Source organism: Chelon labrosus (assembly GCF_963514085.1).
Source record: "Chelon labrosus genome assembly, chromosome: 1".
Lineage (NCBI taxonomy): Eukaryota > Metazoa > Chordata > Actinopteri > Mugiliformes > Mugilidae > Chelon > Chelon labrosus.
The window spans coordinates 39,119,434-39,189,396 of record NC_140337.1 but is presented as its reverse complement, the minus strand read 5'-3'; the positions used below and the strand labels follow the sequence as shown (position 1 = coordinate 39,189,396).

The following is a 69,963-nucleotide window of genomic DNA, read 5'->3' as shown; positions in this document are numbered from 1 at the left end:
GTCCTCACAGAGATAGAAACAGCAGTGTGTGTGTGTGTGTGTGTGTGTGTGTGTGTGTGTGTGTGTGTGTGTGTATGTGTGTGTGTGTGTGTTGCGTTCAGGTGCAGTCAGTGAAGGCAGCACTCAGTCATCTTTTACTCTTTATTCAGTCTCTGTGTTTTAGATACAAAACATCAACAATGGAATCACAGCCAGGGGGGCGGAGTCAGAGCCGCCGTGACCTCTGACCTCCCACCCCCAGCCGCATGCGGGGGAGGGGGGTTCAGAGGTCACCAGGTGTCAGTCGGTTGCCGCGGCGACAGAGATGATGGCAGGCAGGTGAGAGCTTCAGTTGATCTTCGGGTGGCGGAAGTCTTTGCCGGCGAACTTGGCTTTGTCCCCGAGCTCCTCCTCGATCCTGAGGTCAGAGGTCAGAGGTCAGAGGTCAGCTCTTACTTTGTAAAATCAACCACACTGCTTTTATTTTGTTAAAGACAGGAAGCTCTCACCTCATCAGCTGGTTGTATTTAGCCAGACGCTCTGACCTGCAGGGGGCGCCAGTCTTAATCTGAGAGAGAGACAGGTAGAGACAGGTAGAGACAGACAGAGAGACAGATAGAGACAGGTAGAGACAGGTAGAGACAGACAGAGAGACAGATAGAGACAGACAGAGAGACAGGTAGAGAGACAGAGAGAGAGACAGGTAGAGACAGACAGAGAGACAGATAGAGAGACAGGTAGAGACAGATAGAGAGACAGGTAGAGACAGGTAGGGACAGGTAGAGACAGACAGAGAGACAGATAGAGACAGACAGAGAGACAGGTAGAGAGACAGAGAGAGAGACAGGTAGAGACAGGTAGAGACAAACAGGTAGAGACAGACAGAGAGACAGATAGAGACAGACAGAGAGAGAGGTAGAGACAGGTGTAGATACAGGTAGAGACAGGTAGAGACAGACAGAGAGACAGATAGAGAGACAGGTAGAGACAGATAGAGAGACAGGTAGAGACAGACAGAGAGACAGAGAGACAGACAGAGACAGAGAGTTTGTCAGTGAATTAGTTAAAATGAAACAACTTTATTTTTGTTTCGCTTCCCTTTGACTATTAACCTGTCCGTCTGACCACCTGTCTGTCTACCTGTCTGCCCACCTGTCTGACCACCTGGCTGTCTGTCTGACCACCTGTCTGTCTACCTGTCTGCCCACCTGTCTGACCACCTGTCTACCTGTCTGTCTACCTGTCTGACCACCTGTCTGTCTACCTGTCTACCTGTCTGACCACCTGTCTGTGTACCTGTCTACCTGTCTGACCACCTGTCTGTCTACCTGTCTACCTGTCTGACCACCTGTCTGTCTACCTGTCTACCTGTCTGACCACCTGTCTGTCTACCTGTCTATCTATCTGACCACCTGTCTGTCTACCTGTCTATCTATCTGACCACCTGTCTGTCTACCTGTCTACCTGTCTGACCACCTGTCTGTCTACCTGTCTATCTATCTGACCACCTGTCTGTCTACCTGTCTACCTGTCTGACCACCTGTCTGTGTACCTGTCCGGTGCAGAGTCCAACCACCAGGTCAGAGATGAAGGTGTCTTCAGTCTCTCCAGAGCGATGGCTGACCATCACACCCCAACCACTGCTCTGAGCCAGCTTACACCTGAGAGACAGACAGGTAGAGAGGAGAGAGAGGGAGAGAGAGACAGGTAGGGAGGAAAGACAGACAGGTAGAGAGGACAGAGAGGGAGAGAGAGACAGGTAGGGAGGAGAGAGAGGGAGAGAGAGACAGGTAGGGAGGAAAGACAGACAGGTAGAGAGGACAGAGAGGGAGAGAGAGACAGGTAGGGAGGAGAGAGAGGGAGAGAGAGACGGGTAGGGAGGAAAGACAGACAGGTAGAGAGGAGAGAGAGAGAGACAGGTAGAGAGGAAAGACAGACGGGTAGAGAGGACAGAGAGGGAGAGAGAAACAGGTAGGGAGGAGAAGGAGAAAGCAGGGAAAATGTTTAATAAGACAAATGTGGTGCAAATACAATAAAAACTAACAGACAGGTAGACAGGTAGATAGACAGGTGGACAGACAGGTAGATAGACAGGTGGACAGACAGGTAGATAGACAGGTAGACAGGTAGACAGGTAGATAGACAGGTGGACAGACAGGTAGATAGACAGGTGGACAGACAGGTAGATAGACAGGTAGACAGGTAGACAGGTAGATAGACAGGTGGACAGACAGGTAGATAGACAGGTGGACAGACAGGTAGACAGACAGGTAGACAGGTAGACAGACAGACAGACAGACAGACAGACAGGTAGACAGGTAGACAGACAGACAGGTAGACAAGTAGACAGACAGGTAGACAGACAGGTAGACAGGCAGACAGGTGGACAGACAGGCAGACAGACAGACAGGTAGACAGACAGGCAGACAGGTAGACAAGACAGGTAGACAGGCAGACAGACAGGTAGACAGACAGGTAGACAGACAGGTGTCTTACGCCTGGATGGACTCGGTCACTGAGCCGATCTGGTTGACTTTGAGCAGCAGACAGTTGCAGGCCTTCTTCTCCACCGCCTGCTGGATCCTCTTAGGATTGGTCACCGTCAGGTCGTCTCCTACGATCTGATTGGTTAGAAACACAGGTGAGTTATTACCAGAGCTCCGCCCTCCTCTGACTACCTGTCTGTCTACCTGTTTGTCTCACCTGGATGTCCACAGACGCGGTGAACTTGGCCCACTGCTCCCAGTCGTCCTGGTCGAATGGGTCCTCGATGGACTGAACTGAAGACAGACAGAGAAGATGAGACAGTGACCCCTGGAGGCCGGAGGCTGCTACAGCACCTCCACCGTCATTTATAAGAACCTTCAGTGTGGATTCTTCCTATTGGTTGAATGTTTTAAAGTGTGGACGTCATGGATCCAGGACGTCCTGATGGACCACGCTGCAGGTTTTTACCGGGGTAGCCCTTGATGAAGCTGCGGTACAGGTCTCCCAGCTTCTCGCCGCTGATGTGTCTGGACGGGTCGTCGGGAGACTTGAAGTCCAGGTCGTACTTTCCGCTGCGGAAGAACTCGGAGGCGGCCACGTCCATGCCGATGATGATCTTGTCGGGGTAGCCGGCCTTCTCGATGGCCGTCTTCAGCAGCTCCAGAGCTGTGGGACAGCAACAGATGAGGACATGCCAAAGCCACAGTGTAGTTTCAGACAGACAGGTGGAGGTCTTACCCTCGTTGTTCTCCAGGATATTGGGGGCGAATCCTCCCTCATCTCCCACGTTGGTGGCGTCCTTGCCGTACTTGGCCTTGATGACGTTCTTCAGGTTGTGGTAGACCTGGAGACACAGCGGAGACACGGTGAGACGACAGACGCAGGACAGAGTTTACCAGACGTCCAAACGCTCAGCACCTCAGCTCCGATCCTCATGGCCTCGTGGAAGTTGGCGGCTCCGATGGGAAGAATCATGAACTCCTGCATAGCCAGTTTGTTTCCAGCGTGGCTTCCTCCGTTGATCACGTTGAACGCCTGAACAGAAAGACGAGGCATCAGGAACCCTAAGACGCTCACACTCGTGTTAGCTAGCTGCACATGCTAACGATGCAAACATGCCAACATTATGGACACATCTGCTAAAGATAGCCCCTCCCACTAAACATAAGCCCCTCCTACTCACAGGAACAGGAAGTATGACGTCTTTGTGTCCAGCAAGGTCAGCAATGTGGCGGTAGAGAGGAACTCCCTTCTCTGCTGCTCCGGCTTTGCAGACGGCCAGCGACACGCCGAGGATAGCGTTAGCACCGAACTTAGCTAGGGGGAGACAGACAGGTCAGAGACAGAGAGAGAGACAGAGACAGACAGGACAGACACAGACAGGTCACAGAGAGAGACAGGTCAGACAGACAGGTTCTTACATTTGTTCTCAGTGCCGTCCAACTCCAGCATGAACTTGTCAATCTTCTCCTGATCAACAACACTGAAGTTCTGGAAACAGAGAGACAGAAATAATAATCAATAACTGATTAATAACGATTAGTAACTGGTCAATAACTGATTGATAACAGTTAATAACTAATTTATAACTGTTAATAACTGATCAATAACTATTAATAACTACTAATAACTGATTAATAACTGTTAATAACAGTTAATAACTATTAATAGCTGTTAATGACTGGTTAATAACTGATTAATAGCTGTCAATAACAGTTTATAACTATTAATAACTGGTTAATAACTGATCAATAACTGGTTAATAACTTGTACCTTCGCGATCAGTTTGGGGGCGATGTCCTTGTTCACGTGGTCCACAGCCTTGATGGTTCCTGCACACAGACACACATGTCAGCAGCGTGGGCGTAGAGCCCTCCACCCTCCACCAGGGGGCTGCCTTGCTCCTACCTTTGCCCAGGTAGCGGCTCTTGTCTCCATCACGAAGCTCCAGTGCCTCGTGGACTCCAGTGGACGCTCCGCTGGGGACGGCGGCCCTGAACAGACCTGGAGACAGTTGGACGTTACTGGACACCCAGACCGATGCTAAATGCTAACCATGCTAACCATGCTAACAGCTGGTTCCTCACCCTTGGCTGTCCACAGGTCCACCTCCACTGTGGGGTTTCCTCTGGAGTCCAGGATCTCCCGGGCGTGGATTTTAGTGATAGACATCCTGACTGAGACAGAGACAGGTGGGGGACAGACAACACACCAGGTGAGCTGTTGGGTCCCAGTATAAGAGGACAGATTAGACCCTGTCCTGATATACTAGGACAGACTGGACCCTGTCCTGGTCTATGAGGACAGATTAGACCCTGTCCTGATATACGAGGACAGATTAGACCCTGTCCTGATATACCAGGACAGACTGGACCTTGTTCTGGTCTATGAGGACAGATTAGACCCTGTCCTGGTCTATGAGGACAGATTAGACCCTGTCCTGATATACGAGGACAGATTAGACCCTGTCCTGGTCTATGAGGACAGACTGGACCTTGTCCTGGAGAGTCAAACACTCATCCTGCTCTGTTGTCACTGAGATCAATAAAGTTTAAGTGAGTTTGAATGCTGAGAGGTAAAGAGTGACCTTCAGACATAACTACAGATAAACTGGAGGGCTAACTGTGTGTTAGCATGTTTGTGTTAGCATGTATTAGCATGTGTGTGTGCACATGTGTGTGTGTTAGCATGTGTGTGTGTGTTAGCATGTGTGTGTGTTAGCATGTGTGTGTGTGTTAGCATGTGTGTGTGTTAGCATGTGTGTGTGTGTTAGCATGTCAGACCTGCTGCAGAGATCCTGTGTAAAGCCATCATGAATCCATGTCCCCTGTCAGACCCCACCCACCCCCTCCATCAGCCAATCAGAGACCTGCACTCGTGACTGGCAGCCAATGGGACCAAGAGGAGAGAGGGAGAGACCATTCTGCTCATGGGGGGTGTTTGTCCTCTGAGTCTGTCCTCTGTCCCAGTTATTTATACTCTCGTCTGCAGAGTAAAAGCCTTTGACCTTTTCCCAGACCTTTCTACCGAGGTCATGACTTCCAGCGTCTCTGGTCGAGTTACACTCACTAATGTTTGTGACATTTCAACAAGTATTTGGATGTGAACTGATCTCAGATGAACTTCATCACCTCAGATCTGCAGTCAAAGTACAGGAGATCGATATGTGGCCGCACCGTTAGCCACGTTAGCATGACTGTTTGATTAGCAGTCATTAGCAGTGAGAATAGCATCCGTAACGCTAACAGCGCTACGTGAGGGAGTGTCTCTCAACAGGACAACAGCTGAGCACAGACAGACTGGGGTTTCTATCCCTGTGAGGACCTGACCCCTGACCCCTGACCTTTACCCCGACACCAGGTCTGAACACGTTTATAAGGCGTGAAATATTAAACAGGTTCTAATATTAAACAGGTTCTAATATTAAACAGGTTCTAATATTAAACAGGTTCTAACTCCATCAATCTAATCAGGATGTTCTCAGTGTGTAGTTCACTGTCATCTCGTTAATCACAGTTTTCTGTTCAAACATAAATAATTAGTTTTCTCTGCAGCTCAGTTCAGAGGCTCACATTCATCTCTCTCTCTGTCTCTCTCTCTCTGTCTCTCTGTCTCTAGCTCTGTCTCTATCTCTCTGTGTCTCTCTCTGTGTCTCTGTCTGTCTCTCTGGCTCTGTCTCTGTCTCTCTGTCTCTAGCTCTGTCTCTATCTCTCTGTGTCTCTCTCTGTGCCTCTGTCTGTCTGTCTCTCTCTGTCTCTCTCTCTCTGTCTCTCTGTCTCTAGCTCTGTCTCTATCTCTCTGTGTCTCTCTCTCTGTGTCTCTGTCTGTCTCTCTGTCTCTATCTCTCTGTGTCTCTCTCTCTCTCTGTGTCTCTCTCTGTCTCTCTGTCTGTCTCTCTAGCCCTGTCTCTCTGTCTCTCTCTCTCAGCCTCTCTATCTCTGTGTCTCTATCTGTGGGTGGACTTTGTGCCCCTGCACGTCGTCTGTCAGGTTTCAGCCTGTCTGACCTTCAGTGAGCTGAAAGTCAAAGCTCTGACAGTTTTAGTTTCTTGGTTGCTGCAGGTTTTGAGGAGGCTTCAGAACAAAGGAAGTGATTTGACGCCACACCTGTGAAAACTGGACTCTCCAAGTGAAGTGAAGCAGGTCGTCAGCCAAACAGGAAGCAGTCGAGACACTTTCTCTGTTCAAAGTTTTCAACCACCCAGGAAGCTGTCTGCTGTTTCATCCTACCTGAGAAGTGTGTTCAGAGGAGGAGAGGGGAGTTGTCTCTGGCCGTCTGTCTGTCTGTCCGTCTGACTGTCCGACTGACGTGGAAAGTGTCCCTCTGTCTGGCTGCAGGGTTTTTATAGACGCTCCCTACAAGGGGAGGAGGAGGCAGGGTGGAGCGTCAGGGAGCGTCTGCATGGGCTCAGACGGCAGGAAACAGAAAAACCAGAACAACTTTGATGTTTCTGGTTTTTATTTACCAGGCATGGAGATATTTAGTTCTAATTTGTTAATAGAAGTTCCACCTACACAGACTGCAGCAGCAGCATTAGCACGTTAGCAGCAGCTAAAGCAGTACTAACATCATCATGTAGTGTTAGCAAGAATAATAACTACAGAGGCTATAGTTGTTTCAGAAAGGTTAGCCATGTTAGCATGTTGTATGTGCATTGTTAGCACTGCAAGAGAAGCAGCATTAACAATATTAGCATTGACTTCAGGAGTTTTAGCTGCTATTATGGCGATATTAGCCGTGTTAGCATGTTTGTTCAATCAACAGTGTTAGAAGTTAGCTAATAGGTAGCATTAACATTTGAGGTTGTTAGCCATAAGAGAACCAGTATTAGTAGAAGACGTGGTATTGGAGCGTGTTTTAGCATTGTTAGCAACATTAGATAAGTATTAAAAGTTACACCGCCAATGGTGTTGTAATAGTTGCACCTTATAGGTTGTAGCAAAATTAGCATATTAGCAGCAGTTGAGTTGTAGTTGCTGCATTAGCAGATTAGTAGTATTAGCAACAGTATCAGTAAATCTAGCAGTTATTATAGAATGGCTAGTTGTGTTAGCATGTTTGTTACATCAAGAGTACTAGACGCTGTAGCAGCAATGGATTAGTAATATCTGCTTTAGCATTTTTAGCCGTGGTGAACAGCAACAGAAAGAGTATTAGTAGAAGTAGTAGTGGTATTAGCTATTTAGAGTTTTAGCAGTAGTAGCATTGTTAGCAACGTTAACTGTTGTTACAAGTTATAGCATTAGTGGTGTTATAATAATTGTACCTTAGCACAATTAGCATGATTAGCAGTAGTTGAGTGGTAGTGTGTCCATTAGCATGATTAGTGGTAGTTGGGTGGTAGTGTGTCCATTAGCATGGTTAGCGGTAGTTGGGTGGTAGTGTGTCCATTAGCATGGTTAGCGGTAGTTGGGTGGTAGTGTGTCCATTAGCATGGTTAGCGGTAGTTGGGTGGTAGTGTGTCCATTAGCATGGTTAGCGGTAGTTGGGTGGTAGTGTGTCCATTAGCATGGTTAGCGGTAGTTGAGTGGTAGTGTGTCCATTAGCATGATTAGCGGTAGTTGGGTGGTAGTGTGTCCATTAGCATGATTAGCAGTAGTTGAGTGGTAGTGTGTCCATTAGCATGATTAGCGGTAGTTGGGTAGTAGTGTGTCCATTAGCATCGTTAGCGGTAGTTGGGTGGTAGTGTCTCCATTAGCATGGTTAGCGGTAGTTAGTAGGAACATTCATTCATTCCTTCATGTTCTGTTGTAGAACAACTGTGAACACCACGTTCACAGTTGTTAGCAGTAGAAGTAGCATTAGCTGGAGAGTTAGCAATTGTAGCATTGTTTGCAATACTAGCTAATTATTAGACGTTGTATAGTCAGCAATATTAGCAAACCTGGAGCATTTGTAGCAGTAGTTAGCAATAGTAAACCTGTATGAGCGGGAGTAGTATTGATATTATGTTTCAGGGGTTGAGTTGTTGAAGCATCGTTAGCAACATTTGCTAGTCGTACTATCAGTGGTGTTATCATTGTTGTACTCAACAGGTGAGTGGTGGCAGCCGCGTTAGCATCTTCAGCAGTAGTCTCCCAGAAACAGTATTAGCAATATATTAGAAACAGCAACTATAGCAACTTTTATTGCTGTGTGACAGTCGATGATTAACAGTCGATGAGGAACCCTGTCACCCTGGTTTTTATGAATCTCTTATTTTATTTTTACTCTTTTTAATAAAACATACTCATGTCCCTCCATGTGTCTCCGTCCCCAGGCTGAATGGAGTGAACCATCGTGACGGTCCCTAATCCAAACAGAGAAGGTCAAAGTTCATCTCAGATGGAAACGTGAGACCGTCTCAGCATTTACTGCAAAGGGCAGTAACCCCACAAACACAAACCTTACCCTTTACACTCACCTTTAGCTGTACCTCACACACACTCTGTCCAGCGTCCCGTAGCCTTTACAGACGACTAAATATAGCTGCACATGACTGGACGGCTCATTTACACATACTGTATACATGCAATATGCATCACCTACAGTCCATCAGACTCCTGGTTGATATGTGTATTAATTGTAGTTAATAGTATTAGTATTAGTGTTGTTAAAGTATAGTTGTGATGAGTCGTTTATAGTAGTAGTAACAGTATCAGAAGCACTATTAACCATCGTAACGTTAGCAACAGAAATACTACCTATATTAGCATCATCATGTTAATAGCACTGATGAACAGAGTACTGGTAGTATTAGCACTGTTAGCATTAGTACAAGTACTAGTAACAGCAAGCAATAACAGAATTAGTTTAGTTATAGTTAACAGTTGTTAGCGTGATAGCAAATGTTTAATTAATGTTCAGGCTCATTTAGAATCAGTGGTGTTGTATTAGCACCTTTAGCAGTAGCTAGCAGTAAGACTAGCCATTTACACAATAGTAATATGCTAGCATTTATTTTTGTAAATATCTGTATACCCACTGAGAGACTTTAGCAACTGAGTATTAGCATTAGCGGTGACGTAACTCTGCTGTGTTATGGACTCGCGGCTGTTCTTCCTTGTTCCTGTGACTTTCATTAAGTCACATGCAATAATACTCTTGTAGGCAAAAAATGTGTTCGGATATGTTAATCTATTTAATAATTTGCAAAACAAAAGCATAAAAAGGTCGAACAAAGAACTCAAAAACAAAAGACTTCCTGTGCGCCGCACCTGAATCAATTAGCGTGCACCTTAAATGTTCACTCAGGTGAGCAGTGACAATGGCTCCTCCAGTTAGCATCAGTGGATGATAGCGGTAGGACAAGTGGTAGCCGTTGTTTTGGATGGTTAGCCATGTTGGCATATTTGGGTATAAATGTTAAATCAGCAGCACTAGAGATCGTAGCAGCAGTAGAGCACTAATACTGGCGTTATTAGCTTTAACCGTAGTTAGCAGAAGTAGCAGCAGTAATGCTTCAGGTGTTTTAACCGCTGTGTTAGCATGTCGGCATATTTGTATATTTGTTTAATCGGCAGAGCTAGGAGTTGTAGCAGCACGGGAGTTTTAGCATTAGCATTAGTTGTTGTTAGCAATTGTGTCTTGTGAGGTTTAACAGTTTTGTCACTATTAGCACCGTTAGCTAAGAAGTGGAAGCATACTGGTCGCAGCTTATAATAATAATAATAATAATGCATTTTATTTATAGGCGCCTTTCTTGGCACTCAAGGACACCGTACATACATTCATAAAAGAAACAGCAATTCATAAAAAGAAACAGCAATTCATAAAAGAAACAGCAATTCATAAAAAGAAACAGCAATTCATAAAAGAAACAGCAGAGAATAAAATATGGGGGGGGGGGGGGAGGCAGAGTAATTGTCATCAAGTGGAATAGGCAGTTTTAAACAGATATGTTTTGAGTTGAGATTTGAAATGGGGAAATGAATCAATATTTCTGAGTTGGGGTGGTAGTGAATTCCAGAGACGGGGAGCAGAGCGGCTGAATGCTCTGCTCCCCGTGGTGGTAAGACGGGCAGTAGGGACAGACAGATGTACGGAGGAAGATGTACATTAGCATGACAGCAGCAGGTTGATGTGACGCCTTCATCTTCCTGGACAGAAGACGGTAGGGACGGTGGACAGCAGGGATCAGATGGTGGACCTCTACAGTCTCAGTGTGATCATTGTTTTAGTCAGAACTGATGAATTTAGGAGTAAAACAGGGAGAGACGTGATCTGATCCAGTCTGTCAGTAACTGGGTCAGACTGGGCTACGTCAAGACAATGGTTGGACAGACGTTAATCATGTGTCCTAATGTCCCATAGTCTAGTTCATGTATGAGTGGGACACGTTTAGTCGTGTTGACATTAAAGTGAAACAGCAGAGATGAGGCAGTCAGTACTTCTGCCTCGTGGAGGGGGGCGCTAGTGAGCCACCGGGGGTCACGCTGCCGTGTGAAAGATAAAAATAGAAGAGTGTAAATCTGAGCTTAAAACATTCTCAGAACTAAACCTTCAGTCCAAACAGGAAGAAGAGATTTAGTCTGAAGGTTTAACAACCCAGTGTGACGATAAGGAGACCGTTTAGTTTTACATCCAGTGAACTCTCTTGTTCCTCTGGCCAAATGTTTACCTCATCAGTTAGAGTGGAACGGTGGATTTAACTTATTCTACTGGGTCCATTAATGTGAATGTGTCCGTCTACAGTAGAGTTCAGGTCAGAGGTGAAGGTGTGCTGCTGCATTCATGTCTATCATTAAACAGTAGAACCATGTTAGCTTGTTGCTATGCTGCCAGCTACGCTGTACTCTTACATAGACACAGCTAGCAGCTAACAGCTAGCAGCTAACAGCTAGCAGCTAACAGCTAGCAGCTAACAGCTAGCAGCTAGCAGCCAGCAGCCAACAGCTAGCAGCTAGGACTGGATGTAATTCTAATAATAATGATCAAACTGACTTGTTTTTAACGTGTGATGTGAATGTTTTCCCGCCGTCACCATCGCCGTGCTGAGCTCTGAACATGTACACATTCTATATTGATCACTGTGTAGCTGTATTATGTCGTATTATAAACACTAACTGTTCTATATTCATATATTGCTCCTATATATAAACAGGCTGTAGACTCAGACACACACACAGAAACCACGACAGCGTCGACAGAATAAACCTTTTATTGTGACTCGTTTCCACGGAGGCCGTGATTGGACGCTGGTCCGTGTCCACTGTCAAACATGTAACACTGGCTCCGTGCTTTAACACTCAGTGTGCAGCTCAGCTCCCACAGTCATTGCACCACATGGTCTTTACATGGAATAACATTTAAAACACTTTGATTTGTCCCTGGAGAGAATAACAACAAACTACTGAAGCTGTGGAGACGACGCGCTGGGGGAGGAGGTGGTGCCGGGGAGGTGGATGGAGGTGGCGTCCATCTCGTCTTACATGCCAGAATCCCGTAGGTGTTTGACAACAGTGAACAACTTGCTGGACAGTTGCCCACCGGTGGCATCTTTAATGCCCTTAACTATGATGATAGCTGTGGAGGCAGAGAGGGACACGGACCCACACTTTAGATTCATGCACACACACACACTTGAATGGTCACTGTTGTCCTGCCTGTCTTCCTGTCCTCCTGTCTCACCTGTCTTGGTCTTGCCCACACAGATCCCATACGTGTTGCCATCAGCGTCTGCTGAAGTCTTCAGGTCCAGAGTGTGCATCCCTTCAGTGTCCATCTGGTCCCGGAGCAGCCGGCATCTCTGTCCAGCGATGTGAACACCGGACTGACCGAAGCCTGACCGGTCACCGGACAGCTTCTTGATCTCGTCCACCTGAGAGACAGAGACAGGGACAGAGACAGAGACAGAGACAGGGACAGAGACAGGGACAGAGACAGACTTGTCATTAGCACATCTTTCCAGATTCAAAGCTTTTACTGGACTCTAAGGTAAACGGTACGTTACAAGTCACGTGCTCCCATAATGCTTTGGGAGACAGAAACAGGAAGTAATGTGTTTCCGTGGAGTCAGAGGCTTCAGCGTAGACCTGATCACTGATTAATGATGAAACTCAGCTCTGAGCTTTAAGAGCTTCAGCTGCCGTCCAACAGGAAACGAGTGAAACAAGTGAAGCCACAGTTTGGAAACATTCAGCTTCAGGCAGCTGAAAACAACAGGAAGTCGCTTCACCGTTGGTTCTGACTCAGATCGTAAACGTGTGGGTTTAGATCCCGCGTGGCTTCCTGAGCAGATCCTTATCGCTGGTGCTCATCATGAAGGTGGAGGAGAAGACACACACGGTTTGGACCACGTGTGCCGTCTCATCTGTGACTGACCGTTACCTTGATGAATTAATGGACCTGTGTGTTATTTATTAAGGCTGGGGGACGTGGTCTGGACGGAGGACACGGCAGTGTTTGAGCTGGTCTGACTTAAAGTGTGAAGAGTGGGAAGTAAGTTGCAGGAGGAACATGAAGACAAGAATGTGAGGACGGCAAGTCAAGACACGACACACACACACACACACACACACACACACACACACACACACACACACACACACACACACACACACACACATGAACACACCGCTGCCTGCACCACTTCCCCAAAACCAGCAGCCAATCACAGTGAAGACCTGTAGGAGGCTCATTTACCATGCAGTGTGACATAACATATACACACACCCACACACCCACACACACACACACACACACACACACACACACACACACACCATCACACACTAACACACAGTGTCACACATGGTAGAGTTTAAACCTTTAAATACAAAAATACAAACATAGATCTACTTCCTGCCATCAAACACAGTGTGTGTGTGTGTGTGTGTGTGTGTGTGTGTGTGTGTGTGTGTGTGTGTGTGTGTGTGTGTCAGAAACCAGAAGTGATCGTCTCCACTTCCTGTATTCAGTGTTTTTTGACAGCGTGTCCTTATAAGGCAGTCAGAGCTCTGTTCAGCCTGCAGCTCTAAAAACCCGCAGAAACAGCCGGAAACTGAGAAACACTGAAACGTCACAAACATCATGACAGACCTGCAACAAGCTCATGAGAGGAAGCTGCTGTACCGCTGCCACGCTGCCACAGCGCCAGGCTGCTCTAGGAACACTCAGGAGACGTTTCATTTATTTAGAAAAGCTCCAGAACAGACGCATCTGTAAACATGTATGTGTGTTTAACGGAAGCGCTGAGTGTGCTGAAGCTCTGAGCTCCTTCCTGTAAAGGGAAATTAAAAACCGCTACCTCTCTATAAAAAAGTGTTTCAGCTCAAAATAAGGGCGTAAACGGTTTTGTGTCTCTGCTCTGTGTTTGTCGCCGCTCGGATAAAAAAGGCTTTGTTCTGGGATGTTTGTCTCAGACTGAAGGACAACTAGACGCTTCACATTTCTGCCACTTATCTATTTATTTAGGTATTTATGTTTTCTGCAGCAAACCTGCACGGCCTGCTTCATTTCCTGCGGCGCCTGAATGCAGCAGCAGCTCCGCCCGCCTGCGCTGACAGAGCGGGAACCAGGCAGCAAACTGAACACGCCCAAAACTCAAGAAGAAGAAGAAGAAGCAGCACTAAAGGATTTTAAAGTCTTCTTTAAAGGACGACAGGTTCCTTTTCTAATGAGCTGAAACCGTCCAATGAGGCGGCTCGCCTGCAGGTGAGGTCACCTGACGTTGCGCTGAGGAATTTCAGTAAAAGTGTTTGAGTTTTAACGTCAGAGGAGACGCTGCAGCCCTGAGCGTGTTTTTACAGCTCACATCAGGGAGACGAGTCTTTAGAGCTGGTCGTGTGTGTCGGTGTGTGTAGGTGTGTGTTGGTGTGTGTTGGTGTGTGTCGGTGTGTGTAGGTGTGTGTCGTGTGTGCGTACCGTGATGCCTTTCAGGCCGTCCGTGGAGACCCAAATGCTCTCCTGGCCGGGTGTTGTCCCACAGATGGCTGCCTCTCCGACTGGGACCATGCCGGCTTGGTCTGCCGTCTTCAGGTTATCGATATACGACTGCCACGACATCCTGGCCAATAAGACACGGGTCAGGTCAGGTCAGATCAGATCAGTCTCTAAATCAACAGCAGTGCGTCTGTCAGCTGGGAGGGAGACACCACGTCAGCTTACCTGTGCAGGTAGAGTCTCAGTCAGGTGTGAGAAGGAGAGCAGAGAGAAGTGAAATGCAGAAAGAAGGAAGACGGCCGCTCTTTTATACGCCCGACCACTCCCAGCCTGCAGGCAGCTTCCTGCCTCGCTCACTGTCACACTCTCTGTCTCTCGCCCACTCTCTCTCACCTGGGAAGTAGAAAACCAGGAAGTAGTTCAACAAACACACTCTACATTTATTTACATGTATGTCTCTGCACACTGGAGACGACCAAGAACAATGTCCATGACGTCCTCGCTGTAGACTCAACCTCCACCAGCTCCTGTGTCTCACGTTAGGTGTTCAGCTTGGATCAGAAATCTGATCTGTTTGCCTGATCTTATTTAACTTATAAAATGTCCTCACTTTATTTTTAAATGAGACAGAGACAGAGACAGAGGACAGAGAGACAGAGAGACAGAGGACAGATTGAATGTGGAGAAGTTCAGTTGAAACCATCCTTCAACAGGAAGCTGCTGAGAAACGTCGTCTCCACAGAAACCACTTCCTCCTGACCTGCTCCACTTCACACTGGTCGACTCAGGCTCCGCCCACAGCTCTGCACACGGCCGCAGTGCACCGTGGGAGTTGAAGTCTGCTGCTGCGCAGTGCGAACACGAGGGACGAGGCAGCTTCGTCCTCAGACAGCGAAGTTAAAGCTGCAGCGTTCAGACGTCTGCTGCATTCCTCAGACACACACCCACACACACACACCCACACACACACACACACACACACACAGACACACACATACCTGAGCCAGCGCGGACCTGTGTGTGTGTGACGGCAGGTGAAGACACGTCTGCAGACCCAACACATCTCATGTTCCTGTAGTTGTGTTCCTGTGAGGACTGAGACAGAGGCCTCGGTCTTAACTCGTGTGTTGAGGTGAGGACTGCAGGTCCTGGGGGGTGGGGTGAGGGGGTAGGGGGGTCCATCAGGTCCTGTTAGACCAGCCTAGCACCGTGACCTTTGCCCCCAGGCAGGGTTGCTTGAGAATGACAGGCATGCAGGTGGAGAGCCAGGGACGAGGAGTGGAGGCTGACGGGTTGGTACAAGCAGAGCTTCAGCATCTGTGCCCTGAGGAAACACATCCAGCTGAACATCCAGCTCAGACCAGAGCTCACTCACGTTCTGCCTGATTCTGACACAGAGAGCTCCGTGTTACACCGTCAGCCCACTGATTCTGACACAGAGAGCTCCGTGTTACACCGTCAGCCACTGATTCTGACACAGAGAGCTCCGTGTTACACCGTCAGCCACTGATTCTGACACAGAGAGCTCCGTGTTACACCGTCAGCCACTGATTCTGACACAGAGAGCTCCGTGTTACACCGTCAGCCACTGATTCTGACACAGAGAGCTCCGTGTTACACCGTCAGCCACTGATTCTGACACAGAGAGCTCCGTGTTACACCGTCAGCCCACTGATTCTGACACAGAGAGCTCCGTGTTACACCGTCAGCCACTGATTCTGACACAGAGAGCTCCGTGTTACACCGTCAGCCACTGATTCTGACACAGAGAGCTCCGTGTTACACCGTCAGCCCACTGATTCTGACACAGAGAGCTCCGTGTTACACCGTCAGCCACTGATTCTGACACAGAGAGCTCCGTGTTACACCGTCAGCCACTGATTCTGACACAGAGAGCTCCGTGTTACACCGTCAGCCCAACTCCAGCCGCTTCCTGAGCTGCTGCTGCTGCGCTAGGCTAGCTAGCTTCTCGTACACACTGACTGGAGACAGGTGATTGTGTCCTCCACCCTGATGAAGCTGAGGCTAAAGACCTGAGCTACGAGGATGCCCACCTGCCTGTCGATCAAAGAGGCCACGCCCCTTAACTCTGCAGAACCTTAACCCTTGATGGAATTTAAACAGAACCTCCTAGAAACACTGAGAAGGGTTTCAGTAGCAGCTAGCAGTTAGCTCGTGGTTGAGGTGAGCTAACACATCGGCCTCTAGTGGCCGTGAGAGGACCTGCAGTGGACCAGCTCCATGTTTCGGTTCTGGAGGCTGAAGCAGAGGAACACTGTGGTTCTGGTCCAAGTTAAAGAGCGAGCAGTGAAGGTTACAGTAACATCAGTAGACATCAGCATCTTTTATTTCTCCCTGACTGTCCCAGGTTCTGCCTTTGACCGCCTGCTCCCAGTCAATAAATCACATCGCCGCTCTGTGGGCCCCAACATGGCCGCCGGCACCTCGGCACGGCGCTGCCATTTATGGAGGTCAGAGCAGAAAAGGAGAAGATGCTGAGTGTTAGTATGGAAACACACAAACACTTCCTCCTGAGTCAAGTCGAAAGAAGTCGAGGCGAGAGAGTGAAGAGGAAGTGGTGTGTCTCTGCAGCTTCAAACAATGTGAACAGAGTGTGTGTGTGTGTGTGTGTTCAGGGTTTTATGACGCTGTGGGGGCCAGGCTCCAGCAGAACACTGTGTTGTGGGGTCACTCGGTCCCGTTCAGACCTGGAGAGAGGACTGAAGATGAAACACGAGCCTCCTTATATGGTGAGGGCGTCTGAAGCTGTTAACGCGCTGTTTAATAATGAGGCCTCCTTCATGTGCTTTATGGGAAACTGACTCTAGGCCACACCCACTTCCTGTTCAGAGGACGTTCACCTCAAACGTTAGGTGTTAAACATGAACTCATTTGAATCTGCTTCATCATGAACCAGGACCCAGTCCGGTGTCCTGCCCCCTGCTGGACTACAGCACCCGGGTCAAGAACTGGTGTCATGAGACCAAGAATCACATTCATGTACGTATCTTCTGAATGAATGGCATCAGTGGGGCAGGGGTTAGCGCCGACACCCCACCCCAACAAGGTTCTGGGTTTGAACCGGACTCTAGGAAAATGACACGCCCACACTTCCTCCAAGCTGACAGGTGATTGGTTAACACTCTGCTCCACCTCCACCTGTTATCTATTTGTTTGATGTCACTTCCTGTTTCTATAGCATCAAATAACTTCAACGTACATCAGCACCTCATGTCACATGTACTTTAGCCCCGCCCACTAACATGGAGGGGGAGGGGTTTATGAGCTACACCTCGGCCAGCCACCAGGGGGAGCTCTAGAGGAGGTGTCATGGCGTCCCTCTCACCCAGCCGGGACATCTCTGCAGCAGACATGTCAAACTTACAGAGCTTCATCACGGTTGAACATTTCATCCGTCCCACTGGTGAACATCACTCCTCCCACTCATACTACAAGGCCCACAATGCACTGCGAAAGCTGCCGGGCAGATCAAGACCTTCAGTTGACCTTTAAAAAAACAGAAACAAAAATGATTTGAATTTTATTCTTAAAAACAAAAATAATCAACTAAATAAACCGTTCTGTTATTGAGTCGTCTAAAGGTAATCTCAGTCTTCACGTTGTTTCTCCTGAGGTGACATCTGACTGAAGCAGGAAGTAGTCTCCATGGTGACCTCTGGTCCAGGTCTCTCTGGTCCAGGAAGTAGTCTCCATGGTGACCTCTGGTCACCATGGAGTCCCCTGGTCCAGGTCTCTCTGGTCCAGGAAGTAGTCTCCATGGTGACTTCTGGTCCAGGTCTCTCTGGTCCAGGTCTCTCTCTGGTCCAGGTCTCTCTGGTCCAGGAAGTAGTCTCCATGGTGACTTCTGGCCCAGGTCTCTCTGGTCCAGCTCTCTCTGGTCCATGTCTCTCTGGTCTAGGTCTCTCAGGTCCAGGTCTCAGGTCCAGGTCTCTGATCCAGGTCTCTCTGGTCTAGGTCTCTCTGATCCAGGTCTCTCTGGTCCAGGTCTCTCTCTGGTCCAGGTCTCTCTCTGGTCCAGGTCTCTCTGGTCCAGGTCTCTCTCTGGTCCAGGTCTCTCTCTGGTCCAGGTCTCTCTGGTCCATGGATCATTGTGTTCAGCTCTAAGTAAACCTGGTTCTTCTCCAGACCAGATCCCTTGAGTCAGAAAGTCTAAACTAACATCTGAATGTTGTTCCAGAGTCGTGTCCATGCTCCTTTAGACAGAAAAGATTTTAACTGACTGATGGAGACTTCTTCTTCTTCTTCTTCTTCTTCTTCTTCTACTCCACGTGTGGTGTGTGGTTGAGAGGAGAGGAGAGAGAGATTATATATATACATTACTTTATTTTCCTATTTTCTAACTGTTTGTTTATTGTATGGTCATTGTTAACATTGTGCAACTTTTGTTTGTTATAGTTTAGTGTTAGTTTATTTATCTTTTTAGTTTTTTTGTTGGTGTCTCCGTGTTTCCTTGGCGGGGATGGCGTCCACCGAGACGCCGTCCCTGACTCTGAAGCATGGAGTGCGCATTGTTCCTCCGTCAGATACGACGGTGGAGCAGGTGCTGTTGGTGGTGGGAGACCAGGTCGGACACCGGAACATTACCTTCGCTTCCCGCATGAACAAAGCGGTGGTTGTTTTTATGAACGATCAGGAGCTAGTAGCTCAGCTCGTAGAGAGCGGCCTCGTGTTAAACGAGGAGTATGTGCCGGTGTCTCCGCTGGCGGTCCCGTCCACCAGGATCACGGTGTCCGGGGTTCCCCCGTTTGTGACCAACGAGGCGCTGGAGAAAGAACTGAAGAGGTTCGGTAAGTTCGCCAGCGGCTTTCGATCGGTGGGTCTGGGGTGTAGAGACGCCAAACTGAAACACGTCCAGTCTTTTAGGAGGCAGGTGTTAATGTTTTTAGACTCACCCACTCAGACACTGGATGTTTCTTTTCGTGTTAAACATGAAGACAGTTTCTATATGGTGTACGCCAGCTCTGGGAGCATTAAGTGTTTTGAGTGTGGAGACGTGGGACATAAGCGGATCGGCTGTCCGCACAGGCGGCAGGCGGAGGCCGCCCCGCCGGTGGCGGGGGTCGCTGCTGTGGAGGTCTCTGAGACTGAAGCGGGGGGGTCGAGTGCGGGCCCCGCGGCGGATGCGGATTCAGCGCCTGCGGCATGGTCCGCGGCGGCTGATCGGTCCGCGGCTGCGGTGGATGCGTCTTCCGTGGCTTTTCCGGAGCCTGAGGTCGCCGCTGGCCCCGCGGCAGTGGGTTCCGACGTTACTGGCCCGGTGGTTGGAGCCGGTAACGGGGATACTGAGGGGACAGGACAGGAGGTAGGAGGAACCACTGAAAGCCAGAAAGAGGCTGATGCGGTAAAAGACAACATGACCAATAACAGTGTTTTAGACATGGAGTGTGATTATGACTCTGACTGTGCTTCTGTGGCTGACAGTGTGTCTCAGAGCGCTGATTTATACTCTTTAGATGAGATGAATCACTTTTTAGACGACACCTTTGGTAAAACAGCCAGTGTCTTTGAATATTTTCCAGATGGTAGAAAGTTTATTGAAACCGCAAACACTTTGCAACGAGTTGTTGGTTTTGACTTGTTAGATGAAAAAAAACGTTTTCGTCTCAAAAAGTACATCACCACAGTCAGAAAGAACTTAAAGATAACTGAAAGGAAAAGAGCAAAGAAAATGAAGGTCTAAGAAAAAGTAAAAATCATGACCATACAACACTGGGTGTTTTCTTTCTGCTTGGCTTTTAGATGTGTCCTTTTTCTGTCTATGCTCTCTCTCTCTTCTATGCGGGTTTTAAAGGTTGCCTCTCTTAATATCAACGGGGGTAGAAACGCACAGAAGAGAGCATTAATTAGTGAGACAATAAGCCAGAAAAAACTTGATGTAGTTTTCATTCAGGAAACACACAGTGATTGTGTGAATGAGTCGGATTGGAAGTTATGGTGGGGGGGGCAGCTTGTTCTTAGTCATGGCTCCAATGTCAGTGCAGGAGTTGCTGTTTTATTTTCTCCCTCTGTCAACGTAAACATTTTAAATAGCACAGAGGTTGTGGAGGGAAGGATCCTCTCAATAAGGGCAGAAATAACCGGCTCTGTTTTTACCTTTATCAACGTTTATGCCCCCAGTCGAGGCCCAGAGCGCTCAGTTGTTTTTAACACATTAAAAAAACCACCTAACAACGTGTGGTCAGGGGCAGTGTGTAGTCATGGGGGGGGACTGGAACTGCTGCACAGACCCTATAGATAGGACTGGTCAGGAGCTGCATCCCCAGTCAGCTGCAACCTTACACCAGCTATTGCAAGAGGCAGACCTAGTTGACGTGTGGAGGACGAAGCAGCCTGCAGTCCGGCAGTTCACCTGGGTAAAGGTAGTGGGAGGGGTGGTCAGTGCCGCCAGGTTAGACAGGGTTTACCTGTCAGCTGATTTTATGAACAGAGCTGCTAAGTGTTACACCCTCCCAGTGGGGTTCTCTGACCACCATGTGGTCTGCTTAGAGTTGGTTTTATCAGCCAACAGCAGCACAAAATCTTACTGGCTTTTTAATGTTAAACTTTTATTGGACCGTGTTTTTTGTAAAAATTTTAAACTATTCTGGGTTTACTGGAAGTCAAGAAAACACCTTTTCCCCTCCCTGAGTCAATGGTGGGAGGTAGGAAAAGGCCAAATTAAGGTGTTCTGCCAAAAATATACGGCCTATTCTACCTCAAAAATTAAAGCGGCTGTGCAGAAACTAGAAGCAGAAATATTAAACCTAGAGAGGGCCTCAGGTCAACAGAGCAACCTGCTACAATGCAAAACACAACAGCTGAACACCTTCCTGCAGGAGAGAGCTAAAGGGGCATTAGTTAGAGCCAGGTACACACAATTAAACAACATGGACGCACCAACTAAATACTTCTTCAGCCTGGAGAGGTCGGTGGCACAGAGGAAGCAGATGGTGTGTCTCCAGTTGCCTGATGGGAGTCTGACATCAGACCAGATCCAGATCAGGAGACAAGTGGTGGCTTTCTACACCGACCTGTTTGGAGACGAAAGCTGCGACATGGACGCTGGTGCTGAACTGCTAAAAGACCTTCCTCAGCTGAGTCCAGATGAGCGAGGTGCCCTGGGAGCAGACATCACGCTGGAGGAGTTATCCATCGCTATGTCCCAGATGGCTGCAGGAAAAGCTCCAGGAATCGATGGATTACCTGTTGACTTTTTTAAACATTTCTGGACAGAGCTGGGGCCGGACCTCTTGGATGTTTTTAAAGAATCTTTTATGAAAGGTTCTCTACCAGCTTCCTGCAGGCGAGCAGTGATATCACTGCTGCCTAAGAAAGGAGATCTAACATCCTTGAAGAACTGGCGACCGGTCGCTCTACTATGTACTGACTATAAGATTCTCTCTAAGTTTTTATCAAACAGACTGAAGGTTTTTATTGAATTGCTTATTGGCGTAGATCAGTCATACTGTGTCCCAGATAGGTCCATGCTAGACAACTTGTTTTTAATGAGAGACAGCATTGACGTATGTAACCAATACGGACTAGATGTAGGTGTCGTCTCCATTGATCAGGAAAAGGCCTTTGATCGCGTGGACCACTCCTTTTTATTTGCCACACTGACAGCTTTTGGTGTTGGGGAGCATTTTCTGTCATGGGTGAAACTGTTATATAGTGAGGCCCATTGTGTGATTAAGGCAGGGGGAGGTCTCACTGTTCCGGTCCCAGTGAGGAGGGGGATTAGACAGGGTTGCCCCATCTCAGGCCAGCTCTACAGTTTGGCCATAGAGCCACTCCTCCACAGATTGAGGTCCCGGCTGAGGGGTCTCTCTCTACCGGGGATGGCTGACTGCCCTACTGTGGTCATATCAGCCTATGCTGATGATTGTAATGTTTTTATTCGTGACCAGGGGGATGTTAAAGAGCTGGAGAGGGCCCTAGTACTATATCAGAGAGCCTCCTCAGCTAAGGTTAATTGGGTGAAAAGTGGAGCTTATCTGGTGGGGAGGTGGGTCTCAGAACGTCCCCCTACCCTTCCAGGGAACCTAAGTTGGGAGAGAGGAGGGTTAAAAACACTAGGGATACACCTAGGAAATGAGGTCATAGAAAGAAGGAACTGGGAGGGAGTGCTGGTAAAGGTTGAAGCCAAGTTGTCTAAATGGAAATGGCTGCTCCCCCAGCTGTCCTACAGGGGAAGAGTTCTGGTCATTAACAACCTCATTGCCTCTGCATTGTGGCACAGACTCCAAGTCCTCGTTCCACCACTGGGCCTTGTGGAAGCACTTCAGAGGCTGCTACTGGACTTCTTCTGGTCAGGTCGTCACTGGCTGCGGGCGTCGGTCCTGTATCTCCCTGTGGCAGAGGGCGGGCAGGGCCTGGTAGACATCAAGTCCAGAATAGCAGCTTTCAGGCTCCAGGCTGCTCAGAAGCTGCTGTACGGCTGCTCTCCCTGCTGGCTGGCTCCGGCTCAGCTCATCCTCAGGAAGGCCGGAGGGCTAGGACTGGACAAACACCTGTTCCTGCTGGATTCCCAGTGGAGACACTGCGAACTCACACCTTTTTATAGGTCAGTGATGGACTCCTGGAGGAGTCTGGACGTCATCCGACCTCCTGACCCCAGACCTGGAATGTGGCTGTTTGAAGAACCACTTTTTAATAACAGCTTCCTGCCCAGTAGGGTGCTGACATCGGCTACAGTGAGATCTGTTTTTATCAAGGCTGGTATCGTCAAACTGGGCCAGGTAATGAAGGTAACACCAATTTCACTGGCTGAGTTTTTAAACGTCCGGTCTTCCAGGCTGATGGAGAAGGCTGTCACCGAGCTGCTGTCGTCCCTGTCTGCTCCACTGAGGGCTTTTGTCCAGGACAGGGTCTTGGTCGACCAGTGGAGCCAGGGATCGGACTATGTCTTCCCATCTGTGTCCGTCAGACCTACAGTGGGAGAGTGGACAGGGAAAAAAGGATTCCTTCTCTCCATGAAGACTCCAGTTCTGGAGAAGTTCATCTCCTGTGGGAAGAAAAATCTATACCTTAGCTGTGTCAAGGTGCTGAACTTTGATTCGCTCTCTGAGATCAGAGAATCAAAATGGACTGAGGTCTTTGGTCCAGACTCTTCCCCTAAAGACTGCTGGCGGCTCCTGTATAAGGCCCCTGTTGAAAAACGGATGGCTGACCTCCAGTGGAGGATTATACATGGAGTGATAGCTACAAACAGATACAGAGCTCACCTGGATCCCAGCACTGGGGAGGGATGTCCCTTCTGTGGGCAGACAGAGACGCTAGAGCATTTGGTGGTCACCTGTCCTCGCTTAGGAGGCTTAGTTAGTTTTTTGCAGCGGTGGGTAGTGGCTCTGGGAGAGGTTTTTTCAGTGTCAGTGTTTGTCTTTGGCCTGAAATATACAGTCAAAAAGAAACGAACATTGGTTTTAATTAACTTCCTGTTGGCTAATGCCAAGCTGGCAATATGGAAGAGCCGCAAAAACCGGGTGTCAGGTGTGGGCTGGACAGAGCCGGTCCTCTGTCTGAAGGCTTTGGTCTCTGCTAGGCTAAAGATAGAGCAAGCGTTTTATAGACTGACCGATAACCTGGGTGTTTTTAAAGATGTGTGGGGCGTCAGGCAGGTCCTGTGTTCAGTAAGGGAGGATGGGTCATTACAGCTCAGTTTTTAGGGTGTATGTGTGTGTGTGAGTGTGAAATTTGTATGCATAAATATTTTGTTGTAATGTATTATTGACAATGAAAAAATGACTTTAGAATTAAAGTATTCTTAAAGTCAAAAAGTCTTCCTCTTCTTCTTCTTCTTCTTCTTCTTCTTCTTCTTCTTCTTCTTCTTCTTCTTCTTCTTCTTCTTCGTGTGAGAGGAGTGTGAGAGGAACGAGGAGAAGTGTGATTGGGAACTTTTGGTTCTGTTTTCTTTATTTACTATCTTTTTCACTTTGGTGTTTTGTTAAATATTTGTGTTTGTTAGTTTAGTATTAGTTTAGTGAGTTTGGGTTTATTTTAGGTGGTTTTGCGGCTAAACGCCGTCTAATCGGCGGATGAGGCCAGGTGGGCCCATCATGGCAGCCTCCAGTCTCTCTTCCTTATCTAGGAAGCATGGAGTTAGACTGGCTGCTGGTTCGCCCTGCACGGTGGAGGACGTAGCCCTGGCTGTGGGGGAGAGGATCGGCCACGGCTCGGTGAAGTCGGCTGCCCAAGTGAACCGAGCTGTGGTCTTGTTCCTGGAGAAAGTTGAGCAGGTGAGGTTGCTGGTGGAGGAGGGGCTGACGGTGAACGGGCTATTTGAAGCGGTGCAGCCGCTCACACAACCTGCAGCCCGGATCATCCTGTCCAACGTGCCCCCCTTCATCAGCGACGACTTCCTCATCAGAGAGTTGTCCCGACACGGCAAAGTAGTGTCCCCCATTAGAAAGCTGCCCTCTGGATGTAAGTCTCCGCTGCTTCGCCATGTGGTGTCGCATCGGAGACAAGTCTACATGATATTAAACAACAAGGCGGAAGAGTTTAATTATCGTTTCATCGTGAAAGTGGATGAATACGATTATACTCTGTTTGCTACATCGGGGGAACTGAAATGCTTTGTCTGTGGCCAAGAGGGACACCTAGCCAGGGCTTGTCCAAGCCGGGCCGAGTCGGCCCCGCCGGGACCGTCCAGAGCTGCGGCGCCGGCGGAGCCGGCGGCGGCGGCGGCCGCGGAGCCGACGTTGGGAGAGAGACCCGTACCCGCTCCGAGACGGAGGAGCTCCGGGGATGTGGGGCGAACCAGCGGATCGGATGGGGAAGAGAGAACAGAAAAACAAGGAGATGGAGCTGTAGAGATGGAGTCAGGTCAGGTAAGGGAGACAGGTGAGGTAGAGGAGACAGGTGAGGTGCGGGAAATGGGTGAGGTGAGGGAAATGGGTGAGGTGCAGGAGACAGGTGAGGGGAGAGAGACAGGTGAGGGGAGAGAGACAGGTGAGGTACAGGAGACAGGTGAAGTTGGAGGAAAAGAAAAAGAAAATGCAGAGATAGAGGAGATGATGGAGGATGAGCGTGTGTGTGAAACACTGGGTGGTGCGACTGTAAAGGCTGGTGAAGGGTGTGCTGGTGTGGGTGAGGCATCAGGCTGGACACCTGCTGCCTCACAGAGGCGTATCAAACGTAAAAAGGTAGTGCAGGTGGAGGGAGGGAGGAAGGCTGGCAGACTGGAGGTGGAAGCGGCTGCTGGAGAAAGCAGCGACTGTGAAGCCTCCATGTCGGACAGCAGTGAGCTCTCTCTCTCACAGACAAAACTTTGCCAAATCAAAAAAAAACAAGAAAGTGATTTCTACCCAGCGGAAATGTTCAAAAACTTCCTCCAAAAAACAAAAGGTGTAAAAAAAGTTAATATTGATCTGCATTTTCCTGATAAGCTCAACTTCTTTTTATCTGCAAGACACGTGATAAAGCACAGAGCTTCATCAGATCTGACTGACCAAGAGATTTTTAGACTAAAGAAACATCTGAGTAATGTCAGAAAACAAATTAATCTGTAATTATGATGAAGTGGTCTGTGCTTTTATTTATTAACTTTTGTGTTTTTATTTCTTTTATTTTTGATATGGATGTTTTTAAGATAGGAACGTAAATGGAGCAAGAGACATGAGGAAAAGGGCACTGGTGTTGGACACAGCTAGGACAAAAAGGATTGATGTTTTATTTTTGCAAGAGGTTCACAGTGACCAGAGCAACGAGGGGGACTGGGACAAAGAGTGGGAGGGACAGGTGGTTTTAAGCCACAACACCACGCTGAGTGGTGGGGTAGGCATCCTCCTCTCCAGGAGGTTTACTCCATCCTCTCTGGAGGTGGAGCAGGTGGTGGAGGGGAGGTGCCTCCTAGTGAAAGCTAAGTTTGACCTTTTTACTCTGGTTTTTATCAATATTTATGCGCCAAATAAGGGAACAGAGAGGAAGAGCTTTTTAGAACTTATAAATACAAGACTGAACTGCTGCAGTATGGAGGACTATGTCATGTTAGGGGGGGATTTTAATTGCACGGAAAAAGAGTTTTTAGACCGAAATCATGCAGAGCCACATCCAGCTTCCCAGCACGCTCTGAAACGACTGGTCCACTCCCACGGCCTGGTGGATGTGTGGAGGAGGATGCATGCAGACTGTCGTCAGTACACCTGGTCCCACCTAACAGAAGATAGGATCTCATTCGCAAGGCTAGACAGGTTTTATTGTTTTAAGCATCATTTTAACGTTTTTAAAGATTGTCGTATTGTACCCTCTGGTTTTAGCGATCACGCTTTAGTTTTATGTGATGTGTACGTTAAAAATGTTGTACCGAGGAGTGCATACTGGCATTTTAACTCTGTTTTGGTTTTAAATAAAGGTTTTAAAGAGATTTTTAGCCATTTTTGGATTATTTTTAGAGAAAGAAAAAGTGAATTTACTAGCCTTAGACAGTGGTGGGACCATGGAAAAGTGCAAATAAAACTTCTTTGTCAACAGTACACTCTCAATGTCACTCAGTACACGCATAGATCAATCAAAGACCTGGAGAGTGAAATAGTGGAGTTAGAAGCACTTGGCTACTCCACAGGAAATCGAGGACATATTGAAGTCCTCAACTCCAAAAAGATGGCCCTTGCCACCCTGCTAGATACCAGGGTACAGGGGGCATTGGTCCGGTCCCGGGTTCAGAATATCAACGAGATGGATGCTCCCTCTGGTTTCTTCTTCGGCCTGGAGAAGAAACGCGGCCAGAGTAGACAAATCCACGCACTAATGTCAGAGACTGGCCAGGAGCTTACGGACCCAGCCCAAATCAGGAGGAGAGCGGTGGCCTTCTTCTCTGCCCTCTACTCTGCAGAGTATGAGGAAAACCGAGAACTGGAGGAGGAGTTCTGCACAGAACTACCTCAGGTGTCGGCTGACACCAACACCCAGCTGAGCCGACCGCTCCAGCTGGAGGAGCTCACGGCCGCCCTGCAAGGCATGCAAGGGAGAAAGTCTCCAGGCATTGATGGCCTCACTGTAGAGTTTTACAAGGAGTATTGGGATATTCTGGGTCCGGACCTGCTCCTGGTCCTAAATGAGAGCTTGGCCGTTGGTTCCCTCCCTCTCTCCTGCCGCAGAGCCGTCCTGGCTCTGCTACCAAAGAAGGGAAACCTGCAGGAGGTGAAGAACTGGCGGCCTGTGTCTCTGCTGTGCGTGGACTACAAGATCTTGTCCAAGACTTTGGCCTCCAGGCTGAGAGGGGCCATGGAGCAGGTCATCCACCGGGACCAGACCTACTGTGTGCCTGGCAGGTCCATGGTAGACAACGTCTACCTGATTCGTGATGTTTTGGAGCTCTCCAGCTCATTGGACAGTGGCACTGGTCTGATTTCACTGGACCAGGAAAAGGCTTTCGACCGGGTTGAACACAACTTCCTCTGGAACGTGATGAAGAGGTTTGGGTTCAGCTCCGGTTTCATCGCCATGATCCGTGTGTTGTACAGTGACATCGAGAGTCTACTGAAGTTTAACGGCAGTCTGTGTGCTCCTTTCAGGGTGCAGAGGGGCGTCCGGCAGGGCTGTGCCTTGTCCGGGATGCTCTATGCACTCTCCCTAGAACCTCTCCTCGCTAAGATACGTTTTAAAATTAAAGGACTGATTCTACCCACTTTTAACAGCAACATTGTTTTATCTGCATATGCAGATGATGTCATCATTTTAATTAAAAATCAAGATGATGTTGACATTTTAAACATTTTAACCGAAAAATATAAAACCTTGTCCTCAGCAAAAGTAAACTGGAACAAAAGTGAAGCCTTTGCTTTTGGGAATTGGCCCAGTGGCCTCCCAACCCTTCCCCAGAACCTGGCCTGGAAGACTCAGGGATTAAAATACCTTGGGGTCTTCCTGGGAAGCAAGGCCATGGAAAGTAAAAACTGGGATGGGATTGAGGACAAGGTTGTGGGTAGAATCAAGAAGTGGAAATGGCTACTGCCTCAAATGTCATATAGAGGCAGAGTCCTGGTTTTAAATAATTTGATAGCATCGCTCCTGTGGCACAAACTATCCTGTCTGGATCCTCCCACAGACTTGTTGATGAAAATTCAAGAAAAATTAGTCAATTTTTTTTGGGATGGACGACATTGGGTGCCACAGGGGGTGCTGTTTTTACCAAGAGAGGAGGGGGGACAGGGCCTCATCCACCTGGCCAGCAGGACTGCAGCTTTTAGGCTGCAGTTCCTGCAGAAGTTCTTAGCTGGTCCAGCAGACTTGGTGTGGAGAGGTGTGGCCAGTCGTATCTTCAGAGAGGTGAGTCATCTGGGACTGGATACTGCTCTGTTTTTAACTGATTTTAATTCTTTAAATTTAAGTGGGGTGCCTCCTTTTTATAAAAGTGTTTTTAAAGTGTTGTCTCTTTTTAAAAGCAGCAGACAAACAAGAAGCTCCAACTCTCTGTTCTGGCTTTTAAAAGAACCTCTGGTCCATGGAGGGAGGCTGGACGTGTCCAGTGGAGCCACGCCTGGGCTCACGGCAGCTCTGCTTCGGACCGGAGTCCTGGACCTGGAGTGTCTGGTCCACTTAGCAGGACCAGACCTATCAAACATCCAAGCCGTGGGGTGTGTCCTGGGTCTCCGGTCCAGCAGAATAGTTCAGAGGCTGACAGAACTCTAGAAGAATAAGCTGACGGTGAGAGAGAGGATGCTCCTCACCCGGTTTGGATCGGGAGCAGTGCCAGACCCCACAGACCCTTTCCCAGGGGTGTGGATAAGCCCCCGGTCTGACCAAGGAGCATCGATGAAGAGAGAGAACACAGTGAACCTGAACAGTGTGGACAAAAAACTCCTTTACAAAATATGTGTGAAAGCCCTGAACGAAAGGACCTTGAGTTCCAGGCCAATCTGTGCGTGGGGAGACAGATTTGGAGGTGCTGTGCCAAATTGGAGGACACTTTACAGCAAACCTTTAAAGAAGAGAACTGGAGACCTGCAGTGGCGAATCCTCCATGGAGCCATTGCATCAAACTCTTTTATTTCAATCATTAATCCTTCTGTGTCCAACCAGTGCCCTTTCTGTGGTTTAAAGGAAACAACGTTCCACATTTTTAATGAATGTCAAAGGCTCACAGCGTTTTTTATTCTTTTAATGGAGGTTTTTGTTTTATTTAATGTAGTTTTTACCGCCACCCTATTTATTTATGGAACAAGCCACAAGAAGAAAGATAAGAAAGTGTGGCAGCTTTTAAACTTTATTATTGGAGAAGCAAAAATGGCCATATATATATCGAGGAAAAACAAAATAGAAGGCCTGTCAAGTAGTGATGCAGCCTCAGTGTGGCGCTGTAACCTGCGCTGCAGACTGAGGCTAGAATTCAATTTCTATAAATCAATGAAAGACCTCAAAAGCTTCCAAGAAGTATGGTGTCACAAAAATATACTGTGTACTTGTTCTGATGACAAATTAATTTATGGAAATATGCTGAGAGATTGAGTGTTTTTTTTTTCTCCTTTTCTTGATTTGATTTTGTTTGTTCGTTATTTATTTATTTATTTATTTATGTATTTTTTTCATACATATTATTTATGTACACATTAATATAAACCAGAATCATCTCAGTTTGTGAAAATTTTGTCAAACTTTGAAATAAACGGTGGTTGTAAAAATCTTCTTCCTCTTCTTCTTCTTCTATGAATCTAATAACCACTGGTTTCATAGATTAAAGGGACATTTACTGATTTATCCTTTAAAATAAAAATGAAATCAACTGAAACCAAACTTGGACCAGCAGAAACTCCTTCTTCCTCCTTCCTCCTTCCTCCTTCCTCCTCCTCCTCCTCTTCTCACTCCTCCTCCTCCTCCTCCTCCTCCTCCTTCCTCCTCCTCCTCTTCTCGCTCCTTTAATCCAACACTGTCTAGTGTTGAGCAGATGACTCTTAAATAAATGGACAAACCAAGAGTGGACTGTCAGGAGAACCTTAACGTTGAACAGAACCCTGAACTAGACAGAACCAGACTCAGATCCACAGAGTAAAGCCTTCCCCTCGTCCTCATCAATATTAACAATACACCAACCACTATAATAAAAAGTAGAAGATTAAAAACTAATTTCTACGAGTGTGAGGAGGATACTAGCTAGACGAGCTGAACATGACCTCAGCCGTTAAACAAGGGGATGAATCGTAACCGTAGCAACAGACATAAAGAAGACATTTAAACAGACGTCAACAGTATCTGGTAGCGAGAGCTGTTCTTCTCTAACATCAACGTAGGTAGAGTGGCCTGTACCTGAAGCTGTGTCACTAACCAGGTTCCTGCAGAGTTCTGAGAAGAATATTTAGACACTGTGGTCCCAGGACGGGTGAAGGTCTGTAGGTGTACACACAGCACCAACATTAAACCCAGTCAGCCTGCGTCATGTGGGCTGTACAGTACACGGCAAAATCAAAAGTGTTATATTTCCAGTGTTGGTGTTGTATGTTGAAAATACAGTGTTAATTTAACACTTGTTTAGTCTAATTCATGTGAGAGTTAGTTCCTCAAAAGAGTTGGTGTTAATCCGGGGAGTTAAATCTAAACTACTCTGTTAAGTGTTGATTTTAAAATCAACACTTAACAGAGTAGTTCCCAGAATTCCAACGCACGTGTGACGTGTTTGCCTTAAGAGAGGGACAGCAGACGACTGCTTTCTTTTCGCTGACATCGTGACAAGGTAAGTCCCATGTTAAGGTTAGCATGATTGTTAACAGTCATGCTATTGTGTGCTATTGTTTGATGGGTGCATTTCTTTTGCACAGGAGTGTCAATGAATATACACAATTTACTTAATGTAAGTATACGCGTTAGGGTAACACGGTATATATGTACAACTGCACATTTTTTGTGAGAGCTAAGCTAGCAAAGAGATGTAGCACCGCACGAGGCGTCGCTAACCGAATATTTAAAACAGTGTCGGAAAAATCTGAAGGCCATCGGAGTGCGCATATTAATTAGCTATGGTGTAGTCTTAATGAAAGAAGTTGTTGGCTTTACATGGCGTTATGTCAAGCGATGGAGTAGCCGTCATGACAGCAGGCAGGCTGAGTTTAAGTAACGGTGTCACCGTGCTGGTTCCCATCGTCCAGGTAGTCTAGTTGGGATCGCGAGTAACGCTAAAAATCAAAACAAATACTTCCGCGGTCGAACTCAGGCGAGTAAAGCGAGGCAAAATTTTCCTGTCTACACATCCATGGTGAACATATTGTAAATGATGGCACAGTGTGTTTGTCTTCTTTTTTTCTTCATAGTACATCATGTTGGTGAAGGTGAGATTTGGAGAAACACAGAAATATGTCAAAGTGGCCGAGACTGAAGATGGCTATGATGACTTTAACACATTTCTTCAGAAAGGTTGGCATCACTTTTCATACAGTCCAGAATGTTTGTGTAAATTGACTACTTACTATAATACCTGTTGAATTTATGTGTTATTTAATTGTCTTATATTATGGAGTTGTGTTTATGATAGCTAATGGTAATGCCTTGTGAAGAAATCAAAAAGTACTTTTACAAGTTGACATAAAATGTTTGTAAATTTCTGGTAATGTTCTTATTGTATTTTTTCTATTACTTGAAATATTATATTTCTATCAGTCATTCAAAAGCTAGATCTTCCACTTGAGACTGAGCTACACTTGACAGATGAATCAGGGACAGAAGTCGATGCAGATGTGTTTGAGGAGCTTTTGCAAGCAGGGAACCTTACTGTTAGGGTGACAGCTGAGAAGTCAACAGGTGAGACTCAGCCATGTTAGGGAAGGAGTAGATCATCAATAATGTGTATTGTGGAGAACTAATTATTTTTTTCACTTTGTGTGTACATTTTTTAAAACTGTTTGCAGTCGTGCTTCAACATGATCTATCAAATACTTTGTTGGAGTCAACCATGTCAGACAACTCATCTGTGTCAGGAGACTCCTTGCCAGTATCCTCTGATTCATCAGATGCCAAAGTGATTGTTCAGACAAACGGAGGGAAGAGAACCCATGCTGAACGGGAATCGGCAAAAGAGGTGTGCAGCTTTTATAACAAATGATTAGTTATATAATATCACACACAAAGATATTGTGCAGTTAAACTGGTGTTGTTGTTGGACGTGATGATGATGATGATGATGATGATGGATATAATTGCTGACTTTCTGATTCTTAATCTTTTAGATGGTGAGAGATGCTCTCCAGGCTAAACCGGGTGGACAGATTATTTTGGATGAATATGATAAAATTAAAACATTGACGGATAGCACAAGGAGACAGCTGGTAAACCTTCTTGTGGCCGACATGGTTGAAATTCATGGGTAAGACTTCAGTGTTCATATTTGTACTTGTGTACTTAAAATATAGATTTATTTATTTATTTTAAAAAAGAGCACAGTTATTTTAGGATATTGCATATTAGTAAAGCAATTCATTATTTAATTTCCTATGGCATACAAAATACAGATACAAAATCTAACAATTTGAGAGAGACTAAAACTCACTGAAACAGTAAAATTTGTATCTTTTAAACACTGAAGGAATTGTAGTAGCAATGTCATGTGTATCTTTCAGGAGGAGCCCACCAGTCTCTGTGCGAAGTAAATATGCTTTGGGCATCATTTCTCTATTTCCCAGCCTCAGAGACCCATACTCTGACAATGGATATGTACGTTTGTAAATGAAAAACGCTTGTATGTCAATTTATGGAGTAGTAATATTGTTAGGAATTCCAAGGTGCTCTTCAACATATCATGGTAGCACCTCCCACTTTACCACCCACTTTAGAAATAGAGGCCTGGTACAGGCCTTCCCCCCTTTTCCTTTGTCTCCAAACACCTCCAGAGTGAGCAAATATTGCTGGTGTTTGCCATGTGTCTTTGAATTATCATCAATGTAAGTAACAATCTCTTTATTTTAGGATGTTAATGCGTTTAAGGTCTGATGAATAGTAATCTTTAATCCAATTTGTTTGACAGTATTTTGATTTATGATTTGTTAGAGCAAGATGTTATAATTTATATCTTTCTTTGTTTAGAACCGTGGCAACCATCAATCCCCATTCACATCATTCTGGATTAATAAATTAAACTATTAATTTGAACATTTGATTCCATGTGGTTTGTGGCTCCAGTCAGAACCTTATATCCATAACAAATGGTCCTTCGAGCCGGATACTGAGCCACACTCCATACAGTAACTTGAAATGGCCGACACAGATGAGACTGATGGCATTAAACCTATTGATGAGTCCACTAATGAAGGTCAGACTTCTCCTACTGAGCATATGGATGGATCCCATGGTGTTACAGATGCAACCCAGCCTAACATGGATGAGGCCACCTTAGATTTTTCACCCAGGCCATCTACACCTGCTCACCACACAGAGCCTGTCCTTTCACCCGAACCATCATTGGCTACCTCTCAGAAAGAGGACCAAACCCCTATGCCATCAGGATCCTGTGAAATATCAGCTAAACCCCTCTCAAAGTCAACTAGTCATGTCCCAGGCCCAGGGACTGGGCTAGGAGCTAGACCTAAAAGGCATAAGCAGCCCCCTGATTACTATGGGATTCATATGCCACAGCAGAAGGCTTCTACACGATCCCATGGCTCACGTAGTTCTCGCAGCAAGAAGACTCATTACACCAAATCGGCCTATAGTCTCCCAACAAGCTCTCAAATAAGTAGGCATTCAAGAAGCAGCCATGTCTCTAATTTGAGCGATCTCCAATCCAGTATCCTTGAGGAAAAGAAAATGAGAGATGAGCTGGAGGAGCTAAGAAGACAGAGACAGGAGGATAAGGAGCTTGATGAGCAATGTCACCTAATTGATAAGGACGCCAGAGCCGCTCAGCAAAGGCAAGAAGATGCACACAGGGAGAGAGAGAGACTCGTCAGACAGGTTGATATGAACCGACGTATTCGTATTAAAGAGCAAGGGCTTGAGTCAGCCCAGCTTGTTTCTAGCTTTATTAGGCAGAACCTTTTAGAAGATGAGCACCCTGGTGGAGCCACTGCTCCTACTCCCCCATCCCTTCATGGGGCAGCCACATCTTCCTTCTATGATTTGCCTCCCTCCAGGATATTTACTCCTGCCCCCTCAAACATGATGTATGCTGACTCTCACACTCATTCTGCTCCAACTCCCCCGCTCTCTCAACTAAGCTATCCCAGAGGACTACATGGAGTCTCCCAAACTCTTCCCATGCTTCAACCAAGCCAGGAAAGTTTAGCTCCTGTTCAGGCTCCCTCTGTTGTAACTCAGTCTGCCATATTGTCCATTCCCGATATGTCTGCTCAGGCTATACCTGCTCCCCATCACCATGCTAAGGTAACACCCTCCTCTGTTAGTATTCACAATGTACCTTCACCTCCTGTTACTGTCCAAGCCGCTAAGTATACTGCATCCATGTCCGACCCTAGACACCCCACTTTCACTGGTAATTTACCATCAATGCAAGCCATGTCATCCCAGCAGCCACAATCTGTGTATTCACAAGTTCAGCCTGCCAATATTATGGATCTGATCATGGCCTCTGCTTATGGAATACCAAGGCCCTCACTTCCTGTGTTTAAGAGCGGTAGAGAGAGTGATTTTGCCCTCCTGAAAATGGCTCTGAATAACCTAATTGATAATCACCCCCATCTCACTGAGCACTATAAATATCAGATTCTCCTAGAACATCTTCAGCACCCAGGAGCTAATAAACTAGCTAGATCCAGCATGCATGATGCCAGGCCATATGCCACTGCTCTTCTAGCACTTCAAGAGAAATATGGTCAGCCAAGGCTGCTAGTCCAGAGTGAAATTGGAACAATATTTAATTCCCCTATCATTCGTATTGGTGATGTAGAGGCCTTCGATGATTTTGCCCTTTCTGTCCATGCTCTGGTGGGAATGTTGCTGTCACTAGAGGGCCCTGATGGGTCTGAATTACGATGTGGTTCTCATGTTGATAGACTCCTTAGTAAACTTCCTGTGCAGTACAGAGATGGATTTGTTGAACACTGTATCAATCGTGGCATTCTGACTGGGCAGGCAAATCAAACTTACTCTCTCCTTGACCTTTCAACCTGGCTACAGTTAAAATCAAGAGCCAAACGCATATCAGAGAGAGCTGTTGAGCTTTACAAACAGGAAAAACCACGAACTCTAAAGGAACGCCAGTCCTCCAGACAAGTCTCCTCTGTCTACTTGTCAACATCTGAGATGGATGATACACCAAGAACCTACACCAAAGAGAAGGTAAATGTTAAGCCCAAGCCTTACTGTCCCCACTGTAACATTCGAGACCATTTCCTTGGCTCATGCACAGAATTCAAAAAACTCTCCAAAACTGACATTATGAAATGGATCAAAGAGAAGGAGAGATGCAGTAAATGTGGGAGAACACACAAAATGGATAAATGCACGTTAAAAAGGCCATGTAACATTTGTAAGGAACTTCACCTGACCATTCTCCATGATGTTAATGCAAACAAATCAGCCACAGTGATGTTGACATCATCCCCCTCAGAGCTCCTTTACATTGATAAACCTAACCGCTCTCATAAAGTCATGCTGAAAGTTGTCGGTGTATGCATCCACAATGGGGAGAAGACCCTCATGACTCATGCAGTCCTTGATGATGGAGCAGATAGATCCATTCTGCTTCCCCAAGCTGTGCAGTATTTGGGCCTCACAACTCGGCCCGAAACCATCTCACTACGTACAGTGAGACAGGATGTAATGCAACTGAATGGAGCATCTGTATCCTTTGAAATTTCTCCTATCAACCATCCAACTGAAAGGCATGTTATCGATGGAGCATTCACGGCAGATAATCTTGGACTGTCAGAGCACACATACCCTGTGAAGCAGCTACAAGAACAATATCATCATCTCAGAGGTATTCCTTTACAATCTATTAGTCAGGTACACCCTCTTGTCCTTATTGGTTCAGACTATGCCCATCTAATTACAGCAACAGAGCCAATACGCATGGGGCCCCCTGGTGGACCATTGGCAGTCCGTACTAGGTTAGGATGGGCTCTACAAGGGCCAGCTAGATTAATCCAAACCCAACACACCCTCAACTTCACCCTTACCTGCTTCAAAAGTGAATTGCTCAGAAATGTGGAAAGACTCTGGCAGATTGACACTTTGCCCTATGTGAATGAAAAGACAGCCACAAGGTCAAAACAAGATACACTAGCTCTCGCTTTACTCCATTCTAAGACCATTAGAGTTAAGATAGATGGTGTAATGCGCTATGCCACCCCACTACTTAGAGCTCCTAATATCCCTGTCTTTAAAGCTCCAAAGGAAGCTGCCCTGCCCCGTCTCTGTGCTACAGAAAAACGCCTATCCAAAGATCCCAAACTGTCTGATATATATCAAGAGGAACTGGATAAACTTGTGCAATCTGGCTATGTTCAAAGGATCCACAGTGACCAGGTAGATCAACCAAAGGAAACCTGGTATTTCCCACATCACATTGTTCAACATAACAATAAACACAGAATTGTATTCGACTGCTCCTTTGAATTCATGGGGCAAAACCTGAATAAATGTCTTCTACCTGGCCCAACATTAGGTCCCTCTCTCCTCGGAGTTCTGCTCAGATTCCGCCAACACCCCATTGCCATCTGTGGAGACATCAAAGGTATGTTCCATCAAGTACGCCTTTTGAATGAGGACAAACCTCTGCTGCGTTTCATATGGAGAGAAATGCAGATAGACCAGGACCCCAGTGTTTATGAATGGCAAGTCTTGCCATTTGGAACAACATGTAGCCCATGCTGTGCCACCTATGCAGTCCATAAACATGTCCAAGATCACTGTGATGGGAATGAGGAGGTCCTTCAATCTGTCAAACATTGTTTTTATGTCGATAACTGCCTCCAAAGCTTCCCTTCCTCTCATGAAGCAAAATCTCTTATTGACAAAATGAGACCTCTGCTTGCTGACGGTGGGTTTGACATCAGACAATGGGCAAGTAATGATCCAGCTGTAATACAACATCTCCCACCAGATGCAAGGTCAAAAACCAGTGAATTGTGGCTGTCAGAAAATAGTGACCCCAAAGAACTGACACTAGGTCTCCAATGGAACTGCATCACAGATATGCTGGGCTACAAGAACAGATCCATTGTCTACCATCAACCTACAATGAGAAACATATACAAGGTGCTGGCAAGTCAATACGATCCTCTAGGTTATCTGACCCCTTTTACAACACGTGCAAAGATCTTAGTACAGGATTTATGGAAGGAGGAAAGAGGATGGGATAACATCATCAAAACACAGAGCTTGTTGGAGAAATGGCAAACATGGGAGATGGAACTGCGAGATCTTCCTGACATTCAGTTTCCTCGCTGTTATCTGCCCGCCTATGCTAATCCAACCACCTCAGAATCCCATATGCATGTATTCTGTGATGCCTCTGAGCGTGTGTATGGTGCTGTTGCTTACCTTCAAACTGAAGACAAACATGACAATAGCCATGTTAGCTTCATCATGGCCAGATCCCGTATAGCTCCAAAACGCCAGCTATCTATCCCACGCCTTGAACTTTGTGCTGCTCTTTCTGGTGCCCAACTGGCTAACCTTCTCAGCTCTGAGCTCACTATTCCACTACAGTCAGTGACCCTGTGGACAGATTCAACGACAGTCCTCTCATGGATAACATCTGATTCCTGTCGCTACAAGGTGTTTGTTGGCACAAGAATAGCTGAGATTCAGACCTTGACTGACACGAGGAGCTGGAGGTATGTTAATTCAAAGAGTAATCCAGCTGACGACATAACACGTGGCAAATCTCTCCTAGAGCTTTCTCAACCACAAAGATGGAGTAAAGGCCCTGCTTTTCTCTTGCTGAAACCCAGTTTCTGGCCAACCGATCCACGTGTACCAGCTGAATCAGAGCCTATTGAAGAGATCAGAAAATCCATGTTCTGCGGCACGGTAATGTCTGCTGACACAAAACTCCCTGAACTGAACAAGTACAGCAGCTGGAATGATCTGATGGAGGAAACAAAGAATGTGCTTTACGGAGCAGCAGATCACAACTCAGACATAGCCAAGTGCTATATAAGCGCAGAAAGGCATCTTCTGAAAAGGGCCCAATTAGAATGTTTCCCTGAGGAATTCACTGCTCTCAAAACAAATAAACCTATCCCAAAGAGTAGTAAGCTACTTACTTTGTCACCTGAGTATGACCCTGATCTTGACCTCATCAGAGTGGGAGGTCGTCTTCGAAGAGCAGAGACCCTTGACTATGATAATATCCATCCAATAATATTGGATCCAAAACATCATATAACCAAACTTATTATCAAACATTATGATGAGAAACTGCTCCATCCAGGCCCTGAACGTGTCCTGGGGGAAATGAGACGGAGGTACTGGATACTGCGTGGCCGTCAAGCCATCCGCCAGCATCAAATCAAGTGTCGAGATTGTTAGAGATGGAGAGCCAATCCAGTCATTCCCAAAATGGCAGATCTTCCTCCAGCCCGTCTTCGACTGTCTAAGCCCCCCTTCTGGTCCACAGGCATAGACTGTTTTGGGCCTTTCACAGTAAAGATTGGCCGGCGCACGGAAAAAAGGTGGGGTCTACTATTCAAATGCTTAACAACTCGCTGTATACATCTTGAGCTGCTTGACAGTATGGATGCAGACACATTCTTAATGGCTTTCAGAAGATTTGTCTCACGCAGAGGGAAACCCTTTGAACTCCTCTCTGATTGTGGGACTAATTTCAGAGCAGGAGAGGTAGAACTGCAAAATGCCTTCCAGGCCATGGCACCAGACTTAAAGCAGCAACTGGCCCACACACAAGTTAACTTCCAGTTCAATCCTCCATCTGCCCCACATTTTGGTGGGAGCTGGGAAAGGGAAATAAAGTCAATTAAAATGGCCCTCCACGTTGCATTAGGGAAGCAAGCAACAACAGAAACAGTCCTAAACACAGTCCTTATTGAAGTTGAAGGCATTTTGAACTCAAAACCTCTTGGATATGTCTCCTCTGACCTTGCTGATCCAGACCCAGTCACACCAAACATGTTGCTGATGGGGCGGCCTGACTCCTCTCTTCCTCAGGCAATCTACTGTGCTAGTGAGCTCCTCGGCAGGAGAAGATGGCGTCATAGTCAGATCCTAGCTGATCATTTCTGGACAGCCTTCATTCGTTATTACCTTCCAAACCTTCAAACCCGACAAAAATGGGAGACTGATAAGGAAAACTTGGTGTCAGGTCAGGTTGTGCTGGTAGTTGATCCCCAATATCCTCGAGCATCATGGCCTATTGGAAGGATAACGGAAACCTACCCTGCAAAGGATGGAAAGGTGCGCAGTGCTAAAGTCATTATTCAAGGGCGAGAATACGTACGTCCTGTTTCCAGATTGATACCTCTTCCTGAAATCACAGATGAAAAAAAAAAACTAAATAAACGTATTTGCTGCACAAATCCGGGGGCGGCTGTTAGGAATTCCAAGGTGCTCTTCAACATATCATGGTAGCACCTCCCACTTTACCACCCACTTTAGAAATAGAGGCCTGGTACAGGCCTTCCCCCCTTTTCCTTTGTCTCCAAACACCTCCAGAGTGAGCAAATATTGCTGGTGTTTGCCATGTGTCTTTGAATTATCATCAATGTAAGTAACAATCTCTTTATTTTAGGATGTTAATGCGTTTAAGGTCTGATGAATAGTAATCTTTAATCCAATTTGTTTGACAGTATTTTGATTTATGATTTGTTAGAGCAAGATGTTATAATTTATATCTTTCTTTGTTTAGAACCGTGGCAACCATCAATCCCCATTCACATCATTCTGGATTAATAAATTAAACTATTAATTTGAACATTTGATTCCATGTGGTTTGTGGCTCCAGTCAGAACCTTATATCCATAACAAATATGTTCTGAAATTACTCTACAATTTAATGTTGTTATTATTACAGGAACACTTCTATGACCCACAGAGTGGATCTGGCTACTTGGCCTGGAGGATAAAGACTGTTCAGCGCACTGCAGCTCAGTCCCGCAGATCCTCCACCAGCACAACCTATCAAGACAGTCCAAAGAGAGAGAGAGAGGTTCTCTGCACTGATAAGCAGCTGCTTGGTGAGCACTGTCATGAAGCAATATCCTTTTTGAAACATTCAACTGATGAATCAGCAATCAAAGAGAAGATGAGGGCCACATTTCAGTACCGCCAAACGCTGGTTCAAGATCAGCAGTGCTCTTCAACAGTCTTGGATGTTTTCCCACGATTCCTTGACATCACTGGCTTGGTAATAAAGACAACTTCTTTCTTCTTTTTAAGTGAACTGTCACTCAAGCTATACACTTTTAAGTTCCATGAGTATAAAAATGTGTGTTCTTCTGTAGATTGACCAAGACTTCACCATGAGGTTTGGAGAGGAAGTGTCGGGCAGATTTTTGGCAAAATGGCCTACTTTTTTCAAACCGAGGATCCTGACAGACTGCAGAAAACTGACTTCTAATGAGCACATTGAAGACCTCTTGTCTGTGCCGCATGACTCAGGTGGGTCTGGTCAGTTTGACTCACTCTTGTCTTTAAAATATCTCATTTATTTATGATGTTAATGTGTCTGATATTTCTCCTGTTTTCCCCCAAGGCTGGGACAGTGACCTGTCAAGCATTCTACTGTTGGCTCACTTGCTTCCCCCTACCTCAAGAGGCCACAAGAAGAGTGCTAAAATCAGCTCATGTCAAGCTGTGGATCATATTGTGAGATATTTGCAGGTATGCAAATAGTAATGTACTTGCAGTTATTCTGATGATCCTATTCCTTGTGTTGAAGCACATTTTTTTTTTATTGGTTTAGTCATTTGAATGTAGCTGCGCTACATTTCACAATTTTATCATGATTCTTCTTTACGTTTTGTTAAAGATGGGAGCCAGTGTTGAAACCTTCCTTGCTGGTGTGGAACCAGGACAACCCTTCCTCCTGTGTGTTGGTGAAAAGAAGAACAGCATCCAAAGATACTACGTCATCATTGATCACAAGGCCATCCCTTGCAAGGCACAGACATCCTTGGCAGCTTTCGATGAGCTCTTCAAAGCACACTTCGTCTTCAGTATCAACTACCATGAATCCCTCTACAACTTCTATACGTTCATCCAAACCACAGTTTTTAACATTGACGTGGGAAGTGCCAAAGAAAGTCCCAGAGTCAAGGAGCTAAGAGCGAGATTTTTGCACAACGCTTGAGGTGATAAATATCCTTTGATATGTTTTTTTGTTTTGTCTGTAAGGCACACCACAAAAGTTCTGCATTGCTTTGCCAGCATTTAAGACTCCACCACGGTCTATATCCTGGAAAGACATTACGTTTGAAATGTGGACAGCCGGGATGTTGTTTATCATTTTGCACCTATTCAGGTTTCAAGAAGCATCTTGTTAATTTCCATAGAGTTTCTGCTTTGGCTAATACTGCTGACAATGTGGACACTCAGTATGAAGTTGGTGAGCCCTCAACTTCACAGGCAGTCAGTACAGACTCTCCAATAACTACCCAGCTTTCTGTTGACAATAATCATATGTTAAACATGTGTGCTTCTGTTGTAGCACAGTTGCAAGCATCTGGTGTTGCTGAGAGCACAGTCCAAGCAATGGTGGGGTCCATGGAGGAACTTGTAAATGACATTCATAGGCAAGCGAGAGAGGCAGTTCTCAACTGTACTTCACAAATTCAAGGCACAGATTTGGAAAAGAAGGTGGAAAAGTGTTTTGATCAACTAGAAAATCCTTTCTCAACCTTGAACACAAGGGTCAAACGACAGAAGTAAAAGTGGGAAATTGTTGAGCCTGTTGAATATGTTCTTGGGGTGTGGTTGGATGTTCGCAGAGATCAGACAACAGGAGTTTACAGCCAGGTCCCTGTAACCGATAAATTTGTGTATACACCTATCCTTGGAACTCTTAAGTCTATGTTCAGGAACACTGAATTATGTGAAAGTTTTTTGCAAGCAAAACCTCACGAAGAAGGCATTTATAAAGACATATGTGATGGTTCATACTTCAAGAGTAACATTTTGTTTTCCCAGAAAAAACATGCTCTACAAATTCAACTCTATTTTGATGAGTTTGAGACAGCAAATCCCTTAGGTTCAAAAAAAGGAATTCACAAACTTGGTTGTATTTACTTTATATTGAGGAACCTGCCCCCAAAATATAATTCTGTGTTGATGAATATACATGTTGTGGCACTCTTTCACTCACAAGACCTGAAGACTTATGGATTTGATGACATCCTAAAACCTCTTGTTGATGATCTTAAAATACTTGAAACACAAGGAATTGAGGTGCCTTTCTCGGACTCACCATTGCTTGGTTCTGTTATACAAGTAACAGGTGACAACCTAGGTTTACATGGACTGTTTGGTTTTGTTGAGTCCTTCAGTGCTACATATTTCTGTAGATTTTGTTTGACAAGTAGAGATGAGTCACAGTGTGTCTTTATTGAAGATCACTCTGGCATGATTTTTCGTACAAAAGAAATCCATGCAGAACATTGTGCAGCTCTGCAGGAAAATCCTATGTTGGGTTCATCATTTGGTGTCAAAAAGACATGCTTGCTCAATACACTGCATTTTTTCCACACTTCTGACAACTATGCAGTTGACATAATGCATGATTTACTTGAAGGTGTAGTACAGTACGAACTCAAACTTGTCTTTCAATACCTTGTCAACCAGAAGTATCTGTCTTTGGAATCATTGTCACAGAGGATCCAAAGTTTCAACTATGGTTATACTGAGAGAAAAAATAGGCCAAGTGGGTTGAAAATGGATGAAACTAGTAAGGATCTTGGACTAAATGCAATTCAGTCATGGTGTCTTGTCAGAAATGCTCCTCTTATTTTTGGTGATGTATTGGAAAGAAATAACTCGTACTGGAATCTGCTCCTCCTCTTGATTCAGATTGTGAATATTGTGTTTTCACCCATTGTAACTAGCGGTATGACATACTATTTGAAGCACTTGATTAAGGACCACCACATGCTGTTTAGATCTTTGTTTTCACAGAAAAGATTGATTCCAAAGCATCATTTCATGCTACATTATCCACGTTGTATTAGAAAAATAGGTCCACTCCTTCACGTATGGTGTATGAGGTTTGAGGCCAAACATAATTTTTTTAAAAGATCAGTGAAAAATTTCAAAAATATCACAAAAGCATTGGTGAAACAACACCAGAGACAGCTAGCTTACCACTGGGAGAATTTTGATTTTCAGAGATTTGAGTTTGGTCCAGTGAAGAAAGAAAGTATTGATGGCTTGGAGGGAGGTGAGGTTTTAAGTTCTGTTTTTAATGTAAATACATGCTGTGAAGTGTCAACCACTAATTGGGCGAAGAACTATGGAACAGAATATCAGATTGGTATGTTTGTTTGTACTGGAACAAACACGGAAGTTCCCATTTTCAGAAAGGTCACCAACATCATTATACATGATGAGCAAGCTTTCCTTTTGACTTGCAGAGTGGACACTCTTTATTTTGATGATCATTTCAATGCATACTGTATCAATGAGAGTGCAGATTCATTTTCTGTTTTTCCAGTTAAGGAGTTGATTTATTACAGACCCTATGACAAACAGTTTTCTAATGAGATGTGTGAAAAAGCTTACATTGTGCCACATTGCCATATTGTGTGACCTGTGTTGTGGTTATTGCAAAGCAAATGCTGTTTTTATGTGGTGTGCATGTTTGAAATATATGTTAATTCAAACTGCAACTTGTGTGGTTTTCTTTGTAAAGTCAAGTGGCATGTAAGGTTTTGGGGAGTGAAATTGGGGATTATTAATTGACTCCCAGTAGTATTTTCAAAATGAAATCAACTATGAAAGATTTCTATGTTGAGTTATATTTAACACTTTCCATAGTGTTAATATAATTTGACTCTTATTCAGTGTTAAATAAACACACTGATAGTGTGAACTTTTAACATTACACACTAGTGTTAGGTAAATTTAACACTGATGTCTGTTAAATTTCAACTATTGAGAGTGTTGTTCCAACTCTGTCACAGTGTTAACTGTTTAACACTTTCAAAAGTGTTATTTTAACTCGATTTAGAGTGGACCAATATAGACACTTTAAAAGTGTTGAATTTAACTCCCTAGGAGTTGAATTAACACTTCTGAATTTGCTTGCTGTGTACTGACCACAGTGTTTTATCATACATGGAGACCAAGCAGGCGTCATGAAGGAGAGACCTTCCTCAGGTAACGTTTAATGTGGCTCGGTCTAAACGTGTTCCTAGAGCCGCCATAGACGCAGAGAAGGATGAGGCAGAACGAGGCTTTCTCTGCTCTGTCACGTTTTAAGATGTAATATATAAAGAGCCACAAGCAGCAGCAGAAACAGCCAGTGGAGGGACATCACCCTTGTCTTCCTGGAGGACACATGGTGATGGTACGTACTGAAAATGAGTCCACATCATTCAGTGATTCAATAGTTGTGCAACAAAGGAACAAACAACATTAATAATTACATCATAAACACATATTTTCATATCTAACTTAATCCAGTCCACCGTCATGTTTATTCTCATGTTAGACGTCAACATCTTCAGACAGCAGCTATCCTGTCATACAGAGGTTTCCACATCACTGGTGTCCCTGGGCGTCCTCCCTCGTTGTCATTTGTTGTCCAAGGGGACGTCCTGATCTGGAATGGGAGCCGTGGGTCGTCCACTAATCTCTCTAAATGTGTTAAAAGAAGTGAAATTCAATACAAATACAACTATCATTGCATTTACAGCTAGGTTTGTGCAATAATATGTGAATTAATATACGATTACATTTAAAAACGCCGTTAGCACAGCCTCCCTCCAGGAGTAGCCCTCATGGCACCACGCTGTCCTGAGGCAACGGAAAGAAAAACTGATAAAGAATACTTCATAACACCTGACAAACCTCTCTCTATGACTTCATACACACACGTGTTTTTTATTTTAACAGGATCATTAGGGTCTTACCTTCTTCTCACGCCACGTCCTCCTGGGACCATGTGTCAGAAAAGGACGTCCCGTCTTCAGATCATGCTTCAGAGTGAGTCCCACATTTTGTTGGACTGAAATCTGATTGGTTGGCATCACCTCCATTCACATGTGACTTGTGCCTCTGCTGTTCATGATGTTATTAAACGACCCGGCTCTGGTAGGGGTGAGGGAAGCAACATTAAAACCAGGTGGAAGGTTTATTATTGAGACTGTGAAGCGTTTAACGCGACAGAGAGAGCAGCACTAAGGCTGGACGATGGGGTGCTGAATAAACTAAATGAAACACACAGACCAAGTCCTTTCTAAGAAATAAAACCTCAGATGAAACTCTACCTCCTTAAACAAACTCAAAACACTCCAAACAGAAATGTGTCTGAAGTCCAGCTCTCAGACAAAATCAAGTGCTTAATTAACAAGGTTTCCACAGACTGAGTATAATAAGATTCACAGATTCACAGAATGGTCACCCCGGGGCCAGTCAGCTGCAGGGATGCTTCCAGCTGCCCCCCCCCCCCACACACTGACGGCAGCACAGCCTTTAAGTAGAACCCCCGCCCCGACCAATCAGGGGCGGCGTGCTATGAGTCTCCAGGGGTAATCTGCCTCCTGCCTCACCTGTGAATGCGCCGACAGAAACACCCTGGCTGTCAGCATGAGGAAGAATACAGGAGCCAAGGCACAGACAGTTACTGTGGGACAGACCCTGAGACGTCTCTGTCCTACTTGATGGAGACTATTCAGTCCTGCTCTGAACCGTCAGGCTACATGAGGCAACGCCATTGACTTCACTGCCCTCACATAAAGGCATCAATTACTAACAGTAACATTATTAATGTTAATAACGATCATTTATCTCTTTGTCAATGTTAATAACGACCATTTATCTCTTTATTAATGTTAATAACGATCATTTCTCTTTGTTAATGTTAATAACGACCATTTATCTCTTTGTCAATGTTAATAACGACCATTTATCTCTTTATTAATGTTAATAACGATCATTTCTCTTTGTTAATGTTAATAACGACCATTTATCTCTGTACTAATGTTAATAACGATCATTTATCTCTTTGTCAATGTTAATAACGATCATTTATCTCTTTGTTAATGTTAATAACGACCATTTATCTCTTTATTAATGTTAATAACGATCATTTCTCTTTGTTAATGTTAATAACGACCATTTATCTCTGTACTAATGTTAATAACGATCATTTATCTCTTTGTCAATGTTAATAACGATCATTTATCTCTTTGTTAATGTTAATAACGACCATTTATCTCTTTGTTAATAACGATCATTTATCTCTTTATTAATGTTAATAACGATCATTTATCTCTTTATTAATGTTAATAACGATCATTTCTCTTTGTTAATGTTAATAACGATCATTTATCTCTTTATTAATGTTAATAACGATCATTTATCTCTTTATTAATGTTAATAACGATAATTTATCTCTTTATTAATGTTAATAACGATCATTTCTCTTTGTTAATGTCAATAACGATCATTTATCTCTGTACTAATGTTAATAACAATCATTTATCTCTTTATTAATGTTAATAACAATCATTTATCTCTTTATTTCCTCGTCTACAGACCAACACACAGTAAACCTCCTGTCATGGAGACTTCTGGTTTATTTTACTGAGGGTTACCAAATCATTTTCATGATTACAACCTTTTCAGAGCTTCTGCTTGGCCCTGCTCAATGAATGAAAGACACAGAGAACAGATACAACAACACAGCTCAAATCAGTTTATTCATCAACCGGTCCCTCCTCCAGCAGCATTTACCTGGCAGTAACCATGGTTACCCATCCATCCCATGATGCCGTGTGCCTTCACAATACTAAAAATAAGACTTGTTTAATTAGTTATGGATGACTATGTTTACTTTACATTCTTTTCTTTACAAAAAGAATTTAAAAGGGCGAGTTGAAGCGTACCACGCTGGGGCGGCGGGGGGTCAGAGTGACTTGGTACGACCCGGTGTTAACACTGAGCTTCCTGTGAAATGTGTTTCCTTTAAAGGTTTAAAGGAGCTGTCGGTCACAGCCAAAGAGGCCGACGGCTCCTTTAAGCAGCAGTCCCTGTGTTAGCACAGCGCTAGCGTGGTGCTAGCGCAGCATTGGCGTGGCGCTAGCCGTCGAGGACGTAGGTCTTGTAGAGGCGGTTCATCTGCTCCAGGAAGATGAAGGTGAGGACGGTGTGGGGGCCGAGCCGAGCGTAGTACGGCGTGAAGCCTTTCCAGAGAGAGAAGAAGCCCTCGTTGCTCACCACTCGCATCAGCACCTCCTGGTGGACGGACAGAGAAACAGCAGTTAGAGGGACAAGGAGCTGGTTTTAGTCCCTTCATTCTCAGTGTCGGTCAATAAATAAAAAGATATGAACTGATGCTTTGACTTTCTCAAACTGAAAAACATCACTTGATCTGAAAAGGTAGACAAGCTGGAAATAAAAGAAGCAGCAGTGAGAATGAGATGAGAATAATGGCTGTATCTGCTCTAAAGCGAGGGTCAAACGCCGGAGCAATCAATGGGCGGAGCCAGACTCACCAAACCGTTCTTATACTCAGGCTTCCCGTCGATCATCCTCATGTTCTGGATCCTGAGGAGCAAACAGGAAGTTCATGTCAGCACGTAGAGCAGCTTCCTGTGTGAAGCCGGCGACCTTCATGGGACTCACCTGGTCTTCACGATGTCCACGGGCATGGAGGCTGCCGTGGTAACCAGACCACTGATCATACTGGCACAGAAGTGACACAGAATGTCATCCCCGAAGTACCCTGCAAGCACAGGAGGTTATAGGTTATACAGATAATACAGATGCTATACAGATGCTACAGGCTATACAGATGCTACAGGTGTTACAGATGCTACAGAGGCTACAGGTGTTACAGATGCTACAGATGCTATACAGATGTTACAGGCTATACAGATGCTACAGAGGCTACAGGCTATACAGATGCTACAGGTGCTACACAGATGCTACAGGCTATACAGATGCTACAGGTGCTACACAGATGCTACAGGCTATACAGATGCTACGGATGCTACAGATGCTATACAGATGCTACAGGCTATACAGATGCTACAAATGATACAGATGCTACAGGTGCTACAGATGCTACAGGCTATACAGATGCTACAGGCTATACAGATGCTACAGATGCTATAGGTGCTACAGGCTATACAGATGCTACAGGTGCTACACAGATGCTACGGGCTATACAGATGCTACAGGTGCTACAGATGCTATAGGTGCTACAGGCTATGCAGATGCTACAGGCTATACAGGTGCTACAGGTGCTACAGGCTATACAGATGCTTGAGATGCTACAGATGCTACAGGCTACACAGATGCTACAGGCGCTACAGGTGCTACAGGAGCTACAGAGGCTACAGGAGCTACAGGAGCTACAGATGCTACAGGAGCTACAGATGCTACAGGAGCTACAGAGGCTACAGGTGCTACAGAGGCTACAGGAGCTACAGGAGCTACAGATGCTACAGGAGCTACAGGAGCTACAGAGGCTACAGGTGCTATACAGAGGCTACAGATGCTACAGGGGCTACAGGAGCTACAGGAGCTACAGGGGCTACAGGCTTAATAGATGCTACAGGTGCTATACAGAGGCCACAGGCTATACAGATGCTACAGAGGCTACAGAGGCTACAGATGCTACAGGAGCTACAGGAGCTACAGGAGCTACAGGTGCTACAGGTGCTACAGAGGCTACAGAGGCTACAGATGCTACAAGAGCTACAGGGGCTACAGGAGCTACAGGCGCTACAGGTGCTACAGGAGCTACAGAGGCTACAGGAGCTACAGGAGCTACAGATGCTACAGGAGCTACAGATGCTACAGGAGCTACAGAGGCTACAGGTGCTACAGAGGCTACAGGAGCTACAGGAGCTACAGATGCTACAGGAGCTACAGGAGCTACAGAGGCTACAGGTGCTATACAGAGGCTACAGATGCTACAGGGGCTACAGGAGCTACAGGAGCTACAGATGCTACAGGCTATACAGATGCTACGGATGCTACAGATGCTATACAGATGCTACAGGCTATACAGATGCTACAAATGATACAGATGCTACAGGTGCTACAGATGCTACAGGCTATACAGATGCTACAGGCTATACAGATGCTACAGATGCTATAGGTGCTACAGGCTATACAGATGCTACAGGTGCTACACAGATGCTACGGGCTATACAGATGCTACAGGTGCTACAGATGCTATAGGTGCTACAGGCTATGCAGATGCTACAGGCTATACAGGTGCTACAGGTGCTACAGGCTATACAGATGCTTGAGATGCTACAGATGCTACAGGCTACACAGATGCTACAGGCGCTACAGGTGCTACAGGAGCTACAGAGGCTACAGGAGCTACAGGAGCTACAGATGCTACAGGAGCTACAGATGCTACAGGAGCTACAGAGGCTACAGGTGCTACAGAGGCTACAGGAGCTACAGGAGCTACAGATGCTACAGGAGCTACAGGAGCTACAGAGGCTACAGGTGCTATACAGAGGCTACAGATGCTACAGGGGCTACAGGAGCTACAGGAGCTACAGGGGCTACAGGCTTTATAGATGCTACAGGTGCTATACAGAGGCCACAGGCTATACAGATGCTACAGAGGCTACAGAGGCTACAGATGCTACAGAGGCTACAGATGCTACAGATGCTACAGAGGCTACAGAGGCTACAGATGCTACAGGAGCTACAGGAGCTACAGGTGCTACAGGAGCTACAGGTGCTACAGGTGCTACAGAGGCTACAGAGGCTACAGATGCTACAAGAGCTACAGGGGCTACAGGAGCTACAGGAGCTACAGAGGCTACAGGTGCTACAGAGGCTACAGAGGCTACAGATGCTACAGGAGCTACAGGAGCTACAGGCTTTATAGATGCTACAGGTGCTATACAGAGGCCACAGGCTATACAGATGCTACAGAGGCTACAGAGGCTACAGAGGCTACAGATGCTACAGGAGCTACAGGAGCTACAGAGGCTACAGAGGCTACAGGTGCTACAGGTGCTACAGAGGCTACAGAGGCTACAGGAGCTACAGGAGCTACAGAGGCTACAGAGGCTACAGGTGCTACAGATGCTACAGGTGCTACAGGTGCTACAGATGCTACAGGCTTTATAGATGCTACAGATGCTACAGGCTTTATAGATGCTACAGATGCTACAGATGCTACAGGAGCTACAGAGGCTACAGATGCTACAGGCTTTATAGATGCTACAGGTGCTACAGGCTTTATAGATGCTACAGATGCTACAGATGCTACAGGCTTTATAGATGCTACAGATGCTACAGGCTTTATAGATGCTACAGATGCTACAGATGCTACAGATGCTACAGGCTTTATAGATGCTACAGATGCTACAGATGCTACAGGCTTTATAGATGCTACAGATGCTACAGGCTTTATAGATGCTACAGGTGCTACAGGCTTTATAGATGCTACAGATGCTACAGATGCTACAGGCTTTATAGATGCTACAGATGCTACAGATGCTACAGGCTTTATAGATGCTACAGATGCTACAGGCTTTATAGATGCTACAGATGCTACAGATGCTACAGATGCTACAGGCTTTATAGATGCTACAGATGCTACAGATGCTACAGGCTTTATAGATGCTACAGATGCTACAGGCTTTATAGATGCTACAGGTGCTACAGGCTTTATAGATGCTACAGATGCTACAGATGCTACAGATGCTACAGGCTTTATAGATGCTACAGATGCTACAGATGCTACAGGCTTTATAGATGCTACAGATGCTACAGGCTTTATAGATGCTACAGATGCTACAGATGCTACAGATGCTACAGGCTTTATAGATGCTACAGATGCTACAGGCTTTATAGATGCTACAGATGCTACAGATGCTACAGGCTTTATAGATGCTACAGATGCTACAGATGCTACAGATGCTACAGGCTTTATAGATGCTACAGATGCTACAGATGCTACAGGCTTTATAGATGCTACAGATGCTACAGGGGCTACAGATGCTACAGGTGCTAGAGATGCTACAGACATTACAGACTATGGGTGGATGTTTACCTGAGTCCAGCAGAGCCTGTTTAGACTGAGAGTAGGAGGCCAGCTGAGCTGCATTCACCACCACCGCCCGAGCCATGGTGGGAACACACCCCTGAAAGAAACAGACACCGTCAGTCAGCTGTCGCCAGAGACCGACAGTCAGTCAGTCAGCTGTCGCCAGAGACCGTCAGTCAGTCAGTCAGCTGTCGCCAGAGACCGTCAGTCAGTCAGCTGTCGCCAGAGACCGACAGTCAGTCAGCTGTCGCCAGAGACCGACAGTCAGTCAGCTGTCGCCAGAGACCGTCAGACAGTCAGCTGTCGCCAGAGACCGTCAGACAGTCAGCTGTCGCCAGAGACCGACAGTCAGTCAGCTGTCGTCAGAGACCGACAGTCAGTCAGCTGTCGCCAGAGACAGACAGTCAGTCAGTCAGCTGTCGTCAGAGACAGACAGTCAGTCAGCTGTCGCCAGAGACCGACAGTCAGTCAGTCAGCTGTCGCCAGAGACCGTCAGTCAGTCAGCTGTCGCCAGAGACCGACAGTCAGTCAGCTGTCGCCAGAGACCGTCAGACAGTCAGCTGTCGCCAGAGACCGACAGTCAGTCAGCTGTCGCCAGAGACCGACAGTCAGTCAGCTGTCGCCAGAGACCGTCAGTCAGTCAGCTGTCGTCAGAGACCGTCAGTCAGTCAGCTGTCGTCAGAGACAGACAGTCAGCTGTTGTAAGAGAGCGTCAGTCAGTCAGCTGTTGTCAGAGACCGACAGTCAGTCAGCTGTTGTCAGAGACGGACAGTCAGTCAGCTGTTGCCAGAGACCGACAGTCAGTCAGTCAGCTGTTGTCAGAGAGCGTCAGTCAGTCAGTCAGCTGTTGTCAGAGAGCGTCAGTCAGTCAGTCAGCTGTCGTCAGAGACAGACAGTCAGTCAGCTGTCGTCAGGGACAGTCAGCTGTTGTCAGAGACAGTCAGTCAGCTGTCGTCAGAGACAGTCAGTCAGCTGTCGTCAGAGACCGACAGTCAGTCAGCTGTTGTCAGAGAGCTGTTGTCAGAGACCGACAGTCAGTCAGCTGTTGTCAGAGACCGTCAGTCAGTCAGCTGTTGTCAGAGAGCTGTTGTCAGAGACCGACAGTCAGTCAGCTGTTGTCAGAGACCGTCAGTCAGTCAGCTGTTGTCAGAGACAGACAGTCAGTCAGCTGTTGCCAGAGACCGACAGTCAGTCAGCTGTTGCCAGAGACCGACAGTCAGTCAGCTGTTGCCAGAGACCGTCAGTCAGTCAGTCAGCTGTCGTCAGAGAGCGTCAGTCAGTCAGTCAGCTGTCGTCAGAGACAGACAGTCAGCTGTCGTCAGGGACAGTCAGTCAGCTGTTGTCAGAGGCAGTCAGCTGTTGTCAGAGAGCTGTTGTCAGAGACCGACAGTCAGTCAGCTGTCGTCAGGGACAGTCAGCTGTCGTCAGGGACAGTCAGCTGTCGTCAGGGACAGTCAGCTGTCGTCAGGGACAGTCAGTCAGCTGTCGTCAGGGACCGTCAGTCAGCTGTCGTCAGGGACAGTCAGTCAGCTGTCGTCAGGTACAGTCAGCTGTTGTCAGGGACAGTCAGTCAGCTGTTGTCAGGGACAGACAGTCAGCTGTCGTCAGGGACAGTCAGTTGTTGTCAGGGACAGACAGTCAGCTGTCGTCAGGGACAGTCAGCTGTCGTCAGGGACAGACAGTCAGCTGTTGTCAGGGACAGTCAGTTGTTGTCAGAGACAGTCAGTCAGCTGTTGTCAGAGACAGTCAGCTGTCGTCAGGGACAGTCAGTCAGCTGTTGTCAGGGACAGTCAGCTGTTGTCAGAGACAGTCAGTCAGCTGTCGTCAGAGACCGACAGTCAGTCAGCTGTCGTCAGGGACAGTCAGTCAGCTGTTGTCAGGGACAGTCAGCTGTTGTCAGAGACAGACAGTCAGCTGTTGTCAGAGACCGACAGTCAGTCAGCTGTTGTCAGAGACCGACAGACAGTCAGCTGTTGTCAGGGACCGACAGACAGTCAGCTGTCGTCAGGGACCGACAGACAGTCAGCTGTCGTCAGGGACAGACAGACAGTCAGCTGTCGTCAGGGACAGACAGACAGTCAGCTGTCGTCAGGGACAGTCAGTCAGCTGTCGTCAGGGACAGTCAGCTGTTGTCAGGGACAGTCAGTTGTTGTCAGGGACAGACAGTCAGCTGTCGTCAGGGACAGACAGTCAGCTGTCGTCAGGGACAGTCAGTCAGCTGTCGTCAGGGACAGTCAGTCAGCTGTCGTCAGGGACAGTCAGCTGTCGTCAGAGACAGTCAGCTGTCGTCAGGGACAGTCAGTTAGCTGTCGTCAGGGACAGTCAGCTGTCGTCAGAGACAGTCAGCTGTCGTCAGGGACAGTCAGCTGTCGTCAGGGACAGACAGTCAGCTGTCGTCAGGGACAGTCAGCTGTCGTCAGGGACAGACAGTCAGCTGTCGTCAGGGACAGTCAGCTGTCGTCAGGGACAGTCAGTCAGCTGTCGTCAGGGACAGTCAGCTGTCGTCAGAGACAGTCAGCTGTCGTCAGGGACAGACAGTCAGCTGTCGTCAGGGACAGTCAGCTGTCGTCAGGGACAGTCAGTTAGCTGTCGTCAGGGACAGTCAGCTGTCGTCAGGGACAGTCAGCTGTCGTCAGGGACAGTCAGTCAGCTGTCGTCAGGGACAGTCAGCTGTCGTCAGGGACAGTCAGCTGTCGTCAGGGACAGACAGTCAGCTGTCGTCAGGGACAGTCAGCTGTCGTCAGGGACAGACAGTCAGCTGTCGTCAGGGACAGTCAGCTGTCGTCAGGGACAGTCAGTCAGCTGTCGTCAGGGACAGTCAGCTGTCGTCAGGGACAGTCAGTTAGCTGTCGTCAGGGACAGTCAGCTGTCGTCAGAGACAGTCAGCTGTCGTCAGGGACAGTCAGCTGTCGTCAGGGACAGACAGTCAGCTGTCGTCAGGGACAGTCAGCTGTCGTCAGGGACAGTCAGTCAGCTGTCGTCAGGGACAGTCAGTCAGCTGTCGTCAGGGACCGTCAGTCAGTGAGTTGTCGTCAGGGACAGTCAGCTGTCGTCAGAGACAGTCAGCTGTCGTCAGGGACAGTCAGTCAGCTGTCGTCAGGGACAGTCAGTCAGCTGTCGTCAGGGACAGTCAGTCAGCTGTCGTCAGGGACAGTCAGCTGTCGTCAGGGACAGTCAGGGACAGTCAGCTGTCGTCAGGGACAGTCAGCTGTCGTCAGGGACAGACAGTCAGCTGTCGTCAGGGACAGTCAGTCAGCTGTCGTCAGGGACAGTCAGCTGTCGTCAGGGACAGTCAGCTGTCGTCAGGGACAGACAGTCAGCTGTCGTCAGGGACAGTCAGCTGTCGTCAGGGACAGACAGTCAGCTGTCGTCAGGGACAGTCAGCTGTCGTCAGGGACAGACAGTCAGCTGTCGTCAGGGACAGTCAGCTGTCGTCAGGGACAATCAGTCAGCTGTCGTCAGGGACAGTCAGTCAGCTGTCGTCAGGGACAGTCAGTTAGCTGTCGTCAGGGACAGTCAGCTGTCGTCAGAGACAGTCAGCTGTCGTCAGGGACAGTCAGCTGTCGTCAGGGACAGACAGTCAGCTGTCGTCAGGGACAGTCAGCTGTCGTCAGGGACAGACAGTCAGCTGTCGTCAGGGACAGTCAGTCAGCTGTCGTCAGGGACAGTCAGTCAGCTGTCGTCAGGGACCGTCAGTCAGTGAGCTGTCGTCAGGGACAGTCAGCTGTCGTCAGAGACAGTCAGCTGTCGTCAGGGACAGACAGTCAGCTGTCGTCAGGGACAGTCAGCTGTCGTCAGGGACAGACAGTCAGCTGTCGTCAGGGACAGACAGTCGTCGTCAGGGACAGTCAGTCAGCTGTCGTCAGAGACAGTCAGCTGTCGTCAGGGACAGACAGTCAGCTGTCGTCAGGGACAGTCAGCTGTCGTCAGGGACAGTCAGCTGTCGTCAGGGCGTCTCACCCTCCACAGCGTGGTGACTCCCTCCTCTCTGGTGATCCGAGCCAGGGCGTTGAAGACGTTGGTGTAGCCTCTCCTCTGGTCTGCAGGCAGACTGAAGACAGAGACGCAGTGAGACAGACAGGAGACACTCAATCAGTGAGACAGACAGGGGACAGTCCCTTGTCTCACCGTCCGTCGGCCGTCATCCTGATCAGCGCCACCTCTGCCGGCGTCCCAACAAACGCTCCAGTGGCTCCGGCCGTCATACCGATGGCAGCCTGCGGGGGGAGCCTCAGTTACACAGCAGCACAGCGATGCGTTCACTGACAGTCAGACACACGAGTGCCCAAGGAACAACGGTGAGTGTCCTCTGACCTTGAGCAGGAAGTTGGGCGGCCGGCCATCCTCTCCGGTCATCTTCTCAAACAGGATGGTGTAGATTCCCAGACGAGTGGTGGTGTAGGTGGCCTGGCGCAGCAGACCTGCTGACAGACTGAGGGACAAACAGAGACGCAGGAGGGTCAGGTGGGTCAGGTGGGTCAGGTGGGTCCGCTGGACGGAGACTTAGGCGAGGCGTAAAGGTGGAGGTCGTACCCGGTGTAGATGCCTCCGATCCCTTCGTTCCTCAGGATGGAGAACAGAGCGTGGAAGCTGGTCTTATACTCCCGAGCCTTGGTGCCCTGACCGCTCAGCTGCATCCTGTTCTTCACCAGGTCCAACGGCTGCACGAAGACCGTCGCCCCCATCCTGAACAGACACACAGGTTAGAGACCGAAGGGCCTCAAAGACAATCTGGGACTTTAGACTCAACAGAGAGAGAGCTCCGGTGGAATGATCCGGAGGTGGATGTGGATCAGACAGTTAATCAGAGCATGAGTTCTCTTGTTGTTGTAATAAAGACCAGAAGCTCAAAGGCGCTAAAGGCTGCAGGGCAGTGGGAGAAGTGGGCGGGGCAAATCTTTCTATGAATTCTCTTGTTGTTGGAGGGTTGTCATGAGAACGTTTTGAAGGTACTAACGGAGGACTGGTTCCAGTGTCTCCTGTCGGCGTCTGACCTTTCACCGTTTATTATCAGCCTCCATGGACAGGACACCTGATAAACATTTATTTAACATCACACACCCGTCTCTAATTAGAACACATTCTGGTCTCACACTGTTCACTGTCCTCCTACAAGACCAGAAGAACCAGGTGGACCAGCCCAGGACCCGCTGAGGGTCTGGGGCCCCTGGGCTGTTGACAGATGGGTGGAGGTGGAGGGGCAGGTGGAGAGGCTGTATGTTAAAGGTTAGCTTGTGTTAGAACACGTAAGACAGGTTCAGCTGCTTGTTTCTGGTGACCACCTTTAGCACACACCTGATAGCCTCGTTAGCCCGCTAGCACTGCTGGCTAGTAATACTGGCTAGCAATACTGGCTAGCAATGCTGACTAGCAATACTGGCTAGCAATACTGGCTAGCAATGCTGACTAGCAATGCCGGCTAGCAATGCCAGCTAGCAATGCCGGCTAGCATTGCTAGCCAGCAATAATGACTAGCAATGCTGGCTAGCAATGCCGGCTAGCAATGCCGGCTAGCAATGCCGGCTAGCAATAATGACTAGCAATGCTGGCTAGCAATGCCGGCTATCAATGCCGACTACCAATGCCGACTACCAATACTGGCTAGTAATACTGACTAGCAATACTGACTAACAATACTGGCTAGCAATACTGGCTAGCAATACCGGCTATCAATACTGGCTAGTAATACTGGCTAGCAATACTGACTGGCAATACTGGCTAGCAATACTGGCTAGCAATACTGGCTAGTAATACTGGCTAGTAATACTGGCTAGCAATACTGGCTAGCAATGCTGACTAGCAATACTGGCTAGCAATGCTGACTAGCAATACTGGCTAGTAATACTGGCTAGCAATACTGGCTAGTAATACTGGCTAGTAATACTGGCTAGCAATACTGGCTAGTAATACTGGCTAGTAATACTGGCTAGCAATACTGGCTAGTAATACTGGCTAGCAATGCTGGCTACCAATACCGGCTATCAATACTGGCTAGTAATACTGGCTAGCAATGCTGGCTACCAATACCGGCTATCAATACTGGCTAGTAATACTGGCTAGCAATACTGACTGGCAATACTGGCTAGTAATACTGGCTAGCAATACTGGCTAGTAATACTGGCTAGTAATACTGGCTAGCCGAGGAGCAGCTGAATAAATCAAGTCATGTTTCCATAAACGTTGATGTTTCCCGTTAAACGGTTATAAACTTATCCCGGTGCGCCGCTGCCTAGCTAGCAGCACAGATGCTGAGAGGGGGGTCGACATTCTTCATAACACCGGTGTTATGTTTCTGAGGGTTCCCTGTGAGAACAGCGGCCCGGTCCTCCTCTCTCTCTCTCTCTCTGAGGATAATACTCATCAACATCTATTCAAGTTTACACTGGTTTCATGTTCGGTGTCAAATACGGGACGGTTTGTCTGAAGGTCGGAGTCCAGCGGGACACCAGTCAGCTGGGGTACCCATTCCTACACTGCACCGCTGCGCCTGCGCTGACGGCTCGCACTAGCAGCTAGCAGCTAACAGCTAGCAGCCAGCAGCTAGCAGCTAGCAGCCAACCAGCGCAGCCTCGCGGGGTCGCTACCACAACCCGCGGGTTTTATTCTGACCCAGGTGGTGGTTTATTATTTGACGGAGCGGGCTGTTAGCTCGCCTGTTAGCTGCCTGACCCCTGACATTAGCATGTTAGCATGTTAGCATGGCAGCTAGCAGCAGCAGCAGCAGCAGCAGCAGCAGCACATACCCGGCCAAACCGCCGAACAGGAATTTAATGGCCTTCGGAGAGGTCTTGGGCTTCGCCTCCGCCATGTTGGTGCCGGTCGGTGAGTAGCCGCAGAGTCCCGGTTCAGATTCCCGCTGCCTGTGTGCCTCTGGGCCGGACGGTCCACCTGCTCTCTCACCGGTACAGCAGCAGCAACAGCCGGGGCAAGGTGACTCTCTGGAGCGGGCACGACCTGTGATACGGAGCCCAGCGGACCAATCAGGAGCCAAGGACGAGGCACCCCGAACACTGACGAACAGCGACGATCGTTGTGCTGCGTTCAAAGAGCCCTGCTAAAGTCGTACACCCCTAAAGCTGTGAACGTCACATGTGAGGCATCGAGTGACACGATTAGAGTCCTGAATCTAACTCTAAATATTAAAAAGTGCACCCTTTTTCCCCTTAAAGATGGCAATATTCATTCAGCAGAAAGTGAAGGTATTCCTGTTAAAGAGGAGGTAACATATTTAGAAATAAATATTTGTAAAAATCAAACAAACAGAATAGAGTCAAACTTCCAAACCCTTATTCCAAAAATTAAAAATAAATTTAACATGTGGCTCATGAGGGATTTATCACTCAAAGGTCGGGGACTTTTGTCCAAAACTGAAGGTTTATCACGTCTTGTTTATCCAGCGAAAGTATTAGATGTACCCAACTCAAATGAAAAGAAAATAGATTCTATCTTATTCAACTTTCTATGGAGAAACAAGTCTCACTACCTAAACAGGAGTGTGTTATGTAATTCAGACTGTCAAGGAGGATTAAATATGCTGGACTTTCATTCATCTAACATAGCTTTTAAAGTGAACTGGATTAAACATTACATCCAAAAGAAAGAGAAATTATGGTACTTATTTCCCAATCTTATTTTTGAAAAAATAGGTGGTATAGAATTTCTTCTCAAATGTGAGTTTGACATAAATAAACTCCTGATTCGGCTATCTAATTTTCACAGGCAGGAGCTTTTATGTTGGCGTCTTATATACAAACATAATTTCTCTCCCCACAAACACTTAATTTGGAATAATAAAAACATCAGATATAAAAATAAATCAATCTTTTTTGATAATTGGGTAAGAAACAAGATTCTGTTCTTATCACAATTGCTCAACAAGAACGGTCAATTACTTTCATATGTAGAATTTTTAAAGACCTTCGGTATTCCAATACCGGCACGAGAATATTGTATAGTGTTTGATGCGATACCAACATGCTTCTTAAGACTATTACAAGGCAGCAATGTGTTCAATGAACAACCAATGTTGAAGACTGATATCCTGCTGAATGGCATCAATATTAAAGATAAAAAATGCAATAATAAATTGTTTAGACATATGCTGCAATGCTCTATTAATTCTCGTGCCAAAAGTTATTGGAATGGTCTTTTTGATGGAATTAACTGGAAATTGGTTTGGATTTACTATAAAAAATATTTGATCAACAATAAAGTGAATGGTGTTCATTATAAAATGATACACCTAATTTACCCAACCAACCATTTTCTCAAAAAATACAGACCTGATCTCTCTGATTCCTGTGTATTCTGTCAAATTGAGACAGAAACGATTGTACATTTATTTTATGATTGTATCCGTGTAAAGTTCTTCTGGATTGATGTTGAAAATATGTTTGAATCACTATGTGGGATTAAGATCAACCTGCAAAAGAGGGATGTTTTCTTTTACTTTGAGAAAGAAGTTATGGACCAAAGTCATGTCTTTCTGATAAACCTTTTTATATTATTTGGAATGTTTTTATGTACATAAATGCAAATGGACTGAAAGAAAACCCAATATACACCAATTTAAAAATGAAATGAGGATATATTTTGATACATTAACAGGACTAACTAACAGGAAGGCCATCCGGACTGTAGCTCTCCACAGAGCCTTGAGATCCTCACTGTGATTTTTATTTATTTTTAGTTATCCACTTGTATGTATACATATATATATATATATATGTACGTATGTGTGTATGTGTGTATGTATATATATGTATACATTTATTTAGTTATTTTCTCCACAAAGCCTTTGGGTCCTCTAATTGAGTCGAATATATGTACCCCATGTTCAGTATTGTTTATTTGTCACTGATGATGAATTTAAATAAAGATTGGGAGAAAAAAAAACAACAAAAAAAAATTAGAGTCCTTAATCTGGGTTTTCTGTTCAAACACGAAGTACTTTAAACTCCGTGAGGCCGGTTCATGTTGGGATTAACTGTCAGTTTGTAAAATGAGACGGAATAAATCTAATTGTTATGTAAATGATCATCATTCAACAGCACAGACATGATGAGACGTGTTAACATAACTCAGATGATTCCTCAGGGTTTTTCTCTGCCATGGAGCCGTTGTTGTTGTATTTCCGATAGCACCTGAAGGCACCAGCGGCTCCAAGGCATGGAGGATCTAGTTCTTAGTAAAACAAGTTCATTAACCATCGGATCAAACTGAACTAAATTCACATTTAGTTTGATGCTCAGTCAATCTGTGTTGCTGTTTGGTTCTATAAACATAGACTCACTGGTGATTGGTTAACGTCTGGCCATTCATTTATTTTGTCCTACTCACGCGCTCCTACTGGGTGGCTTCAGCTGTCAACCAGCGTGACGTCACTTCCTGTTTTTATAGCGTCTAATAACCTGAACATACGAGCCGCCGGGGCTTCGGCTGACCTGTACTGCCTCCAGCCACCAGGGGGCGCTCCAGGCGCTCTGGGGAGCTGTCATGGCGTCCTCTGGTTTTACAGACTTGTGCACAGCAGCTTTAAACATGTTGTAGAAAGAAATAATAACGTTAAGAAGAGAAGTAAGACATGAGCTAAAGCTAAAAGTCCGTAAAAATGAGCTGAGCTGACAATGAGTCGTTGAATGATCTCATTAAACCTGATTCCTCCGACATAAACACAGCGTCTGAACGTCACAGCGACTGACGTGACGGGCATCCAATAGAAAGCCGCACCTTTGACTTCCTCGGCATTCATTGGCTGCGACTTCCGGAAGAAGAGGGCGGGGCCTGTCGTGTGCAACAGCTTGCTGAGGAAGTGGAGACGTTCGGCGACGAGCAACGCAACAGAAACAGCCGGAATAAAGTGCAGGAGACACGGTGTGGTCCGGGTTTAGAGGCCGAGGGACAGCTCCAGAGCCCCCGGTGTCCCGTGACTGGATGTTAGCAGAGCCAGGTAGGCACACCTGGAACCTCGGGGGGGGGGGGTCTGAAAGGTTCCTCTGGACTGAGACGTTGATGAATATTAAAACATTCAAGGAGAGCCCTGGCAGAGAGATCAGATGAGTCCAGGTCTAGCTCCAGCTCCTCCTCCTCCTCCTTCCGTCCAAGGCCCAGATCATCCCAAAGGTCAAAGGTCAGGCCGAGGTGTGGTTCCTCGAGGTTCTGAAGTAGAATGGGAGGTAGAGCCTTCAGGTATCAGGACCCTCTCCAGTCTGGGTCCAGGACTAAGACTGTCCTCTTTGTTAAAGCTGATAGTTAGTGAAGCTGCTCAGAGCTCCTTCCTCTTTACAGCACGTTAACAGCTGAGTCTCTCTCCATCTCCTCTATATCTGGTACTTAGATGCTCAACCAGGCGGCTCCTCCACACCAGCTGCTTCTGGTTCTGGTTCTGGTTCTGGTTCTTGCTCTGGGTTCTGTTTAGCATCTTGAGACAGGTGTTTTTGTTAGTCATCGATTCTCTCTCTGCAGCAGGTGGTGACGTGGTGACATCACACGACCAGACATCCAATGACAGCACTCGGATCATGGCTGTGGGTGGGGCCGACAGATGAGGAGGCGGGGCAGCCATGACGGACGGGGACAGGGAGGGCCGGCGATGAGACGAGCGGACGGGGAGACGGGTGCGGTGTCACCGCTGCCTGTCTTCCTGTTCCCGTCTCAGATGGTGTTTTACTCTGAACACAGGAGCTCCCACAGGACGCTGTTAACCCTTTACAACCCGTACAACTTCACCATCAGCTTCAAGAGTCAGTTCCTGTCTAAATAAGGACATGACGCCCCCCGGTGGCTCTACCAGGCCTAACAGCCTCTCTCTCTCTTTGCAGTGTTGTGTACTGCTCCCTCGCTCTACAGGGTGGTGGAGGCAGAAGGCAGAGTCCAGTCACAGTCCTGTGTTGACCTGTAAGTTACCTGATAATAATAATACTATGCTTCTGTTCTGCTCTGCTGCTGCAGACTGAAACTACTCTCAACCTTCCCCACATTTTGAAAGACCAGTGGACATGGGACCTATCTGTTACCTCACTTCCTGTTTCCTGTCAGGGTGGTGCGTCACCTGGACGTCTCGCCTCATAACTGGGGTCGCAGGGACCGGTTCCGCATGGAGGTGAGAGGAGGAGGCCAGGTGGGACAACGGGAGATCTGGGCCGAGCTGAGAGGAGGAGAAGAGGGTGAGGTGAGAGGACGAGGAGGACGAGGAGGCCTTCAGAGGGCACTGCCCACTCTGACCCCTCTGATAGTTCCCACAGACACACACCTGCAGCTGCCAACCTGCACAGGTGAGGGAGATCCACACGGCTTCATTCAGACATGAGGGAGCAAGGAGGGAACACGACGGAGCAAGGAGTGAACACGAGGGAGCAAGGAGGGACATGAGGGAGCAAGGAGGGACATGAGGGAGCAAGGAGGGACCACGAGGGAGCAAGGAGGGACATGAGGGAGCAAGGAGGGAACACGAGGGAGCAAGGAGTGAACACGAGGGAGCAAGGAGGGACATGAGGGAGCAAGGAGGGAACACGAGGGAGCAAGGAGGGAACACGAGGGAGCAAGGAGGGACATGAGGGAGCAAGGAGGGACATGAGGGAGCAAGGAGTGAACACGACGGAGCAAGGAGTGAACACGAGGGAGCAAGGAGGGACATGAGGGAGCAAGGAGGGACATGAGGGAGCAAGGAGGGAACACGAGGGAGCAAGGAGGGACATGAGGGAGCAAGGAGGGAACACGAGGGAGCAAGGAGTGAACACGACGGAGCAAGGAGGGAACATGAGGGAGCAAGGAGGGAACACGACGGAGCAAGGAGTGAACACGAGGGAGCAAGGAGGGACATGAGGGAGCAAGGAGGGACATGAGGGAGCAAGGAGGGAACATGAGGGAGCAAGGAGGGAACATGAGGGAGCAAGGAGGGACATGAGGGAGCAAGGAGGGAACACGAGGGAGCAAGGAGTGAACACGAGGGAGCAAGGAGTGAACACGAGGGAGCAAGGAGGGAAATGAGGGAGCAAGGAGTGAACACGAGGGAGCAAGGAGGGAACATGAGGGAGCAAGGAGGGACATGAGGGAGCAAGGAGGGAACACGAGGGAGCAAGGAGGGACATGAGGGAGCAAGGAGGGAACACGAGGGAGCAAGGAGTGAACACGAGGGAGCAAGGAGGGACATGAGGGAGCAAGGAGGGACATGAGGGAGCAAGGAGGGACATGAGGGAGCAAGGAGGGAACACGAGGGAGCAAGGAGTGAACACGAGGGAGCAAGGAGGGACATGAGGGAGCAAGGAGGGAACACGAGGGAGCAAGGAGGGAACACGAGAGAGCAAGGAGGGACATGAGGGAGCAAGGAGTGAACACGAGGGAGCAAGGAGGGACATGAGGGAGCAAGGAGGGACATGAGGGAGCAAGGAGGGACCACGAGGGAGCAAGGAGGGACATGAGGGAGCAAGGAGGGAACACGAGGGAGCAAGGAGTGAACACGAGGGAGCAAGGAGGGACATGAGGGAGCAAGGAGGGAACACGAGGGAGCAAGGAGGGAACACGAGGGAGCAAGGAGGGACATGAGGGAGCAAGGAGGGACATGAGGGAGCAAGGAGTGAACACGACGGAGCAAGGAGTGAACACGAGGGAGCAAGGAGGGACATGAGGGAGCAAGGAGGGACATGAGGGAGCAAGGAGGGAACACGAGGGAGCAAGGAGGGACATGAGGGAGCAAGGAGGGAACACGAGGGAGCAAGGAGTGAACACGACGGAGCAAGGAGGGAACATGAGGGAGCAAGGAGGGAACACGACGGAGCAAGGAGTGAACACGAGGGAGCAAGGAGGGACATGAGGGAGCAAGGAGGGACATGAGGGAGCAAGGAGGGAACATGAGGGAGCAAGGAGGGAACATGAGGGAGCAAGGAGGGACATGAGGGAGCAAGGAGGGAACACGAGGGAGCAAGGAGGGAAATGAGGGAGCAAGGAGGGAACATGAGGGAGCAAGGAGTGACATGAGGGAGCAAGGAGGGACATGAGGGAGCAAGGAGTGAACACGAGGGAGCAAGGAGGGAAATGAGGGAGCAAGGAGGGACATGAGGGAGCAAGGAGGGAACATGAGGGAGCAAGGAGGGAACATGAGGGAGCAAGGAGGGACATGAGGGAGCAAGGAGTGAACACGAGGGAGCAAGGAGTGAACATGAGGGAGCAAGGAGGGAACATGAGGGAGCAAGGAGGGACATGAGGGAGCAAGGAGGGACATGAGGGAGCAAGGAGGGAACACGAGGGAGCAAGGAGTGAACACGAGGGAGCAAGGAGTGAACACGAGGGAGCAAGGAGTGAACACGAGGGAGCAAGGAGGGAAATGAGGGAGCAAGGAGTGAACACGAGGGAGCAAGGAGGGAACATGAGGGAGCAAGGAGGGACATGAGGGAGCAAGGAGGGACATGAGGGAGCAAGGAGTGAACACGAGGGAGCAAGGAGGGAAATGAGGGAGCAAGGAGGGAACATGAGGGAGCAAGGAGGGAACATGAGGGAGCAAGGAGGGACATGAGGGAGCAAGGAGTGAACACGAGGGAGCAAGGAGGGAAATGAGGGAGCAAGGAGGGACATGAGGGAGCAAGGAGGGAACATGAGGGAGCAAGGAGGGAACATGAGGGAGCAAGGAGGGACATGAGGGAGCAAGGAGTGAACACGAGGGAGCAAGGAGTGAACATGAGGGAGCAAGGAGGGAACATGAGGGAGCAAGGAGGGACATGAGGGAGCAAGGAGGGACATGAGGGAGCAAGGAGGGAACACGAGGGAGCAAGGAGTGAACACGAGGGAGCAAGGAGTGAACACGAGGGAGCAAGGAGTGAACACGAGGGAGCAAGGAGGGAAATGAGGGAGCAAGGAGTGAACACGAGGGAGCAAGGAGGGAACATGAGGGAGCAAGGAGGGACATGAGGGAGCAAGGAGGGAACACGAGGGAGCAAGGAGGGACATGAGGGAGCAAGGAGGGAACACGAGGGAGCAAGGAGTGAACACGAGGGAGCAAGGAGGGACATGAGGGAGCAAGGAGGGACATGAGGGAGCAAGGAGGGACATGAGGGAGCAAGGAGGGAACACGAGGGAGCAAGGAGTGAACACGAGGGAGCAAGGAGGGACATGAGGGAGCAAGGAGGGAACACGAGGGAGCAAGGAGGGAACACGAGAGAGCAAGGAGGGACATGAGGGAGCAAGGAGTGAACACGAGGGAGCAAGGAGGGACATGAGGGAGCAAGGAGGGACATGAGGGAGCAAGGAGGGAACACGAGGGAGCAAGGAGGGAACACGAGGGAGCAAGGAGGGACATGAGGGAGCAAGGAGGGACATGAGGGAGCAAGGAGGGACATGAGGGAGCAAGGAGGGAACACGAGGGAGCAAGGAGGGAACATGAGGGAGCAAGGAGGGACATGAGGGAGCAAGGAGGGAACACGAGGGAGCAAGGAGGGACATGAGGGAGCAAGGAGGGAACACGACGGAGCAAGGAGTGAACACGAGGGAGCAAGGAGGGACATGAGGGAGCAAGGAGTGAACACGAGGGAGCAAGGAGGGACATGAGGGAGCAAGGAGGGACATGAGGGAGCAAGGAGGGAACACGAGGGAGCAAGGAGGGACATGAGGGAGCAAGGAGGGACATGAGGGAGCAAGGAGTGAACACGAGGGAGCAAGGAGTGAACACGAGGGAGCAAGGAGGGACATGAGGGAGCAAGGAGGGAACACGAGGGAGCAAGGAGTGAACACGAGGGAGCAAGGAGGGACATGAGGGAGCAAGGAGGGAACACGAGGGAGCAAGGAGGGAACACGAGGGAGCAAGGAGGGACATGAGGGAGCAAGGAGGGAACACGACGGAGCAAGGAGGGACATGAGGGAGCAAGGAGGGACATGAGGGAGCAAGGAGGGACATGAGGGAGCAAGGAGGGAACACGAGGGAGCAAGGAGTGAACACGAGGGAGCAAGGAGGGACATGAGGGAGCAAGGAGGGAACACGAGGGAGCAAGGAGGGAACACGAGAGGAGGGAGCAAGGAGTGAACACGAGGGAGCAAGGAGTGAACACGAGGGAGCAAGGAGGGAAATGAGGGAGCAAGGAGTGAACACGAGGGAGCAAGGAGGGAACATGAGGGAGCAAGGAGGGACATGAGGGAGCAAGGAGGGAACACGAGGGAGCAAGGAGGGACAGGAGGGAGCAAGGAGGGAACACGAGGGAGCAAGGAGTGAACACGAGGGAGCAAGGAGGGACATGAGGGAGCAAGGAGGGACATGAGGGAGCAAGGAGGGACATGAGGGAGCAAGGAGGGAACACGAGGGAGCAAGGAGTGAACACGAGGGAGCAAGGAGGGACATGAGGGAGCAAGGAGGGAACACGAGGGAGCAAGGAGGGAACACGAGAGAGCAAGGAGGGACATGAGGGAGCAAGGAGTGAACACGAGGGAGCAAGGAGGGACATGAGGGAGCAAGGAGGGACATGAGGGAGCAAGGAGGGAACACGAGGGAGCAAGGAGGGAACACGAGGGAGCAAGGAGGGACATGAGGGAGCAAGGAGGGACATGAGGGAGCAAGGAGGGACATGAGGGAGCAAGGAGGGAACACGAGGGAGCAAGGAGGGAACATGAGGGAGCAAGGAGGGACATGAGGGAGCAAGGAGGGACATGAGGGAGCAAGGAGGGACATGAGGGAGCAAGGAGGGAACACGACGGAGCAAGGAGTGAACACGAGGGAGCAAGGAGGGACATGAGGGAGCAAGGAGGGACATGAGGGAGCAAGGAGGGACATGAGGGAGCAAGGAGGGACATGAGGGAGCAAGGAGGGAACACGAGGGAGCAAGGAGGGACATGAGGGAGCAAGGAGTGAACACGAGGGAGCAAGGAGTGAACACGAGGGAGCAAGGAGGGACATGAGGGAGCAAGGAGGGACATGAGGGAGCAAGGAGTGAACACGAGGGAGCAAGGAGGGACATGAGGGAGCAAGGAGGGAACACGAGGGAGCAAGGAGGGAACACGAGGGAGCAAGGAGGGACATGAGGGAGCAAGGAGGGAACACGACGGAGCAAGGAGTGAACACGAGGGAGCAAGGAGGGACATGAGGGAGCAAGGAGGGACATGAGGGAGCAAGGAGGGAACATGAGGGAGCAAGGAGGGACATGAGGGAGCAAGGAGGGAACACGAGGGAGCAAGGAGGGACATGAGGGAGCAAGGAGTGAACACGAGGGAGCAAGGAGGGACATGAGGGAGCAAGGAGGGAACACGACGGAGCAAGGAGGGACATGAGGGAGCAAGGAGGGACATGAGGGAGCAAGGAGGGAACACGAGGGAGCAAGGAGGGACATGAGGGAGCAAGGAGGGACATGAGGGAGCAAGGAGGGAACACGAGGGAGCAAGGAGGGACATGAGGGAGCAAGGAGTGAACACGAGGGAGCAAGGAGGGACATGAGGGAGCAAGGAGGGACATGAGGGAGCAAGGAGGGAACACGAGGGAGCAAGGAGGGACATGAGGGAGCAAGGAGGGAACACGAGGGAGCAAGGAGGGACATGAGGGAGCAAGGAGGGAACATGAGGGAGCAAGGAGTGACATGAGGGAGCAAGGAGGGAACACGAGGGAGCAAGGAGTGAACACGAGGGAGCAAGGAGGGACATGAGGGAGCAAGGAGGGACATGAGGGAGCAAGGAGGGACATGAGGGAGCAAGGAGTGAACACGAGGGAGCAAGGAGGGACATGAGGGAGCAAGGAGGGAACACGACGGAGCAAGGAGTGAACACGAGGGAGCAAGGAGGGACATGAGGGAGCAAGGAGTGAACACGAGGGAGCAAGGAGGGACATGAGGGAGCAAGGAGGGACATGAGGGAGCAAGGAGGGACCACGAGGGAGCAAGGAGGGACATGAGGGAGCAAGGAGGGAACACGAGGGAGCAAGGAGGGACACGAGGGAGCAAGGAGGGACACGAGGGAGCAAGGAGGGAACACGAGGGAGCAAGGAGGGAACACGAGGGAGCAAGGAGGGAACACGAGGGAGCAAGGAGGGACATGAGGGAGCAAGGAGGGACATGAGGGAGCAAGGAGTGAACACGAGGGAGCAAGGAGTGAACACGAGGGAGCAAGGAGGGAACACGAGGGAGCAAGGAGGGACATGAGGGAGCAAGGAGGGAACACGACGGAGCAAGGAGTGAACACGACGGAGCAAGGAGTGAACACGAGGGAGCAAGGAGGGACATGAGGGAGCAAGGAGGGACATGAGGGAGCAAGGAGGGAACACGAGGGAGCAAGGAGGGACATGAGGGAGCAAGGAGGGAACACGAGGGAGCAAGGAGTGAACACGACGGAGCAAGGAGTGAACACGACGGAGCAAGGAGTGAACACGAGGGAGCAAGGAGGGAACACGAGGGAGCAAGGAGGGAACACGAGGGAGCAAGGAGTGAACACGACGGAGCAAGGAGGGAACACGAGGGAGCAAGGAGGGAACACGACGGAGCAAGGAGTGAACACGAGGGAGCAAGGAGGGAACACGAGGGAGCAAGGAGGGAACACGAGGGAGCAAGGAGTGAACACGACGGAGCAAGGAGGGAACACGAGGGAGCAAGGAGGGACACGAGGGAGCAAGGAGTGAACACGAGGGAGCAAGGAGGGAACACGAGGGAGCAAGGAGGGAACATGAGGGAGCAAGGAGTGAACACGACGGAGCAAGGAGTGAACACGAGGGAGCAAGGAGGGAACACGAGGGAGCAAGGAGTGAACACGACGGAGCAAGGAGGGAACACGAGGGAGCAAGGAGGGAACACGAGGGAGCAAGGAGGGACACGAGGGAGCAAGGAGTGAACACGAGGGAGCAAGGAGGGACATGAGGGAGCAAGGAGGGACATGAGGGAGCAAGGAGGGAACACGAGGGAGCAAGGAGGGACATGAGGGAGCAAGGAGTGAACACGAGGGAGCAAGGAGGGAACACGAGGGAGCAAGGAGGGAACACGAGGGAGCAAGGAGTGAACACGACGGAGCAAGGAGGGAACACGAGGGAGCAAGGAGGGACACGAGGGAGCAAGGAGTGAACACGAGGGAGCAAGGAGGGAACACGAGGGAGCAAGGAGGGAACATGAGGGAGCAAGGAGTGAACACGACGGAGCAAGGAGTGAACACGAGGGAGCAAGGAGGGAACACGAGGGAGCAAGGAGTGAACACGACGGAGCAAGGAGGGAACACGAGGGAGCAAGGAGGGAACATGAGGGAGCAAGGAGTGAACACGACGGAGCAAGGAGGGAACACGAGGGAGCAAGGAGGGACACGAGGGAGCAAGGAGTGAACACGAGGGAGCAAGGAGGGAACACGAGGGAGCAAGGAGGGAACATGAGGGAGCAAGGAGTGAACACGACGGAGCAAGGAGTGAACACGAGGGAGCAAGGAGGGAACACGAGGGAGCAAGGAGTGAACACGACGGAGCAAGGAGGGAACACGAGGGAGCAAGGAGGGAACACGAGGGAGCAAGGAGGGACACGAGGGAGCAAGGAGTGAACACGAGGGAGCAAGGAGGGACATGAGGGAGCAAGGAGGGACATGAGGGAGCAAGGAGGGAACACGAGGGAGCAAGG

The 69,963-nt window shown here is 48.1% G+C and overlaps 4 protein-coding genes across 5 annotated transcripts; 1 reads left to right on the top strand and 3 right to left on the bottom strand.

Moving 5' to 3' along the window:
• Positions 1-165: 165 nt before the first annotated feature.
• Positions 166-6,939, bottom strand: eno3 (enolase 3, (beta, muscle)). Of its 2 annotated transcripts, none has more exons than XM_084544288.1 (14): positions 6,696-6,939; positions 4,554-4,643; positions 4,375-4,470; positions 4,240-4,298; positions 3,888-3,957; positions 3,650-3,783; positions 3,385-3,501; positions 3,205-3,310; positions 2,935-3,132; positions 2,683-2,759; positions 2,476-2,600; positions 1,532-1,640; positions 489-547; positions 166-397 (listed from the first exon to the last, which is right to left on the bottom strand). In XM_084544288.1, exons 2-14 carry the CDS (start codon positions 4,636-4,638, stop codon positions 328-330), a joined length of 1,305 nt encoding a protein of 434 aa, XP_084400414.1. In that variant the 5' UTR covers positions 4,639-4,643; positions 6,696-6,939; the 3' UTR covers positions 166-327. The 2 variants fall into 2 exon arrangements, with proteins under 2 accessions (XP_084400414.1, XP_084400415.1); XM_084544289.1 differs by lacking the exon at positions 6,696-6,939 and adding an exon at positions 6,573-6,691.
• A 4,650-nt stretch (positions 6,940-11,589) lies between these two features.
• pfn1 (profilin 1) lies at positions 11,590-14,707 on the bottom strand. Its single transcript, XM_084541591.1, has 4 exons — positions 14,554-14,707; positions 14,311-14,452; positions 12,076-12,265; positions 11,590-11,970 (listed from the first exon to the last, which is right to left on the bottom strand). Exons 2-4 carry the CDS (start codon positions 14,449-14,451, stop codon positions 11,873-11,875), a joined length of 429 nt encoding a protein of 142 aa, XP_084397717.1. The 5' UTR covers position 14,452; positions 14,554-14,707; the 3' UTR covers positions 11,590-11,872.
• Positions 14,708-32,371: 17,664 nt separating this feature from the next.
• On the top strand, positions 32,372-41,536 carry LOC311493019 (uncharacterized protein). The gene is made up of 4 exons (XM_084551508.1): positions 32,372-32,579; positions 40,674-40,830; positions 40,925-41,052; positions 41,135-41,536. Exons 1-4 carry the CDS (start codon positions 32,481-32,483, stop codon positions 41,519-41,521), a joined length of 771 nt encoding a protein of 256 aa, XP_084407634.1. The 5' UTR covers positions 32,372-32,480; the 3' UTR covers positions 41,522-41,536.
• A 5,521-nt stretch (positions 41,537-47,057) lies between these two features.
• slc25a11 (solute carrier family 25 member 11) lies at positions 47,058-58,366 on the bottom strand. Its single transcript, XM_084544361.1, has 9 exons — positions 58,156-58,366; positions 55,946-56,098; positions 55,727-55,844; positions 55,541-55,629; positions 55,373-55,463; positions 51,419-51,509; positions 48,010-48,109; positions 47,880-47,931; positions 47,058-47,619 (listed from the first exon to the last, which is right to left on the bottom strand). Exons 1-9 carry the CDS (start codon positions 58,218-58,220, stop codon positions 47,464-47,466), a joined length of 915 nt encoding a protein of 304 aa, XP_084400487.1. The 5' UTR covers positions 58,221-58,366; the 3' UTR covers positions 47,058-47,463.
• Between the last annotated feature and the right edge of the window lie 11,597 nt (positions 58,367-69,963).

What these genes read in the sequence shown, in the direction of transcription:
- eno3 (XM_084544288.1), bottom strand. Translation starts at nt 4,638, where the DNA reads ATGTCTATCACTAAAATCCACGCCCGGGAGATCCTGGACTCCAGAGGA. An exon ending in GGACGGCACTGAGAACAAAT is followed by an intron (nt 3,784 to 3,887) that starts GTAAGAACCTGT and finishes GTCTCCCCCTAG; the next exon opens with CTAAGTTCGGTGCTAACGCT. An exon ending in GTGACCGAGTCCATCCAGGC is followed by an intron (nt 1,641 to 2,475) that starts GTAAGACACCTG and finishes TCTGTCTCTCAG; the next exon opens with GTGTAAGCTGGCTCAGAGCA.
- pfn1 (XM_084541591.1), bottom strand. Translation starts at nt 14,451, where the DNA reads ATGTCGTGGCAGTCGTATATCGATAACCTGAAGACGGCAGACCAAGCC. An exon ending in ACGGCCTGAAAGGCATCACG is followed by an intron (nt 12,266 to 14,310) that starts GTACGCACACAC and finishes TCTGTCTCTCAG; the next exon opens with GTGGACGAGATCAAGAAGCT. An exon ending in TGTGGGCAAGACCAAGACAG is followed by an intron (nt 11,971 to 12,075) that starts GTGAGACAGGAG and finishes CTGCCTCCACAG; the next exon opens with CTATCATCATAGTTAAGGGC.
- LOC311493019 (XM_084551508.1), top strand. Translation starts at nt 32,481, where the DNA reads ATGGTGAGAGATGCTCTCCAGGCTAAACCGGGTGGACAGATTATTTTG. An exon ending in ATAGCACAAGGAGACAGCTG is followed by an intron (nt 32,580 to 40,673) that starts GTAAACCTTCTT and finishes GTTCTTCTGTAG; the next exon opens with ATTGACCAAGACTTCACCAT. An exon ending in ATATTGTGAGATATTTGCAG is followed by an intron (nt 41,053 to 41,134) that starts GTATGCAAATAG and finishes TTATTGGTTTAG; the next exon opens with TCATTTGAATGTAGCTGCGC.
- slc25a11 (XM_084544361.1), bottom strand. Translation starts at nt 58,220, where the DNA reads ATGGCGGAGGCGAAGCCCAAGACCTCTCCGAAGGCCATTAAATTCCTG. An exon ending in AGGATGACGGCCGACGGACG is followed by an intron (nt 55,464 to 55,540) that starts GTGAGACAAGGG and finishes CTCTGTCTTCAG; the next exon opens with TCTGCCTGCAGACCAGAGGA. An exon ending in GTGGACATCGTGAAGACCAG is followed by an intron (nt 47,932 to 48,009) that starts GTGAGTCCCATG and finishes TTTGCTCCTCAG; the next exon opens with GATCCAGAACATGAGGATGA.